At 40.5% G+C, this 51546-nt stretch overlaps 2 protein-coding genes across 3 annotated transcripts in view; one reads left to right on the top strand and one right to left on the bottom strand.

Moving 5' to 3' along the window:
• The first annotated feature begins 7928 nt into the window (after window positions 1-7928).
• Window positions 7929-38368, top strand: LOC147600032 (uncharacterized). Of its 2 annotated transcripts, none has more exons than XM_086752534.1 (12): window positions 7929-8092; window positions 11954-11980; window positions 15250-15592; window positions 19954-20070; window positions 20985-21226; window positions 26094-26259; window positions 26736-26832; window positions 27764-27839; window positions 28552-28677; window positions 29913-30080; window positions 30424-30481; window positions 37681-38368. In XM_086752534.1, exons 1-12 carry the CDS (start codon window positions 7992-7994, stop codon window positions 37777-37779), a joined length of 1620 nt encoding a protein of 539 aa, XP_086608660.1. In that variant the 5' UTR covers window positions 7929-7991; the 3' UTR covers window positions 37780-38368. The 2 variants fall into 2 exon arrangements, with proteins under 2 accessions (XP_086608660.1, XP_086608659.1); XM_086752533.1 differs by having other exon boundaries at window positions 7954-8286.
• Window positions 38369-46703: 8335 nt separating this feature from the next.
• Window positions 46704-51546, bottom strand: part of TMEM254 (transmembrane protein 254) — a 6215-nt gene continuing 1372 nt past the window's right edge. Inside the window, exons 2-4 of the mRNA XM_086752731.1 lie at window positions 51306-51409; window positions 50017-50076; window positions 46704-48063 (exon numbers count right to left, since the gene is read on the bottom strand). Coding sequence (XP_086608857.1) covers window positions 47943-48063; window positions 50017-50076; window positions 51306-51409 — 285 coding nt within the window. The 3' untranslated portion in view covers window positions 46704-47942. The remainder of the gene's footprint in view (window positions 48064-50016; window positions 50077-51305; window positions 51410-51546) is intronic.

The following is a 51546-nucleotide window of genomic DNA, read 5'->3' on the forward strand; positions in this document are numbered from 1 at the left end:
CTAATGAGAGAGAGAAACAGCTGGAAATAAATCCCGTTTTGGATTACTCGTGAGCCTATTGTCCTTTCCTTTTAATTACCACAAGGTCACGGACAGATGCAAGGCAAAGAATGACTTGCCAGAGAGAGAAGCCAAGATAATCACTCCACTACCTCTAAAAATGTACAGTACATGTATTATTTCACAGCCAAGTAGTAAAAAACCCAGGTTAAGACTCCTTTTAAAATACATGTGTTGAAGGAAATGTAATACTGTAGCAGGATGGTAATAGTTCCTTTGTTATTATAGATCCCTCACATCTTTAGCTGCGATTTTTCTTCAAGCATGCTTCCGACACATGCTTCTGGGCAGAGACTGAACAGGAATGTGTATGAATTTTTTCATCCTGCTGTCTGCGTAGTTAATCACATGGCGGATCCTGTCCAACAAGTTTCCCCAGCAGTACAGCTAGCTATTACTTTGTGATACTGGCTTCTCACCTCTTTAATTCCAGCTGCAAAACTGTATTGAAAGACAACTTAAATACTTTCATAATGGCACTACTTAATAGGAGAATTTGTGGTAGTTGCCATAGGGAAATTGTGTAATCATCAATGGGAAGAGAAGTGCCCATGAAACAATTTCTATTAAAAGTTAATCCAAGGCGTGAAAATCCTTGTGAGAATATGAACAAATTCATAGATTAACAAGATTAACATGCACTACAAGCTCTGGAGGCAGGGCATTAATTCAGATTGTTAGAAAACAGATGTGGACTCTGGATTCTTGTCCTCCACCCCTTATTTTGAATGTTTTTCTACTGAAATCCTCGAAGTGTGATCAGTTCCATATGTGTTTAGGAGAGAGGCTGATGGGGGTAAAGCCTGCTGTTGGTTTGCTGCATCTGCGCTGATATTCTAGTTAGTGGGAAGGATGAAACAAATAAGAGCAAGAATTCTCACCTGAAGCAAAGTCCTTGCAGGAAATCTGGATAGCATGGATGCTGTTTCTAACATCAGATTTTAGGACATCCTGCCTTTCTTTAAGAGACCAGTTGGCTCTAAGTATATAAAAATATCTGATACAATACTGTGTCCAGATGTAGTAAAATGCTTTAAATTATCTGTCCCAGCTGTTCTTTAATCCAGACCCACCACTGAAACTCATTGTAAGAATAACAGAAATATTATTTCTTAATTCTGATATTCACCTATGTAATTTTCTATTTTTATTTCTGTATGTACTTTCTGTTTTCTCCTTCTCAGATACTACTTTTTGCTGTCTACACAATAACGGAGGAAAACTTTTCTGTTTCACAGCAGTGACTATCTAAGGTCTCTTCTAATTAACATCTAGAAAAGAGGAAACAAGATTAGAAGACAGAAAATGTGGAAGGGGAGCAGAGAGCTCATTGTATGTGTTCAAGGAGCAAGAAGCATCGGAAGCGAGGATAGAGAAGTCATGCGAATCGTCAGGATGCTATAAATAATTCCAAGGTAATCTCTTCTCTGTAAATTATTGTTTGGAGAAGCTGATGGGACAAGAGCCTGTGGTTTGAATTTAGAAGAAGCAATTACACCAGTCCAGAGTGCAGAAACTGTTATGCTAGTGTTTAGATACCAAGACCAGGAAACAACCACTGGGAGGGACTTGATTGCTCAGCCGTGATGGAGTCAGTGGAAAGAGAGCGTAGGAGCGGGCAGAAACGAGACAAGGGGATCAGGAGTAGCCCAGCAGAAGGGCAGGGGAAGGAGCGCAGGGAGCAGGCTGACCAAGGTGGGTAACCATCACTGGGCAGTGAGGGAGCTGCCTCACGGGTGGCCAGTGAGGTGATCTATTTCTGTCTGCATGGCCACCAGGATGCCCCAGGAGCCACTCCATCTCCCACCCTGTCTTTGGCTCAGGCAGCTCCTTCGTTTTGCTCTTCCCACAATGGCACTCAACAAAGCTGAGGGCTGGGCTGTGTGCAGCCCGGGTGAGCTGATCTCCAGCACAGCATGAACTGCAACCAAGAGTTCAGTGTTTTAATTAGACACAGAGGGACAGGAGGGAAGAGGATTTAGATCAATGAGAGTCTTGAGAGTCTGGGCCAAAGTAACAGACCTCGACCTCTTATGTACTTGACCTTGAGCGTGTTTAGGCTGGTGGGGAAGCAGAGGAGTTCACATAATCGCTGATTCTGAGAGGGGTTGGTGTATGGCACCCTGGCAAAGCATTTACTTACGGTCAGCAGAACCCATCATCTGTACTTCACTGCTGTTTGATATCTAAGCAGTGACATGTCAAACATCTTTGAAGGCTTTTTAAGTCTCTGAAAGCATCATGTAGTAGTTATCTACAGACTGCAGCAAATCAGAATCCCTTTGAGAGGAAGTCTGTAAAAAAAAAAGTTGATTGTATTTCAGCTCATGTTCACTTGGCATTTGAGTGCTTGGTGATCTTTGCTAGTGAAAATAAAGTTTATGATTATAGTAGTACTTTGAAATTACATGGTGCTGCTATGATGTTCTAATGCCATCTGAAATAGTGGCAGGTGAAGCTGCCCGTCACAGTTGCTGTGCTCTGCGCAGACAAACATTTGTATTTTCAGGGATTCACCGTATGGGCTTCAGCCAGTGCACTCTTCAGCCAGTTCACATCTAATGTGAACACAACTGCGTGATCAATTATTTAGACCCAGAAGGACAAAAAGCCTGGCGTCAGTGATAGAATAACGAGTCTCATGTTACCCAAAGTTATCTAGATACAGTCTTTGCTAATTAATATCACTTTGTGAGGTGGATTCGAATAGATTATTAGATATTTTCATGCATCTGCAATATTAATTTACTGCCTCTGCACGTATTAAAAATATTATTCTACAACTTAGATAAGCAGGATATCACAGAACTAAATATTCCAAATAGCAAAGCAAAATGTTTTACTGATTCGTATTAGTTGTTTAGTCTCAGTAGCAGAGAGTGTGTTTCGGTTTTTTGGGGTTTTTTTTTTTGTTTTTTTTTCTTCTAACAGCAAAGCACAAGAAAGCTTTGTGCTGGGGTTCCCAGTTTTTGCTCCACTGTTGAAATGTATTGGTTCAGCAACTTAGAATTAGACTACTTATGGATATAAATACCGTTTTGAGGAGATAATTTTTGGACCTCTAATGTAAATTTTTGCTCTTTGTCTTGAGAAATATCTCATCTTTTCTGCAAAATATTTACCTGATAATCAGATACATAGTAACTTTACACAAAGTACACCCAGGCTTCCCTCTAGCCTCTTGTACCAGCAATTATGTTATTTGAATTGATGCCTGTCCTTTCTCTCAGCCACTACAAAATATAGCCTGAGGAAGCTGGATCTGTTTCTGCTGATTTCAGTCTACCTTATCAGTCTTTTCTCAACTCTCTGACGATAACAAAAGGGAACATGCCATTTCACTACCATGGGTCACCTGCTATCTGACAAATAGAAACACCAGGGGCTGAAACTCTGGTCTGCTCTAGAAATATTGATTTATGGAGAAACTGAGGTGGAAGCTAAATTAGTATATCAAATAAGAAGGGAATGTAAAGTTTTTTGGTGTCTATTTATTTTTTTTTTATGGACTCTTTGAATTGTCTGTATGTATTTATCCATACTGACTACTATAGTGGTTTACCGTCACACTTGCATCAACACATTGCATAATCCTAAATTATCATTTGGTTTTCTGTGTCTACTCTCTGAACAACTTTTATTGTTTTTCTTGGCGTAACTGCATACTGTCTCCACCCTCTCTCCTTCTGCAACAGATCAAATTCTGCAAAGAATTCTCTACTCTGGATAGACTATCGCTTCCCACCCATGCTGTTCTCACTGAGGCTGGAAACATTATTAATTTTATTTAATGTGGGGAAAAACTTGGCTAACTCTTCAAAATTATCTTTCAAGTCCTGTAATCCAGTGAAGTCTTTATTTACAATGGTAATAGCTATTTCTCCCAGTGCTGTCCAAACTGAGTTCTCACTGGTTACAAGAGAATGAAGCACTGTTTTCCATTGTAGTGGCAAAATGGTCCCATTTTATTTTTCAGTTTGAGGAAAAAGCAGCGCAACCTTGTTCACAAGATTTTATAGAAAAAGAAGCAACTGTTACTTTCCAACTACTATCTTTAATAACTTTTCTGCCAGCGACCGAGGGAGGAAGGTCATATACAGCCTCATGAGTGTAAAACTGTTATTCCAAGACTTGGATTTTCCACTTCTTTCCAGTCCTAATCCTAGCACATGAATGCTGAATTTCAGTTCTGTCCATTGATTAATTATTTTTTTTCTTTGGACTCAAAATTACCCAAGTACAAAATAATAATATTGTACGATGATGTGGATAAAAACACTTCTCAAGAACTGCTGTTTCAGATGTATGCAGTGCTCCTGATAGAGGCTGCTTTTATTGAGGTGTCAGTTAGGTATGCTGAAAGCTATGCAGATATGAATGATTATTTCCTTGCACAAACACAAAAAAAATGTGAGTAGTGGCAGTACGGAAGATGTAAGCAAAACCTTCGGAAAGTTATGCAGCACGGAGGCACTGGCTTTCTTCCCTTAGGGCCCACCAAAGAGCAGCTGGGAGGAGGAAAGAAACTCTAGAGTTGAAATGAAATGTGATCTGGGGAAGACGACCTGTAGCTTAGCGTCGTCCTTGACAGTTTCATGGCAATTGTGTTGGATTTTACTTGACCATGCCAGCAATGTAATTACATCTTACCTGTCCCCCTAGTCTCATAAAAAAGCTAAAAGTCAAAGATGAAAGGTAGTTTTTCCTTCCTGTGGTGGTTGTGGTGTTTTTCGAAGCGCTGTGAACAGGTTTGGAAGTGGCTATATTAAATTATTCCAGGTCATGGTTTAAGAGACGTGGGAGAACGGCTGTTTGAAGAGTTTGGCTTATTTGGAAGTTAGATAACAGGTCTCCAGATAGGCTATAACTCAGATCAAACCAATGAAAAAGGCACAGAAAAGTCAACCCCATGCTATCCCAGGTCAGCTACTTTGTTGTTCAGGTATTAATCCTTTGGTTAGTCTTATGGGCCATATTTTTTAATTTTCAAGCAGTTAGATGTTTAGGGAACTTGTTCATTTTCTGTGTATTTTGGTTGGCCGGTAGCGATCGGCTTGATCCTATTCAAGATGAATAAGTGTAATGAAAATAACTTATTTCAGTCTGAGAGACTGAGAGGCATTTGGCTTTTCAAAGCTAAGAGCCAAGAGTGACATTATATGTTAAAGGTTTGCAGGATCGGTTATTAAAAGGCAATACGCTAGAGAAGGTTTTGCTGATTAAGTGCAAAACCAGAGAGAAATGAGGGCATCCTGGGAATTTCAAGTGCAGCAGACAAAAACCCCTTGCAGACAGTTGATTCAGAGGCATGGAGTTTGAAAAAGGAATTGACAGAAGATGGTATGAGGGAAATCACTAATAGGATGTTGCCTTTATAGCCAACTAGCTCAAATGCGTAACTGGGCTACTGTCACCAGTGTGCTTCTTGATGTAAATTAAGCACTGTAGGTAACAGAGGTGGGATTCCCTCCCCACACCTGACAAGATGTCCCCGGTGGCAGTGGGAAGGAGGCTGTGCAACACCCTGCTGCTGTGACTTTTGCTGTTTTCATCCACCTTGTCAGCTGTAAAACTCCTTGAGCAATCACAGCAGTCTGCTTGGGTAAAATGTCTGAGTGAAAATGGGAAGGAGCTGTAAGCTCCATCATACTGCTTTTGTAACAGCTGTTAAACTGCGAGTTAATCTAGTTCAAGTGTATTAAACCTTGAATCAAAAAGCATAAAATGTCAGCATAAGTATTTTGATGTGATACTGCCCCTAAAAAAAAAAAAGTCATTTACGGGGGTATGACTTCTGCTGGGGAGTTCTGGTTCTTGGACAGCAGTGGCAGATATACCAATTCCTGCTGATACTTGTTTTAGTCAAAACAAAGGAAATAAACAGGAATTTCCTGGAGAAGTGTATTAGGAAGGAGTAGGAGACCAAATTAACTTCCTAGATGAAAGTGGCTGAGTTATTTAAAGGATTCAAGTAACAACAGAGAGAGATGTCTTAGAGAAGACATACAGATACTGAAAAAAAACAGTGCCTGTGAAAAGTGACAAAGTTGCTCCAAGCAGGACGGCCATCCTCTCTGTGTGCACAGGTAGTGAAGGTGGATCTGAAGTGGCAGACAAAACCTAAGAAGCTTGTAAGGACAATGAAGTTTGACAGGCAAGAATGAAAGGAAGACACATCTAATAATAGTGTGTGTTTAATCGTTTATCTCTCATTAAGGAAATAAGCAGCTCAGAAAATGGTCATAGTTAACTTACAGCAATTAGCGGTGATGCAGTACCTGCTAAGACACTGCACAGTCAGCGTTTCCAGCACACACTTAGGCAAGGGCTTTGAATGGATGTTTGACATGGGCCTAAACCTACTGCAGAGATTTCAAAATACTATTTTTCCCTAGTGAGCTGAATGTTTGGGAGTGTTTTAGAAGGACAGTGATTCAATGCTTCATGGACTTCTGTCCTGAAATAACATGGTGAATTTGTTTTCAACTGCTTGGCTGCATGGTCCCAAAAATCCTTTTACTGCTTTTACATGGTCTACAAGTGCCAATCACAGATCAGGGCCTCATTTTGTAGGGAGCTGAATTCATGTCAATGCTTGAGCACACTGGTCTGGATTCCCAGACACCCAAAAGCTAGGCATGGAGATTTTCACTACATTTAAGTTCCCTTTCCTGCCCACCATTGCATTTCAGATGTGTTATGAACAAAGTGCTGGCAGCAGCCGGCTGCCTTTTTCTCTCTTCACTTCTGGCAGCGGTGTGCTGCTGAGTTTGGCCATGTGTAGCATGTCACCACCACAACCTGCACATTCACCGCCTGGAAAGGGGTTTGGGGTTGGAGACACAGGAAAACATGGTGAATCTGGAGCTTGATGTGTACTGATGAAGTTGAGGAACAGGGACCTGTCTGCCACGGCAGTGTAGGGAAGGCTCCACCAGCACAGCTCAGAGTTTCCCAGAAATCCCAAAAGACTATTTCATCATTTATTCTGACTGTCCCATATAAAGCAGATGATAGTATTTCTCACAGTACTCTGTGGGGAGGGTTAGGTCACAGCTTGGGTTAGATTTTACGATGTGCCTGTTCTCTGTCTTGAAGGTTAAGATTTTGTACGCTATCAGCAGAAAGCAGAGGGTACTGAAGGACCAGTGATGCTGGGAAAGAGACACCTGATCAGTCCCCAGGCAGCCTGGAGCCTACGCTCCATCAGGACTGTATTCCAGAGGACAGGAACTGCAGAAGGACCCCACTCCCCTCTCCTCCACACAGTTATCCTGCATCTGGAAATCTGGCACTGCCGTTGCTAACACACCCTCAGTGCAATGAAGAACAGATTTAGATGAGTTTTTTTATATCTATTTCTGCAGTCTTTTCCCTAGATGATCTGATCTTTTCTGTCTGTATTATTTGAGTATATCTTTTCTGCTACAAGGACTTGTGCCAAGAGAAGACCCACATGAAGCAATTGGTCTCCTCTGCGCCTCAGTCATGAAGACCCGTGTCCTTGGTGCTGCCTTAAAGGACCCCTGCAAGTGACTCAACCACCACAAAAAAGGCATCCCTTTCTTGCATCTTCTGCCTAGCCAAGTGCATGCTGTTAAATCACGGGCCCTATAGTAGGTTTAGATCATGCTTCACCGCTAAGCAGTAAGTAACTAAAGCTTGAAGTGTCCTGCTAACAGAGCGTCACCCAAGCATAATCCAGGCCCTGACTCAAATTGACAAGGACAGGTTGGCCTCTGAAATAATCTCTTTAAATAGCAGCAGCTATCTCTCTGAAAGGCATTTCCCTCCCCCAGCCAGCGCTGGGGAGCTGCGTACGGCGCATCGCCCACTATTTCCCACCCAGGCATTGCAGGGCTGGCACTTTTCACAGGCAAGTGTGTCCCCTGCCCGCAGTCTCCCAGCTTTGCTTTGCACCAGGAATTGCAATGAATTTTGCAGCACAGTTTCTCTACTCCAGGGTGTTAAAAAACCGAAGTCCCAGGGACCGCTCCAGGGAAGATGAAGACTACGATCCTTTCTGGCAAAGGTTGGAGAATATTGCTGTCTGACTTAGAGCTAGAGTGCTCCTTTCTCCCCCTCGGGGATCATGGTCAGCCCTCGGGGTCCTCCCAGGGCCAGGCCCATGGACATGACAACCCCTGGACCCCTCCTGCCTCCTTTTGGTGTCATAGTTGGAGTTTTGCTTCACCTCGTTGTTTATTTAGTTGCTGTGCTGTATAGGTAATGCTTTCTTTTTCCTTTCCTTACTTTCTTAAGAAAAAAAAAAAAAAAGGAAGTTATTTGTAATTTTTTGGTATCTCCCAGGGTTCTGTGGATATGAGCTGGTCTTGGGGTCATTCAGTGGGACCAGTGGAGATTTGAATACTTGATGCTCATGGAGTTCAGCTTTTTTATATCTTTATGTAATAACCCTAGACAGGCTGATGGATTGCTGAAAATCTACCTTGGGACAGCCTGTATCAGATCCTGTTATTTCAGATGTTCTGTGGTTGTCTTTGTTCTGGTGCTTATGGTCTTACTGAGTTCCTGTTTTCAGGCTCGGGTGGTGCCGAGGGAATTTAGGAGACATCTAGTGCCCTTGCATCAGCAGGGGAGCGTGCACCCACGTGGCATGATTCTGCCTGCATAGCCTCTCTCTTAACCTTGTCCATAGTTGCTTTCTGCCCAAATGTTATTATCTGGACACTGCTAGCAAGGTCACAACCTGGTGTTGCCAGATAATGGTATAAAAAAGGGGCAATTCTCATTTCCTGCATCCTGCCAATAGTCGCAGATGTTGGTAATGTTTAAAAGATAAATTGTTTCAGTGGGCTCAGTGTTGTTAATAAACCCTCACGGAACAGCAAAGGTGAGGACAAGGTCTCAGTTCTGCATTGAAAAAATGGCTTGCCCAAATTCACACGTGATGTGACGTGTTCTGTAGCAAACTGAGAATCTTAAACCGATGCTTTCATCACAGGACCACTCTTTCCTCTCGTTTGGGTTATGCTAATCATTCTTTATTACAAGTGAATTATGGAGATGTGTTAATCCCCAGAGAGCCTCTAAACTCAGAATACATTTAGTTTAAAGAGGGAAAAAAAGTTTAATTACCCGAAGAGTTTTAACTGGTGAACTGTGTGCAGTATTTGATAGTGATCATTTGACATTCACAGCTGTGAATGTCCCGTAAGAAGTGCTTAGAGGGATGGGTCTGTTTGAGGGACACTTGGAAGGTGTTGAAGTAGAGGCAACCAAGAGGGGTGACCTTCTGAGTTCTTCTTGCTTTCAGATTACTTTTTCTCCTGTTACCTGTTTAGCAGCTGACACCCAGTTGCCATTGCCAGCAGTAAGCAATGACATTTCAGTAGTGTGTACAGAAGACTGGCAACGGATTATGACCACAGATGAAGCCAGATATAGTACTAGGCTCAGGCTCTGGTAAATCTGACTTACTGAAAGTAAGGAGATATTTTATCAGAAGTGATAATGCAGCTTGGTTGTTCCCTGCATGAGCCTGAGCTCTCTTTACATTTGTTGCTGGTGTAATATAATACGGTTTTGTCAGATCTCTATATGGTGAGTGGAGTTATAAATGCCTGCTCAATCTCAAAGCTTGGTTTTTATGTACCTGTCTATGCTGGACGGTCACAGCACATACATCCCCTAACGTTTGTGTCATACAAGCTAGTAACTAAGCCCTGATCTCTTCGTCTTTAAGACACTCTAATAAGGAGCCCTGCTACGAACTTCCTGCAAGACACTTAGGCAGGTCGCTCGATCTGTCTGTGCCCCAGTTTCTATCAATAAAGTTGAGCTATTATTTACTGAAGTTGTCTTTCTGTTTACGGGACAATGTTGGTGATTCCTATGTGACTTAGGATCACTTTGCATAGGATTTGGGTATCTAAATATCAGAGATGCATTTTAAATTTCCGTCCTATAATTGCCACTAGTTGGAGCGATAGTCTCAAACAGGTGTTTCTAGCTACTAGTGTTATACAAAATAATGATAATTTGAGACGGTAGTGTTTGAGTGCAGTATTGTCTTTGATCTGTTTTAACTGTATTGTCAAGGAGAGATCTAGTGTGTTCCTTCACTCAGACACTGTACAGTGCAGTTACCTAGAATTACTAGCAGTGAGGAGGAGATTTGTTATGACGCTTCTTGCCATTTGTATCTCAGCAAGCCTCAATTTTTCTACCATTTCTCTTTCCTAAAGGCCTGCTCGCACAAGCTGCTGAGATGCTTTTAAGAAGTGCTGCTATTGCAGAATTTGGATATGTTCGGGGAAGGGAAAAAAAAGATAGAAGAGGAGTTGGGATGAAACGGGAATATTTAGGAGTTATTGGGAAAGGGGATTGCAACAAATGGGAAGGTATCAGAGGGAAGGCTCAGGCATCCAGAAGGGTCAGAGGAGATGGGGCTGGGGACATGCATATGTGTGCTGATGAGTTAATTACAGGCCAGCCCCAATTCGTTGGGATGGTTTGAAGTGGTATTCAAACTCAACATGTTGCCAGTTTGCGCTATGCAGCTGATCAGCCCAAGTTAGGCAATGGAGTATGAAATTCTTGTTGTGGTGTAGACCTATAAGGATGCTAGAATACTTCACAGAACTTGTACCATACTGTCAGAACATCTTCACAGTGAGTGTGTATCATTGTGAATGTAGATGATAAAAACTGCCGTAGAAATGACAAAGAAATGCTGACTTTTCAGTCTTATACTAAAATTCCTTTGTTTCCTTTTGTGACACTTGAATTTCTCTCTGTGAAGTAGCACAGTAACATGGGAATGCATGTCCATAATTCCAACTTCACTTCTGCCTCGAAAAGCATTTTTTTTACTAATTTTGTAAGAGGTGTAAGAGCTGCCAAGTGGACCAAATACTGACATTGAGTATGTCTGCAAATCAAAATGGCAACATTAGGTCAGATCAAAGAGCAGTCTGCCTCTGTGTCTTCTCTGTAACGGTGCCCAGTAACAGGAGCTTGGAGAAAAATAAAAGCCACCTAAGGCACTTTCTCTCATATGCCTTCATGGAGTTTGCCAAGTAAGTGCTTAGGGGCTTCCTGAATCACAGATTGCTTCTTCAATGATATGTTTAGTGGTGCCTATTAGACCTACTTCCACACAGTTGCACAACTTTTAGGAACCCATTTATACCATTGTCGTTCATAGCATCCTGTGGCAATGAGTTCTGTGAGCTGATTATTTTCTGTTAGAAGGGAACTTTTAAATTTTCTCTTTGATCCTTTCATATGATTTCCCCCTAACAGTTACGCTGGGAGAAACAGTGACTAATTATTCCAGTTGCCTATTTTCTGGACATCCCTGACTTTGTAGATTTTCTGCTCCTTCAGTTTTAGAAGCTGAAGAGATCCAGTATATCGGTTTAATCTGTTTAGTCCGTTTCACAAATCCTGAGGAAGGCAATCTGCATGTACTTCGTCTAACGGGGACATGCAATTGCCCCATCGTTGCAGGATAACTGTGTGGGCGTTTCTTTCTCCTTGTAACGAAGGGTACAGCTGTCGTGTTTATGTATAGTATGCACTACTGCTGCATTTTATCTTCCCAAAATTATATTTTCAGCTTTTATTAATTTCTTAGTTTATTAATATTACTATTTTTCCATACTTGTTTTCCCCAGTGCTATTTAACATGATGAAAATTATCAATATATTAAAAAAAACCAAACTGGAAACAGAAAAATTATCCATTCGGGGTTGTTGCTTTTTATCATTCTAAGAGTAAATTTCAGTACACATTGTCTTTGCGTTGGCTTTGAGACTTTAAACTATGTAAAGCTATCTGCTTAAACAAATGATTTTTTTTTTCTTTCCAGTGCCTTAATTATTCATGGAATATCTGTATACAGACCTTCTCTTTTGTTTTTTACAGTTATGCTGAGCAGCTGTTGTTGAAAAAGTAGGTTTATAAACTGTATTTTCATGTTTGCTTTTACTAATCACTTTAAAGGTAAAATTTCATAATTTATAACCATGTAACAAAGCTTGCCATCTGCATGTTTGTTTTATGGTTGGAAATAAACAGACTTCTTAATGAAAACTTTCCTAGACAAACTCCAAAAGAGAAAAAGCGATCCATTTGAAAGGAGCAATGTTTTATAATGCTGGGGTTTGTATTTATATTGGCTCAGGTTTTCATCTGTTGAGCATGATTGCTAGAACGGGGGCCATACTCCGTTGCTGTGCATGAGAAGTCACGTGCCGTCTTTTTGTGAGCACTTGCATGTTTTGCTGCCTGCTTTAACTGTCCCTGCAAAAGAAATTCATACGGAGCTGATCTACGCCGAGCATATGAACTGTATCTGAGGAGAGAAATGCATCTAACCCAACAGGGTTGCTAGTTGCCTCTTTGTGATGGATTGCCAAACCTACACCCACTGTTTACCTTGGGGTTCGAGAGCTCTCAGTGGGTCTGTGGCCCACCTGGATGGGTTCAATAGGGAAAAATATCATTCACTTGTATAAATTAAAAATATTTACAAAGAAGGGGAATAAAAATCCATCTGAAATAAATGTATACAATACATACATACACAACAGCATGATGATATTTCTTTGGTGATGAGGCTGCTGACCTTTCAGATGCAAATGGATGATAGTTGCCATATTAAATGTTGAGATGGTAATGTTTCAGATGTGCTTTAAACCTATCTCAAGCTTGAAATTGCTGCGTATATTTTACAGCTGTTTGACTTTTGTTCTTTTTTTCAAATTGTCGTAAGGTGTTGTCTCCATCAGTGTCCTGAGCAGATATTCACTGTTTATGAGAGCAGTGCTGCAGATCAAGGACTGAGAATCTGATTTATTTCCCTCCTTTGTTCTGCCAAAAAAAAAAGGAAATCCAAGAGTAGGGACAAAAATCAATATGCCATTTTGGTCTTTATATTTGCAGATGAAAACATTTGATGTCACACTAGTGTGGCGGTACATTCCCCTGTAGTTTGTAGTAGTTTGTCTGGAGTTTTTTATGGGCTTTTTGTAATTGATTGCAATAGATACAAGGAAAAAGTGTGAATTTATCTCCTATCTCAAATGCCAGTCAGTAAAAAAAAATTTGACCTGGAAAAATCACAATTTTTTAATCTACTTATGTGTTTTACCCTACATATACCCTTTTAACCTATTGCCAATGGAAGAAATATTGTTCATTGCTAATGCTTGCTAAACATTTTAGATAGTATGTTTAGAGAGAAGATGTGTGTGTTCTTCTCTTGGAGTGGTTATGGGCTACTGTGATACGGAAAATGAGATTTGGGGGAGGGGGCGGGCAGGTAGGGAGTGAACACTTGACAACGATGTGGCCTTTTAGATGATGATAGCTGTTGGTTAAGCCAGAGGCTGTGCTGCAACAAGTTCATGGGGTGACAGTCTGATCCGATTCTCATCTTTGCCTTAAGCTAACTAATATGCAAGACCTAACATTAAGCTAACTAATATGAGAACTAACACTGGAAGCTTAACATCTTCATGAGGTGTTCCAGCCCTCTAACCTCAAAGGAGCAAAAATGCAGAAAAGTATGGAATAGAGCTACTTGATAAGCTATTTAATTTGGAGGTAGAATGCTGGTTGTGTGGGTGTATCAGCTTTAAGATACAGTATCGGGAAAATATTTTAAATCACAAGTGTCAACATAAACAAGTTACAAATGTGTAAATATTTTATGTATTTCTTAGAAAATTAGTGTTGATCTCATTAATTTTGGAGAGAGACCTTGCTACAGAAGTTGTCCTTTTTTATCTCCTGTGAGGATATATAGAATCATTGATGCTACTGGTATATTATTTGATTCAAATAACAAAACCTTTTATGTTGGCTGTATTGTTACGTGAAATCCTCAGTGGAACAATTGGAAGTGTAATAGAAAGCAGAGCTACTGGCACAGATTATTGGGACCACAAAGAAAATGGATGACACTTTCAAAAGTGGGGCAATTGCTCAAAAAGCAGCTGTTTCTAAATATTTTTCAATTCTTTTTGGAAATTATTACAATGCATGTTACAGTGCTGATCACTGCTGTAAAACTAGGGTGACATTTGCTTTAGCCAGCCCTGCTGATGAATAACTACATAACTTAAATCCAAATTGTTTTGTGAAAATGGTAAATATTTTTTGTTGGAGATGATGCTGAAATCTCTGACATAATTTAACATGTGTATTTTTAGAAAACCCTTTCTTTCAAATAGATTAATATTGACTCCTTCATGTAGAGGGGCTTACACCAGCTGTGTAATCACAGCCACACACCAGAAGTGGTATCAGCTGTTTTCCAAATCACTCATCTTCTGCTTAATGCTAGTTTTTCCCCACAGTACTCCCCAAATTCCAAAAATTGCTAGAGGTTTTTTTCATTTATTTCTTAGTAGGGCTGCAAAATCCTACATTACAGTATGTTATCCCCCGTGAACTCCTCAACACTGTAGAGTAAGGATGTTGAGGGTAGGAAAACTGGTAAATTTTTGTAGCAGTGTTGTCTTTCTAAAGTTTCTTGGGGAAGGATGTTTGTGTGGCATCACGGTGTTGTCTTACCTGCAGGTGGTTTTGTCTATGAAGTGTTAACTCACAGATCAGGAGTCCTAGTTCTCTAGCTCTGTAGTAGTATATAATTGTTATCCCTTATCAAAGTAATTTCCTTCCCATCATAAGGCAGTTGACAACTATCAAGAGTATGCTTTGCAAGAATGCAAGAGCAGAGAAACAGACCTCTCGTGTACAACGTAATGACATTTGTTACTTCTATAAATAGTATTAGGGAATGCTTTGCAGCAGCTCTTTGCCTTTTTGGAAGAACATGGAGTTGCATACAGCAAGTACAATTCTAGTTATTCCAAAATTTCTGGAAGCACTAAACTGGAGTCATTGCTCATTGAGACTGAGCACTGAGGAAGGTCTGGCTGCCCAAACAGCACAGATTATATCTTTCTTATTTTCTTGGATATGACAGTTTCCCAGTTTGTTCACATGCCAGATTATCTGTGGCTTTTCTAAAAGCTGAGCGGCTACGGTAGCTTTCAATCCACCTACAAGATAAGGTACTGTGACAGTAATAATTCAGGCTGCCTATTTGAGACTTGCAAAGAGCAACTGAGATGTGCATCCTTCTTAAACGCTAAATGTCGAGCCTTTAATCATACAAGCCTTCCTAACAAGTTTCTTGTATTTGTTTTTAGGGATGACAATAAAATAAAGAAACAAGATGCCCCAGCACTTTGTGATCTTCACTGTTGTAAGGATGGGCCAATAAGAAATGGTCTTATTGCGCAGAAGCCACCCTCTATCAACCCTGAGAGACTGAAAGATTTTGGTGAGGAGGATTACCTGAATGGGGATGTGAAGACCTGGGAAATGAAGATAGTGAGCCGTAACGAGGAGTTACTTAGGGATGCCCTTTCCCGCATCCCTCAGTCAAGCAGTAGGACCAGCCTGTCAAGCTCTAACAAGCTGATTCGTTTTGAAGATATTAGTGCAGCAGCTTTCAAAATCCAGTGCGGTGTTCAGAAAACCCCCTGCATGGTAGGGAGTTTATATGGCTTTGCATTCTCTCAATATTTCTTTTATTTTCTTTATAAAAGTTTATTAGAAATTAATGAAGATTATGTGTGAGTTGCAACAGGTAGATCTGTGTAAGATGTCCCATGTTCATATTAGTTGTTAACTGTCAGTAATAATTTGCTTCTTACTTGTTTATACTAACCTAAATCCTCAAAGATTGCAGTGACCTGTAAACAAAGGATAAACCTTGTTAGGCGTAGACTTAATGCACTGTGGTATTACGCTGCCGGTGAAAAACTCCTGAGCTGGAGATGTTGGACTATCAGTGTTTGGAACCAGCTCTCGTATCTGGAGAGTTTGAAGATACAGATTTTCCTTCCTAGCCAACTTGTCAAGGCTGGATATGTTCTGTAACCAGGTGGCTCTGCCACGTGTGTCTTCAACAAAACAAGGATGTTGAGATATACACACACAAACATACGCACCTATCGATCAGTCTAGGTATGAAAATGACTGAGACACTCCCATAAATGTACAAGCATTTGCTAAAGCGTAAGAGAGATACAGTGGGAAGCTGTTTAATTTGAGGTGTATATCTACTGTTGGGAGCACTTCATGAAGGCTACTGAGGCATTCTGTGGCTAATCTCCTCTTTTCCCTGCAGTGAGTGCGAAGCGCGTCTCTGCCAAATGGCAATTCATAGCAGCAGCCCCAAATTGCTCTCTCGATGAACCCCTCCCTGTTGCTGACCAGGGGCACCCCGCCAGCCTCACTGGCTGTGGATTGTCTTTCTGGCCTGCGCAGGGAAAGAATCTTGGTGTCCAAGCCACTGCTTGGAATTAACAGCCCCTGGAGCAAAGTGGTTGGGTCTGCAGGTCTCCTGTTTCCCACATGGTGCTTGCTGATCCACAGATTACTTTTGGTGGTTTTTTTTAGCTTAGAGTTCCCAAAATAATGATAGCTGTGTTTGTTTTGTAGCATTCTACTGAAGAAGTCTGTCTCGTGACAGAGGGCATGATACAAGGGCTGTAAGGTGGCACAAAAAGTTTGCAGGGTGGTGTGTGGGCCAGAGTGCAGGGAGTCAAACTGGATGCTTTTGCGTTCGTATCCTGCCTGTTCAGAGTGACTTGGGACTAAACCATCCTGCCCAGCCGCAGCTGGATCTCCTTTCAGAGTGGAGAAGTTGGCCTGTTTGGGAAAGTGGCGGGGGCAGTGAGCAAACGTGTGCAGCATGGGTTGTTGAGGGGCCAGGGCCTGGGTGAACAGAGGGAGCATGCCAAACTCTGGGTATTGCATTGTTTGCCACCAAAATTCTCAGACTGTCACGCCTGAGAGCACAGACAGTGCTCTGGACAGAAACGTCTTCTGCTTTTGTACAGAAACTGTCCCAGGAAGAGCAAATTTGCAGTTATATTGCTGGTAGTGAGCACTGCACTTCTCTGTAATTGACAGCTCTGGTCTCATTTGTTAGATGGGTTTAATTTTGCTGAACAAAGGTAAATCTGTGGGCACGGAGAGTGCCAGGGCTTAGTTTGGAAAGCAGAACTAGCTAGCTCCCTTTCCTTTGGTAGCCTGGATCATCCCTTTCCTGTGGCTCATGGCGTCGTGTGCTTCTGCCAAACCGGTGAAGTCTACCTCAGCCCCGTCCCCAGAGCCACGTCCTTGCTCTCCACACATCCTAATGCAGGAAAAGGCTGCTCCTGCAGACATCTGTGTAATTCAAAACTTTTCGTAACCTGATCGTGCTCCTGCTCACATGTAGTTAAGTTCTCTTTGGCCAATTCACGCCATTTGTTCTCAGGCAGCTTTGCCCCTCGACTAAAATAGTTCTTTTCTCTTGGGTTGTCCCTGGCAGATTTATGCAAGACGGTTGTATCCCCTTTCTGCATTTATTGTGCCAAACTAAACAGGCTAACTTTTCTTTAGTCTCTTTTTATGAACTGTGCTTTTGGGATGATCAGAATAGTGGAAAACCTCTATCCCCACTTGCTGTAGTGTGAAAATAGCCCACGACTGTTGCTATTCAAAGTAATGTTCCCACAGAAGTCATTAGTATATGTTTCGTGCATTGATTCTAAAGGAAAGTACTGAAAGCACAGAGTGATGAAAATAAAAATACATATAATCTTTATTTTAACTCATCAAAGAGAGGTAATAGCCCCTTTCAGGGACATTTGTTTGGATTTAAAAAGTGAGCATGACTATAATTCATTCAGTTCAGTTAATTGAATGGAGAAACACATTGCAGGGTGATTCCTAATCTGCAGGCGAGACCGTGGATGGAGCGTCCTGGATCCTTACGCAGGAGTTTGCCTGGAGCTGAGTGATGGCATCATGACTGATTGTAACAGATGTTATAGAGGTAGTGAGTACAGGAAAGCAAGGAATTAGTATTCAATTGGGCACTTGGTTTGGTTACTGATATAGGAACTTCAAGTGTTGTTTTGCATTAGATTTGTGTGTGCCAAATGGAGGTAGTGCTGTGTGTTGTACGTTAGACACTGTGTCTGTAGTCCTTGGGTAAGATCATGGTGACAAAAGGGAAAACTTACAGGCTGGATTAATGAGTCTTACAAGGTCATGCATCAGGTCAGCACAGCCGAAAATAGCACTGACACCTCCTTTGTTAGAAGTAATGGCTATATTTAGGCTGCATGAAAAAAGAAAGCCTCAGTTAAAGGAAGCAGAAAAGGATAACCTAAAGAATTAAAATATTGAGTATCAAAATTAAAGAAAAACAATAATAATCTGAAGTACACCACCTCTGTGGTAAAAAGTGACTTAATGACACTATTTTTAAATGTAGAAGACATAGCAACTTGTGAAGGCACAAGATTCATCTCCTTAAATCTGTTTTCTCATTGTTCACTCTAGAATCCAAGATATTCTACAAAACCAAAAATGGTAAAACTAGTGCAGTATGTGAAGAACCAGTAAAGCAGTGTTTCTCATCTAGTGTTCTTGTTCTGGTGTGTATAGGCATTCTCCATAGATTAGGCTGTTTAGGAGAGAAACTATTATCCTGTTAGTGTACTAAGCACTTTCCATTCTTTCAGTTCTGCAGCCAGAATTGCAAAAGAACAGCAAGTGGTAGCTCTTCTTGCAGGATTTTCAAAAGCAAAGCAGAGAATCTGGCCCCACCTATGGGTGAGGAACTTGATATATACTTGTAAATCCACTAAAAATCCTTTAAATATTAATCTGAAGCATTTAGTTTAATTGTATACCTTAAAGCAACTATCTCTTTCAGATATATTTAATTTGTATAAATTCATTTTGAAAGTCCTATAGTCTGAAAAAAATGTCAGTACATAGTAATATGTACACTATACACCATATGTGTGACACTGCCAGATACTGTTTGAGATAAATATTTAAAATATGTTGTCATACTGTCTTTTAATCTATCTCTCTTTCTGAGTTATGATAAATGAAGGCTTGATCCCCTAAATCCCCAGGTCCTCGTTTGCTTTGGCAGCCAATGGAAGAAATAGAGCCAATTACGAAATAGAGATGCAGTAAGCCTAGGGAGCTGGAACCCACAGGCTTCCTGCAGCTCTATTTCATAAGTTAGCTTGTTTAAAACTCTTGTTTAGATAATACGGTATTAGGAAATGAACATGGCGATGCATGCTGTGAGTGTCTTACTAAAGAAATGATAAAGGTTTGACATTAAAAAGAATATTTTTTAAAAATCATGCGTTTGGACACTGCATCACATGTACACTATACTTGCTAATTCCTCTCAGCTCAGGGATTCTTTCTGTTCCAAACACTGAGCGTTTTCAAACAGCTGCTGCTTACACTTGCAATCCTAGGAAATATTTTTTATTTCCATCATTCTTCAAATAAGAAACTTCTTTACTAATGTTGTACTGGCCTTGGGATGCAAAATGGACAATATTCAGTAGAAAATTGGTGGCAGAAACCATAGCAGAGTCATCATGGGGCTCAAGGAGGAATTTTCTAGCTGCTTTTCTATCTGTTAAGAGATGACCTTATTTTTTGGGGTGTTCAATATCCAGTTCTAGCAAGTGCTAAAATATGAGACCATAGGGTGGTTTTTGAAAAAAAAAATTGAAAATACTTATTTTAATATCTGTATTTGAACAGTAACACCAAAACAAGTGCTATTTTCAGGATTCATAACGGCATGGGGTACATATTTCACTGCTTTGAGTTCGAAAATTGCTTCCATAAACCAGAAGATTCTGGTAGGTAACAACACATTGTCATGTATTTCTAAAGAAAGAGATTATGAAATTTACTTTTTAAAGCTCATTCATAGCAGTTGAATGCATACCTCACCAGGGAGCTGATGGGATCTGGAAGATTGTTCTTAGTTTTAGATACATCTGCATAATAACATTTCTATACTCCAGTATTCTAGACTATCCAAGCAGTATGGAATGGACATCTACCTAAAGAAAGAGTTCCTCCAGTACACGGGATCCGTGAAGGAACGAGGTGTACTGTACCTTCTGACATCATTGCCTCAGGTATAACAAAATGTCAACATTCAAAAGGAAATAGATTAGTTCTGATTCACAAAAATGGAGCAGAATTTAAGACAATTTTACCCATAATGTCAGTGGAATTGCAATGTTTCTTGCCTTTTGAGCCATTGTTCTGAACAACATAGATAGGTCTGCAAGTATCTGAATGTAAAATATGAAATACGTTACTTCTTTATTTATGCTTGGCTGATCTGCTGGTGAAATGCTTAAAAATATTTGAAATCTTGCAAAATGTAAATATCAGCATTTTTCTGTGACATTTAGATGAAAGTGTTTGTATGTGTACTGCAGTTCTGACATGTTGAAACTATCAAACTTCAAGTGATGATGAAATTGAGTTACAATGGGTGATGAGAAGAATCGAGATCACCAATTGATTTTGTAATGAATTTCAGTATCGTTACATGAATAGCTTGTTTATCATTTGTCATAGGAGGTTATTGAGTCTCTGCAGCAATCATCATTATAATGCCATGGTACAGCAGCCTAGAAACAGTGGTTATTCCTGCACTTTTGTAATAATATGAATAAATCCTTCTATTAAAGGAAAACTCGAAATGAAATAATTTCCCACGGGCAGGGAAAAGGGGCCTGATATCAGCCCTGAGAGGCCAAGTACTGGCTTTTCTGGGATCAGCTGGAATTTTGCAGTTAATTCCAATGGAACAAGAATCAAACCCAGAGTTGCGCAGGAACAGAGACTGATCTTGTGCTTTCTTAACCCTGTGTGTAAATCCTGAGATCACACCAGACATGTATCTATCTGTTGTATCATTATATCCTAATGTGACCAGCTAGTAGAGGAAAAGAAGGAAATCAGACCATTAAAATGATCCAGGATCATATGGGACAGCTTTGTGACTGTATAACATGCAATAAGCAACTCTGTTTTTTAGGATCAGCAAAGAAAGGGGGTGATTGTGGCTTCGGACAGTAACTTTTCCATGGCCGTTGCTTACCACGCCTCAGAGCTCCGTATTCCAGTGTTTGTCATCATGTCAACCAACACGTCCCCGGCCAGAGTGAAAATGTGCCGTGAGTACGGTGCCATGGTTATCTCCTATGGCACTACAGCTAAGGATTCCCAGACGCACGCAAGAAGGTTGGCACAGGAGAATGGTTACCTCTACCTTGAAGAGTAAGTGGAAATTCAGGCTGATTAGAAAGATTAGATTAGATACTTGTACAATTAGTTTCATTAAAATTTGATCACGGGTCATCAACATGTTCCCATTACCTAGGGTACGGACAGTTACATATTCCCATCATGAGTCTTTCTGTAACAGTTGGGGATGGAAAGCAAAATGAAACACTTCTTTTCCCCTAAATTAGGCAAGCTTCCTGACTAGGAATTATATAGGCTAGTATGGTAATGGATACATGTTAACTCTTGATGTATCTTGTCAGAAAGCATTAAAGCTAGCTTTTATTCTTCGTCTCCTGTTTGGAGTAAGGTGGGTAAGAGCTAATCTTTAGTGCAAGGGGTTCAGTGGCATAGTGTAGAGCAAGAGACGGTTAACGCTGTAAAATTTTTGCATATCTGATGTGACTGACAAAACTGTGATTCTGCTTTGAAAAAAGATGATTAAGAGGCTACTTGACACATTGTGGTGGTTTAGCCCGGATCACCACACAGTTTTCTTATTCACCCTGCCCCTACCTAGTGGGACAGGGGAGAGAAATTGGGAAGAAAGGAAAACTCGTGGGTTGAGATAAAAACAGTTTACTAAAAATACTAAAAACTACAAAGCTAACAGGATATAAGGATATTAATATATACAAAATATACAAAATGAACAATGTACAATTTCTCACCACCCGATGTCCGAATGACCGACGCAGCCCGTCTTGAGCAGCGATCACGGGAACAACACCGAGCAGCAAGCAAAGGGGGAGAGCAAGCTAGCAAGGTAGAGGGAACGATGCCAGCAAGCAAGAGAGAAGAAAAGAATGCCAAGGGTGCCCGAACGGATACCCGACAAGGAAAGGAATAACTGAAAATGATGCCCCCTCCCATGGGCAACCCCCACTTATATACTGAGCATGACGTTTATGGCATGGAATACTCTCTTTGGCCAGTTTGGATCAATTATTCTGTCTGTCTTTTGCCCAGCTTCCCGCATCTGCACGTTAACGAGACTTGGAAAGCCAGACAGTGTCCTTGGTCTCATTAACAACAACTCATATCATCAGAATGTTTTTATCCACATTCTTCACACACAAAATCCAAAACACACCGGCTACTGAGAAGAAAATTAACTCCATCCCTGCTGAAACCAGGACACACATATATTTAAAGTAGCTAAGGATGAGTATAAATTTAAGTTTGAAGTATTTAAGGTAATTGAACAACCTGGATCTAATAAAAACATTATTAGAATAAGATAAGACAAGCAAAAATATATAGAACTGATCCATTTTCCCCTTTTTTTCCTTTTCTTTCTGCAGTCTCTTCCACCCTTCCCTTCCCTTCCCTTTTTTTTTTTTTTTTCCTTACCTTTTTTTTCAAGTAAGATTTCCAAAAACACAGAGGGATAAATCATTACCATGAGGTAGCTGGCAGCCACTCTGATGCACTGAGCTGGAATGTTATTCTCTCTCCCCATCGCTGCCACTGTGCAGGCTTTATCCACCACTTCATGTTTGTACGGCCCCTGCTGCAGTGAGTGCCCATTCCCCTTCGGCTCCTAGGCACTACCACATTAAACATAGTAATAATGTGTAATGTTGTTTGGAAAGAGGATTGCAGAATGGAGAAAGTCCTCACTTCTTTACTTCTGGTTTAATTGGGAAGAGTACAGTTTATTAAAAACTGTACTCTTCAATTGCACTGTTAGGTCTGCCGACAGCAAGTGACCCATAAGGGCTGGTTGCTGTGCCTTGTCTGTCAGCACAGGCACCACCTTGTTCAAAGAAGCCCAAGGGAATGAGGTGCCCTAGCTCCCATGGAATTTTAAACCCATTTAGGCTCTCTTTGAAAAACACAGCTTTCCATAACCTTGTGATTTCCAAATTTCTTTCAGCCATTTTTCAATCACCGTGTTAACTCCCAGCTGGCTTGCATCAGCTGTTGCATTTGCACATATGAACTATATTATTTTATTGTAATTTCATGTTTAATCTTCCCCTCCTCCCCAAATAATTATTTGTATTACATAAGGTAGATATTCTCCAGGTTAATGAAGCTCCAGGGACAATGCATGTGAAGGACTTCAGCATCCAGCATTGAGGAACTCCAAATGTGCACATTACTATTAATAATATCAAAGCAGTCTGATTTATTACATTTCAAGTTACAAGAAACAGAGTTATTCAATCTGTTATTGTAGTTAATTCAAACCTCACAGATGCAATTTTTCACACTCTGAAGAAAAGAAAAAAAAAGTAGAAAAAAACCCCCTACAATTGTGAGCCTTTCGTAATGGGATGCCTGAAATGTGTCTTGTTAGGTGTAGACTGGGAGAGCTTTCCCAGAGATGTGTGCATATGTGGGTAGCCAGTCTTCTTCAATACGTATCTGATGCACATTCATTGTCACTTGCCAAAGCTGTCTGTAAAACATCAGCTGATCTCCTGTGCCTTAGAATGGAACTTCTGAAATGTCATTTTAATTCTAGCTTGCATAAAATCCCTAGCAATTTAGTCACTGGATCTCCTTAACCAACAATTCAGTCCTTCCTTCCTGAAGCAGACATTACGTGACTGTCTTTGGTTTTGCCTGCATGGGTAGTGTCCTGTAGCTGGGTGTGCCAATGTCAGTCCTTCCCATTTCTTGCGTGCAATTAAAATAGTGTGTTATGAAAATGATCATGCAAGAGCTCAATTAGAGGAAGGAAACTTTTGATCCAACTGCAACTTCCTGTGAAATTTCAGGAAGGAAATGTGATTTTTCAAGTTGGAATTCAATCATTAAGTCTACCTAATTGCTGCCTAGGTAACATGGGCTTTTTAATATAGAAATTCAGGATTTCATTATAAATGCAATGTGAAGATTGCCAATAAATAACACAGTACCTCTGGGATGATATGAGAAAGATTGATTTGTGAATCAGAGAGGTCAGAGTGCTACACATTGAATTACACACTTCCTTTACTTGCGAGTCCATATTTTTTCCTGGTCCTTGTTCATTTGTGATCTGGTTAGTCTGTTACTCTAGGAAGGACAGCTGATAGCTTTCAAGCCCTTTTTTTTTTTTTTTTTTTTTTTTTTTTTGGAAAACAGGGGAACGAAGCCTGCTAGCTGCCACGTCAAAATTTCTTTGGGAAACTGAAGCCTGACACCCCATCTTTGACTGCTGTATCACACATTTCAGAAGGCAAATGGCCACATTTCTAGCTGTGACTCAAAAATGCTTACTTAACTCTGCAGTCTTTAGATTTATCTGCCCTTTTCCTTGATTTTCCTTCAATGGCGTATGATACAGAAAGAGATATGTTTGTTTTCACAGAGAAAAGTAGTAAGTCACAGTGCAAATAAAATAACCCATTTTATTTTAAAAAGCTGAAGGCTGATCAGTGAACTGGTGTTCTAACTAGATGTCAGCAAGGAAAATATGGTTATCTGAAACATTCATTCAACCTGCTAATAAATCTCTATGCCCAGAGCAGTCTCCTTCAGACAGAATTTTCAGTTGTTAGAGAAGTTTTACTCATACATCGAGTATCGCAGGTCCTCGTTCATTTTTACAGGTCCCCATGGTTTCCCATGTAAGCATGGCAGGTGTAACTCCACAAACTCAGTTCTGAATCTTATTTGCAAATAGAGCTCCAGAAGAACTATTCAGCAGACCAGTGATGTATTTTGTCACACATAAGGAATTTATTGTCTTGATAAAGACAATAAATTCCAGGGTTCAGTTTCCCATACCACTGATTTCTTGCCTTTGTCTTTAGCTGTGCTACAGGAGTGAAAGTTCATTCCTCCTATACTTTCTTGGGTAGTTGTATAGACTCTCACCCTGGGGAATTTCTTGTGTTTTGCTATATATGTGAGGTAATTTCTCAAGAGGGCTTTGGTCTCCACCTTGCAGGCATTCTGTGCTCCTGTGCTGAGCCTCTCTGTGCATGTCTAACAGCAATAAAAGCATAGCTTCCCAGTACCCAGACACCCTGGATCAAGTAAATCAAGTGAAGTCATCAGATCTATAATTCTGTTTGCTTATCCGTTTGCCAGAAAAAGCAGAACATACAGACATACAGAGATCTCATATTTTTGTTCATATATCATGCTACATTTACATCATAGCTAATTTTCAATAAAACACAAAGCAGCTTTTAGAAATACATCCAAGTTAATTGTGTGACTGTACAGTGGACTTCTCTTCAATCTTTTCACTCTATTTGTCCCTATTCTGCTCATTATATTACCTCTGCCTGAAAGTGTTTTACCAGTGAGTGTTCTGGCACAACTAAATGCTTCTCTTTCTTACCCTTCCAGAGCCTTCTAGAGTAATGTGAAGGTATCAGATATTGGCCCTGGATTGTGGAAAGACTTAACTATGTAACAATCTGTTTGGTATTTGTGAGGTTGAATTCAGTGCTTAAATTTCATAAAAATTCCCATTTATCACAAACACTAAATTCCACCTATAAATAAAGAGAAGCAGATTTCCTTTCAAGACTTTGCTTTTACTTTGGACTGCAACATTTAAAATTTATGAAGCTGAAGTACGTGATGGCAATGGAAATGTGACTTCTGTCTTACCAGCTCTGTAAACACCTGATAATCATAACAACAGGGATACTCGCTCTTCAGCCTTAAGGCCATTTGAGGGGTTTGTCAATGGCACAAGTTTTCTCCCAGTATGTAATGGCACGTGACGGTCTGTCTGATGGCAGGGTCCTGTTGTATTGCTTCCTCCCCTCGTGTTGGTGATTTGCTCTCACTTTTTTTTTTTTTTTTTTTTTTTTTTTCTCTGCTGAATGATGTATTGTAAGTAGTAGATTGAACTATTGTTGCTCTGACAACTGTGACCCCTGCTGAGCTGTGCCCTTCCTTCCCACAGGGAGGACAGTGCTGTCTACCTGTCAGGTCTGGGAACCGTGGGGCTGGAGGTGTACGAGCAGGTGCCAAAGCTGGATGCAGTGATTTTCCCTGCAGGAGGCCACTGTGGCTTGCTGGCGGGGTCGGCTGCTGCACTCAAACACCTCAACCCACATGTTTCTGTAATTGTAAGTCTCCTTTCACTCATAAAGTATTGCATTTTGATGGCTTTCCCCACAGCTATTTTCAAAAGGCGCTGATATCTAGTGGTAGCACTGCACTGGTATGTGGTGATACCCTGGCAGAGACTGCATATGCTAGGGACAGGGACAATCTGATCCCGTGGGCTTCATCTAGAACAGCCTCTGAGAGCCTGGGAAGCCTCCTGTCCCTTGACTGCTTGGCTAGATTTAAGAAAAAATGTGGAAAGAATCTTCCAAAGCAAATGAAATCCAATTCTGTGTTTTGAAATAATTTCTTATAGGAAAGTTTGGTCCGAAATAAGCCACAGGATAAGTTCAGTGATAGCACAGTTATTATGCAATTTGAAATTAATTATTAATTTAAAGAGAAATCTTTGTGTAGCTTTTTTTGGTGTCCGCTTTGGTGGTGACTTCTGTTATAACTGGATCAATAAAAAAGTGACAGCAGTTGTCTTCCATAGGGAGTTGAATCTGAAAGTTTCCCTGTATTGCAAGAGTCCTTAAAGGCTGGCCACCCAGTTGAAGACCGGGATTTCAGGAATCATCATTTTTATGGAGGTAAGAAAATGCATTATTTATTTGGAGGTAAAATACAGGTTGCAATTGTTATCTCCAACTGTATTATTTTCTCATTATTTCAGTTCAGACATATTTTAAAGGAAATATCTGAAGAGTCAGAGTTTAATTCAAGCTGTAAGAGCAACTTCTGCCACATTTCCCCCACCATCATCCTAGGGTACAATACTGTTTCCAGTGCACATTAAATGTTCAGGTGAATACTTAGAAATATGAGAATATTTATCTAACCATTGCCTTCACAAGCAGCTTCTTAACCAATGAATTAAATGGGAAAGCTCTCATGTAAAAGATTAATTTGTGAAAAGCCAGGAAAATGCAGTGCTTAAATATTTAGACTCACAAAACTCTTATTGGGACAACAGTGTTTATAAACAATGCAGTTGTTTCCATGTAATTTGCTCAAAAACCCCTCAGCTGTTAAGCAATTTAAGAATATCTTGTTTACCTGATGTTCAAGTCTCTGGAAGCTTTGGGTTAAATGGGAGTTTTATTAAAAAAAAACCTTCTTAACTCTCTCTGTAAGCTCTGCCTGTCTCTACACTCCTTTGCTGCCTGTCCTGCTGTAGCTAACAAACCCAGTGCCACGCTTGGTTCTTCTCTCCTTCAAGTCTCATTGAAGAGTGAAAAGCACTGGGCTGCAGAGTCACTCTCACAGTGCAACTGTGCCAGTGAAGAATCATAATTTTCTTAAATGGATCCAAAATGACAAAATCTTCCTTGGAGTTTTGGTCTTTAGTTCCCTAACACATTTTTGTCATATTAAAAAAAAAAAAAAACGAACAAGCAACTTAAGATCATATAACAGCGGTTTAATGCACTTACTAAGGGCAAAAAACAGTCAGGACTCTAAAAAATGTTTAACTTGTCTAAAGCAGCCACCTTCATATTTTTGTCTTTTGAAAATCTGCAGATGTGAGCGGACTTTGCTTTGGCAGCAATTCTTTGCAGTTGACTGGGAAACTTGTGGATAAAGTTGTTGCTGTGAGGTAGGTGAAGAAAAACAGTGAAATGAATAATACTGGGTGAACAGTGGTGTATATGAAAAGTGCACTGTACCACCAAGGCACGGTTGTTCTTCTTGTACAGTGGAGAGCAGGTTGACAAGAGTTGCCGTCATTCACATGCTGTAAGATCGTGGTGGTGGTGGGGTGCCTTTTCTTCCAAGAGGGACGCTGAAGACATTGAGCCCAATGCCACATATCATAGAATATTTCAAGCTGGAAGAGACCCATAAAGGATCATTGTGTCCAACTCCCTGCTCCTCGCAGGGCTACCTAAAACTAAGTCATGTGACTAAAAGCGTTGTCCAGACTGATCCCCTTTGGACAAAACTTCACCTGCTGCAAGTACCTGGTCATGCTCTGGGTGTAAAACTTGTCCTTCTTGCATTCTACAACACTTGAAGGCAGCCTTTGACAAAACCCTTCCAAATCTTCACTGAAAGGCCAAGTTGGCAGAATATACTTACCACTAGGATTTAGCTAGCACAATGGTCCTAGTGAAAAATGCCATCCTGTCTTTCAGTCAATAACAAGACCGAGAAGTACATTCACCCCCAGCGGCACAGGTTCCTGTACCACCACCACTGGGTCGTATGTACCTGGGGGGATGGAGGGAATCCAGTTATGCATACATGCATTGCCTTCTGCTTCTGGTAGCTCGTTTTGTTTTGTTTTGACACAACTCTTTCGCCTTCAGGGAGGAGGACATCCTCATTTCGATGCTGAGATTGTTGGAGTACGAGCGAGCCACGGTTGATGCAGAAGGGGCTATTGGGCTCGCAGCACTGGTCGCAGGGAAGCTGCCCGAGCTGAAGGGTAAAAGGTATGGCAGGCATTACAAACAGGGCTTCACAGGGGACTGTGGCAAAAGCATGAGATTGAGTGCCTCGGTCCCAGGAAACAGAGAGGAGAGAAGCTGCTTTTTTTAGGAGTGACGAGGCAGTTTCTGCCCCTGAACTGGCAACAGGCTTATCTGTGGCATCTGCTTCAGGCTGAAGAGACCACTTGCAGATCAGAAGACCGTATTGAACAACACAAATGTCAGCCTGGAGGCCAGACAAATATTGTCATTTCCCTGTATTCTGAAATGATTCAGGGAAAGGCAGTTACACCCAGCTCCATGGGGCATGGTCACATCTGCCAGGAGAGCATCCTGCTCTTGTCAGCCTGTTGCCTTCTCTCATTCCACTTGTGGAAATCAGCCCTGTCCGTGGTGGGACAGGAGCTAGGCTGTCTTCTGCAGTCGGTCAGTGACACCTGCCTCCCGGCCCTGAGAACTCCTGCCCGAATAGTCAATGGGATTACCCTGGTGCTTAGCGTTAAACGTGTGAGTAAGTCTTGCATCTGGGCTTGAGTACTCAGTACTTAAGCGGATTGAGCCTTGGTTTAGGACATAGTCCAGAGTGTATTTAAACATACACACACTCAAGACAAAATAAAATTTCCAATGCACAGCCTTGTAAGCTGAAATACTGCTGAGGCAATTCTTCAGAAGAGGTTGACAAAATACATACGGAGCAGCAGCAAATTTCAATTCAGCACAGCTGAAATAAAAGGCCTGGGTCTGAAGAGGTCAGGTTTGACTTTGCAGAGAGAGATTATCAGGGACTAACTGCATGGCTCTTCACTTGTTCTTCAAACATTTCTGCACTCATTTTGCAGAGTTGAGGCAGATTTTAATTAACGGGTACAGAAAGCCTTGAACATATATGTTGTCTCACCATTAAGAGGCTGAGACTCAGAACTTACAGGAAAAAAATTATGTTACATTTTTAAAATTTGAAACAGACCTCCAGCCAACTATCTCTGACAAAATGAAAACCTCCAGGAAATGCGAAATTAAAACAAAGTTTCAGACCAACTAATGCAGCCAGCTTCTAGGCTCGCACTGCCCACAGTTGATACTGAGAGCCAGGAGCCCCTCTGACATGTGATACGTATTTATCGAAGGGGAGTCCTAGGAGATCTTAAGCTGATATTGAATACAGTGGCTTTGATTTATGGTTTCTTTGCACAGACAGGTGCTATAAAGAATTCTGTTTTTCTCTGTGTTTTCAGAGTGGCAATTATTATATGCAGTGGAAACTTGGAGTTACATTTGCTGCAACAGTGCGTAGCTCGTGCCCTGACCCTTGATAACAGAGTGTGCAGATTTTCCCTTGTGCTCTCTGACTGCCCAGGAGACATTTCAAAGCTATTGGAGATTTTGGCTCGGGAAGAAGCAAGGTAAATCAGACTAATATTAGGGAAATACAGTCACAGAATAGTACAAAGGTTATTAAAGATTTGGACATGTTTACAAATGTTCTTGGAAGTCTGTAAGTAACTAAGTAACTCTGAAGTCTGCAAGTCTGTAATTAACTAATGAATCAAAAGGTTTTTTCTTGTTGTATTTCAGAAAAACTTTTCTTTCCTTCATTTTTTTCCAATGTGAAAGCACCTTTGCAGCATAGAATAAGTGTCTAATACAAAAAGCAGCAAAGACAGCTACTGTCAAAATGCTTACTGAAAATATTTTACAATGACAAAGGATTGTGGTAATCTGTAATTTATCCCTTGTTTCATCCAGAGTTTTGGATATCAAACAAGAACGCATGTTTGTGACATCTGAGCTCTTCACTGTCGAGGTAAGATGAGATGCAGTTTCCGTTCCTCTAGCAGTATGACCTCCCCTAGTGTATTCTGTTTTCCTGTGTCTCTAGGTGACTACGTTGAAGAAGTCCAATAGAGAGTGCACAGTCATTTGAGGAGCAGTGTGATAGATAATTTCTTCTGTTATGCAGCATCTTGCCTCACCAAACAGTTGGCAGGCATCTAAATAATACAGGACCTGTTTTACCTGCTATTGTGACACCGCGGGTGAAATACTCCAGCTGTTACTATTGCAAACCTTCCTTACGTGCGTGGTGGTGTGCCAGAGGTGGTGAGCAAGCTGCAGCATCCGTCCAGAACTTGAAGAGCCAGCTGTGCAGGCTGGCTGTAATTACCTGAGATCAATTTGCCTTAAAGTGATGCAGAGAACACACTTACTCTAAAGGAATCTTTGTTTTTAACTAGGGTCTCAATTTTGTACTTTATCCACAAAGAGAACAGAGCGAAGTTCTTTTGAGGAGCTGTTACCCGTTAATGGCATCTCTTAAAAGGGTCATTTGTCTCATGGCATATCTTTTTATTTAACCTGGTTTGGCAAAGGTGTGGTTCCAGTTCCGTGCTACTACTGTCCGAGTCCTTAGTCTGTGAAATCACAAGTGGAAGTCAAACTAGGGATCTTTACTAAACAGGCTCATAAATGGAATTGAGTAATGCTACTGAGTAAGCAAGTTCTTCCATTTTGGCATTTAAATCTAATTTCCCACTTGGATGCAAAAACCTGCTCAGTATTTTCACTTGCTGATATAAAGAACAGATTAGATTAAAGATGACTATAGCAAAGGACTACAAGGAAGTTCACAAACGTCTTTCAGAACATGGTGTTATCAGTTTTCTCAAGTGTTTAGAACTAAAACTACTTTGTTCCGCAGTGTGCAGTAATGATAGGCCAGCTTATTGCTTTGGGTAACTTGACGATAATGTGACGCTGCACAGGGTAGACAAATCCCTCGATTCAGCAAATAACTTAGCTCTGAAAAACATTTTTACTGAGGGCTAGATTCGACAAACCCCGTAACTCTTATAAAGTTTTCAATGTGATTTTTACTGAGTAAGGCTTGTAATTTTTATTAATGCTACTGAGTAAATGAAACAAAATCCTCTCTCTTAGTTTTTGATTGAGAATGTTAGAACAATTTTCCATTGCTCTTGCAACCTCTCCCAAGGAGGCAACTTTATCAGAATCTGTAGTAAGTACAGTTGTTTCCCTGAATAAAAAAGTGCCGTGTGCTATTGTTTGCACTTTAAACACGGTGTATTTTCACTGACTGTCCACTTCAGGAATCTGACAGTGTTGTACCTCAAGAGGGCCAAAGAGAGGAATTTGCATTCCTGACTAACTTAATTGGATGCTGGATTTGCATGATGGCTTTTAGTCAGTCTGGGAGAGGCTGTCGGATAATTAGATGTGAAGCACAAAGTAGTATCCAGATTTATAGACCGCAGTGACTTTGGAGGCAGCTCTATCTGGTGACACACAGTGAATCACGAAGCTTTTCTTTCAAAACTAAAACAAGGGTAATCAAAAAGGATAGATATTTAATTTATCTTCAAGCATCAAAATGAATTTACTCTAACAAGACATAGGAAAATGTACATATTTTCATAGTAAACTTAATACACGTAGGGAAGGTCTTACTTTTTTCTTTGTTGCTTGTAAGAGCCAAAGCCTTGTCTCAGCAAAGAATTTTAAGCGTTTGCTGCTAAAGCAGACCTGGAAAGAACTCTGTGTAATTTTCATCGGTGTAAATCACAGCATATTAAACATGCATTTAAATCTGAACCAAGAACCACAGTTATTGTGTGTTGAACTGCTGGTAATAATAAGAAAGGCGTTACGGCTATACCCCCTCCACTCTAACTTGAATAAGTACTTTTGTTTGTGAATATACATGAAGTGTTTGACAGAACGCAGCAGTAAGTGTAGTGGCTTATTTGAAACACTAAATGGGTTCTGTCAAAATTGTCATCTCAGTATTTAATCATCCTTTTAGATTAACCCTTTCATTTCCAAAGGAGAGAATCTTGCATTCTAGTCACTGCTTACCAGGAAGATAGTTTGTTTTGGTCTGTACCCCCCTCCCACCCCCCCCGCCGGTGAAATGCCTCGCTGGGTTAGTGTTTATTGATCCACTACACACTTGGAATGCTCCCTGGGAAGAGCCTTGCTGATAGTCTGATTGCCTGGAGTAGTAAGGACTTCCTAAAAGGAAGCTTTAAGTTCAAACTATACTTTTGGAAAAATAATTTTTAGAATATTTTGCTGGCAAAAATAAGATATATTCTTAATTTTTAAAAAATATTATGGCTACATTAGATTTAGCTGATTCTTAATGAAGTGCCTTGCGCAGTGGGACCAGCTGGTCACATTCTTTGGAACAACATGGAAGTTTCTTTTGGATATTGCCTCTCATAACTCCAGTTATGAGATTCTCTTTCCTTGTGGCTCATACAGGATTTCTGTCTTGCAGAGGACTACACCCTAATTCACTTTTACCTGAGCAGTTGGGAAATGGCTTCCAAAGTCCCAATATTGAAATATATAACTTTTAGCAAATCGTACAAATAACCAGTGGTAGGCTTCATATTTTACAACTGTTGAAGCAGATTAGATGACCAGGAATATCTAGACAGAAATAAAGATCAGAGCTAGGGAAAAAATAGTCTAGTATCACCAGCTAACTGGATAAAGAGACCTAAAGGATTACCAGTTCGTGGGAGGAAGCTACAACCTGCTTCTGTGAACTTTCCCTATTCTTTATCACCAATATGCCTCAGATTCAATGTGGGACAATTTATCACTTAAATTGTTTCCATCTCTAAACCTCTTATAAGCATTTAAATCCCTTTAATTTCCTGTTATTATGGCCTTAGAGAGAAGTCAATGAGCAAAATCAGTAAGTGATTTAATAATGTAGGAATTGTCTTTGCTATGAAGGAATGAAAGGCTTTGCTGTAGAACAGCCACTTGCCTGCTTAATGGGTGTCTCATATTTGGACTCAGGCAGCTCAGCTGGAAAAAAAACCAATCTTTGAGTTTATGAAGTTTCTAGAACAGTATTCTTCTCACCACTGAAACTGCAGCATAAGCAGACTGACAGGTACAGGAGGGACCCAGAACAGAGCAGTGGTGGCCTTGCAAGGTCTTGAGGTGCTCCAGCAGCTTTGCAGAGAAGCAGCTGAGGTGGCAGCTTTCCCTCTGACCTCGGCTCTGTTTGAAGTTATGGAGTTGTCTGGCCTCTTCCCTTCAAACCTCTCAGGAGCTTAACTCTGCTGTGGTTTTAGATAACTCAGAAGAGACCAGTTGTAAAAAGAACTTCCATCACATAATTTCTCCTCTGACTGTGCAACAAAAATACTAATTCATAAATCAAATGTTGCTTTCTCTTTATGATAACATTACACATTGTCCCAACGGTGCTGCCTTTCCTGGCTCACTTTGTGTGGTATAATACCTGTTTCTCCCGTAAAGTTTATTCGCTTCAGGCCAGAACTCATTAAATTATTTTTGTCTGTTCTGGTCAATTGGAGTAAATTCCTTTAGGCCAATTTGCATTTTGTAGAAGGCTGGAGGAGAATATTTTGGATTAGAGTCCCCAGTTGCCAACATATTCCATATTATTGTCCTGTGAAAAGAAGGATGTTGTTATTCCTAACGTGTTTCCTGCATGACCTGAGCAAGGCACTGTTTCTGTGCTTCGGTTCCCCATCTGCAAAATGGAGATTTTTGGAGTGGGAAGTTCAACAATACATTTCTTCTGAGGCTCTCCAAAAGAATTTGGTAATTTTCTTTAACAGCATTCCACAGAAGACTAACGCGGTGCAGAGTAGCCTGCCCCGGTTGCAGAAATAGGAACCTGAGTCCGGGGAGGCTAAGAGTAGACCTGCTGGATTATTTTCTGACTTAGGTAATGCAGTGGCAACTTGTTTGTACTCAAGCTCACCAACCTGAATTCAAGAATGTGCCAAAAGATAAGGGCTCAGGTTGCACAACCAAGTGACAGCTGTGGCAGCTGTTGCTCTCTTTCTCAGGCATTGCATTGCACCAGCCTTGGGGGCTATCTGGCAGCTGATCCAGAGGTGCTATTGCCAAATAATCTGTAATGTGCAGTAACCTGCCGCGGGTGTTTACCACTGTTTATTCATAATTCAGAAAACATTTGTTGATACTTTTAAAATATAAATGAAAAGCCTTACTTTAATTATAGAACTGAAGGCAGTGTATATAATTAAAGTTTTCATTTCTAACTCCAGTGATTTTTGTGCAAACAAACCTGTGCTGTTACTGAGCATGGTGAATCACGAATATTAAGTTATAGCTTAGATGAAGAAGGTCAGTATGGTTTCTAGGATTAAAGAAGTGGGATACAAAGGTTTAATGGATGAATCAGGAACATAAGGAATTGCACTAGCTGATTACGATTTGTCTTTACACAGAGCCTGGAAAAGCACAAAAGACTGAAATCTTTTGCTTGAGCAATGCTACTCACATTTCCCCTGCTCTCTAGCACTGGCTCGGCATGTCCACCTAATATCTTTATTTGCACACACAACCTACAGATATCCATCAGAGAGTTGAGAGGAACACTAAATTAATGTTTAATATCTAGAAAAATATGGTCTTGTACTGAGAGCTTTTATAGGTTTGAAACAAATTCAAAGTAAAGTTTTCTCTAGTTGCTGTGGGTTATCTTGTCGGGAGCCTAAGAAACATCAGGCAATAGGTTTTGTAATTTCTTCTTACATAAAACCAACTTGGAGCACTTACTCTTAGCTCATCAGTAGGTATGCAACCTCCTGTAGCCAGTAGTACCTGGGTAACTATTGATCTTAGATAAACAGAATCCTCACACACCCCTCCGTGAATATGGGGATTGCCCTGTTGGACGCTCGTGTAAGTCATACATCCCATGTGAAGCAACTAAGAGAGAGGAGTTCTATGAAGGTAAAACTGCAGTGTAAATTGGCCTAATCTGAGCAAGAAAGCAAATTCTTGCCTTCCTTGCTGTTTAGATCTGTAGCCGCTCTAAAGCGTAGAGTGATTCTGTTTGCTCCTGCCGTGAGCAAATGTTCTTTCTTCCTCTATTTGACAAGTGTAAAAATAATCAGGTAAACTTGTGGAGTTGTTTATTATTGCTGCTGTTGCTGTCACTTTTATAATGCAGCCTATTAATGGCCGTATCACGTCTTGGATGCCGTGCGTGCACCGAACAAAAAGACAATATTTATGCAAACTGTTTACAAGCTCTCTGGCTCCAGTCTATCCAAGTCTGTCTGGCTTCAATCATTAACAGAAAGAAAAGGGCAAAGAGGAGGACAGTTAGCTCTATAAATCAAAATGCTTTGCCACGCTTGCTCCCAGGGACTGCTCCCAGCAACTGCTTGCTGCCAAATATTCAAAGCTGAACCTGGCAAGTGCAGATGGGTTCTGAATGCAGCAATTGATTTGCTGAGGACAAAACAGTCATGATTGCTGGGGAAGGGGAAAAAGTTTACTTTTTGAAACTACAGACTCAGTGAGAGATGAGTATCTGCTCTTGAAGATATGACTGCAACGCTTTAGGGATTTTACCTGAGCCATGGAATGGATAATGGGTATTTGGCACTTTGGTGCCTAGATATCCTTTAGATACTTATCCCAATCTTTGTGTTCTCTCCTCTTCTGTCATTATAATTCTCTTCTGTGACTGTTCTTCTCAAGACTAAATCCCACTTTTTCAGAGGAGAAAGAAATTAGCATCTAATTTGTGTTCCAAAGAACAAAACAAGACTAGAACTCTGTTCAGGAAAAGAGGTGAAGAATTGTGGAAACAGATCAGAAATGCGGCCCGTGTCCTGATGGATAGTTAAGAAGCTATAGCCAGTTTTCTAATTGAGCGAGCTCATGGCTGTTTAGAATAACCTGGAGTTAGTGTTTTGTCTTCTCATTCAACAATTTTGCTAAAGATTTATTGTTATTTTAAACTTGTTCCTGGAAACATGAATTCACAAAGTTCTTACTTAGAAATGTCTTCGTAAAGTGGAGTGGAGACAATTTTATTTTTTGCCTTGTTGCTTTTCAGCTCTGATAGGGGCATTATACAGGGCATCTGTCTCTAGCAGTTCACTTTAAGGTTACCATGGCCAGATTTTTCTCTACTCTCTTTAGATTTGTCTGTTACAATAAACTCTCTGTTGTTGCACTATGACTCATCTTGGATCCTTTCCATGCTGGATTTCCATGTTTCTGTGAGGTCTTTTTTTCCACATGGCACTGTCAACATCAGTGATAATTCCAGGAGGGTCAGCAGTGATGGAAGTTACTAGTCTAAAATTGTGAAGCATATTTTTCCTTCTGCACCTTCACATTGGTGCCTCGCCTTTGATAATGCCCAGATTTTCAAATGATGCAGTAGAGATGTGAGTATGTACAAAAGAGGGATTAAATAAGAATTGAAAAAGGGACATTGAAGTTATCGTCTTCAGTGGTTGCATGACAGGATTGTCAATAATACTCGTGGAGGCAAGTGAAGAATAAAAAGAAAATTATCTAGATTAGGTTTGCCTGGGGTTAGTTTGATTTAGCAGTGGAACAGCCGTAACAGAAAACTAGAAGTGAATCGATGAGCAAACAAAAGATCAGAGTAAACCAAGAAGGTGTGTGAGTACGTGAAACCAGCCAGAATACTGCAGAGACAGTAAAGGACTAGGGGATAATTCCATCAGAGAGAGGAGGAGGAGAAAATAAAAAGCTTGAAGGATGGAATAAACACTGCCCAGAAACACGGGAAATGGGGTGAGGTAAGAGTCAGGGACAGATGAGGTGGCTGCAGCACCACGTACACACCCCAGGGAGTGGAAAAGAGAAGCTGCTAATGGATGGATGACTTCAGGGAGGCCAACAGCAGACAAGTACTTGCCCAGGAGCCAGCAGAGGATCAGCCTATCTTCTTCAAATTTTGAAGGCAATAAAAAGAAGGGCTGTTGGAAGGTTTTTGGACTGTGCAGAAGGGCTGGAAGAGTCACAGATGCCTGCAATATCAGTTTTCTTACCTGCATAGAAAGGGCTGTGAGGTCCAGAGTTTTTGTGTTGAACTGATCATTTTGCTTTTACGAGTGTATTTTGGGATTGAATTGGAAATGCCTTTGTCTGAGATTGCTGCCATGCCGTCAGGAATGTTCCTAATTCTTTTCCCAGGTCACCTGCACCGTGGAGACCAGAGACAAGATCCACACAGCCCAGCTGAGGAACGCACTCCTGGAACGCTACCCCACAGCCGCCTGGACGGAGCGGTGATGGGCGCAGCACAAGGGAAAGGGCCGAGGCCCTCTGACAAGTATTTTACAGAGCCCTAATCTTGAGGCATTCAGAACAAATATTATCTTTCAAAGCTGAACAGTTAGCGAATAGTTTCAGGATATTTATTTCCTGCTCAAAATGTAGTGAATGTCCTTGGGAATAAAGTTAAACTCAGAACTTTAGCTTAGCTAAGGGAAACTTCTAGTCTCTGCTGGTGTTGGAATTCAATAAATCTTTATCAGCTGGCTGTCTGGATTTTGGCTAGGATGTAGGATCCAATGGCATTCAATAAATAAACAAGAAGTCATTTTTCTTTACATCTGAAAGCAGACCTCTCAAAGGTCTTTTGATTTTGATGCACCTGGTTAAAGTAATGCAGCTCCTTCTGCTGGACTTTGCAATAATACTGGTATAGTAATTTCCATTTCCAAGACAGAAGCAGTTCTCCATTTGCTGAATCTGCTTCAGGAGATATATAGGTGTGTGTGTGGGTGTGGGTTTGAACACACTTCTGTTTTGATCTTTGCTATCATGTGAGGAAAAATTATGCTAATAAAATGTGATTTAAACAACAGCAACAAAAAAAAACTTGGAAGAGAAAAGCCATTGTATTCAGGTTTTTTTCCCCCAAGGGAAAATGATCCTATTTATAAAGTAAAGTTCCAAAAGACGTTGCAGCAATTAAAAAAAATATAATTAGACCTCATATGCAGAACATAAATGTAACTCTTCCTTCTGCTTTTGGGAACTCAGTGTAAAAAGTATCATATAAAATGGCTTGTGTTTCTTTAGAGAGAGGGGTCTCTCCACCCATCTGAATTTTGTAATTAGCATTCCACTGATCATCTTAGTCTGCCTAAAACAGATTCTATCCATCGCACCTGACAGATTAAGTACAGTGTTAAGAGTGAAGTATATTTAAAGACCACATGTTAATAGCCAAAGGCAGTGCTGGGAGAAGAGGAAGCTTAAGTCTTAGGCACGTGGCTAATGCAATTAACAAAGAACACATTGACCTAAATACCATTTTCATCACTACAGGCAGAAACCAACTAATAAGGTAACAGAGTGGGATGGAAGAAATGCAAGAAAAATTCAGGCCCATTTCTAAGTGTGCGTACCAGAGTTGCCTTTCCATTTGGGCAAAATTCAATTTAAGGCCAGCTGCAACAGAGCCGGTATATACCATTCCACTTGGTTAAGTTTAATCAGGGTTGAGACAAATTTTGGGTGTAGGTGTTTTAATGAGAGGTCTTAATCCTGCCTATAGTGTATCAAGTTGACAATTAAGTATACAAAATAAATACAACATATTTAGCGGCGCCCTCGCACACCCCAGCTGAAAATCCAGCAAGGTCAGAGGGAGCATCTCCATGGGCTGCATGGGATCAAGTCATTCCAGTTCCCATGCACAGAGCTGTGTGAGCTGTTGCTAGATGTCCATGAAAACCAACTGTTACTATAGCTTTTTGGGGAGAAAGATGCTCAAGCCCCTAGTGACACTCCTTTTTTGTCATATTACAATTTATAATCTGAGCTTCCATCTTTAGTCCTTCTTTGCAGTTAGGAATGGGCTTTCTGGTATGTTTCCTTTCCTGCTCCTGCAGTGGGAAATTTTTGTCTCTAAAGCACAATGAAGAAGTCACATGTGGAAAAGCAGATGCACTGGGGCAGGCGAAAGCTTTCTCTGCCCTCTCTTAATTCTTGTCCATCTGTAGGCTAGGAAGGGCATCATCCAGAGAGTCAGAGCATCTAAACTGAGGGTCCTTATGGACTAAAAAGAATGAACTGCTTATCCAATCTTAGGCAGATCTCATCTGTATTGTACCTACTACTTATGGATATCCAGCTTTATCCACCCAACCTAACTTGTGCCCACAAGGTGAGACAGAGAGGGCAGCATTCTGGCTGTCTTTGCCGTATTTTTTTCTAGGAAACAGTCCATTTGTTCCTTTTTATTGTGGCTCATGAAGGAGCAGGAGTAGAGAAGAGACTCTCACAAATGGTAGACAAACACTAGTTCACTATTTTTGAAAGGACCATGTTGGTTTGCACATGGAACTAAAAATTATTGATGCCACAAGGGTTAGTTTCTTTCCCTTCTTGCCATCCAGAACGATCGTTATAGGGCTTGGTCTCCAGAACGTGTCCTGTAAATCACAGCCTGTCAGTACGTATTGTGTACATGCTACTTCCATTGAAACAAGCAATGAACCACATCATCAAAGAGCAGATTTGGGGATGTAATCCACTATAAAAAAGGATCTAATTATGCTCTCATCTCTTTTATTGAAACTATATTATTCTGAAAATGTGTTTTGGGAGACAAAAATAAAAAAAAAAAAAAGAAAAGAAAAAAAAGGGGGAAGTGATGTCTAGAAATACTTAAAATTTCAAACCTGATATATGCAGTTTGGTTTTCTTTTTATTGTATTAAGTATAAACATAAATTGTAAATCACTCTTCAGTGGTAAACACTTGACATGTGAATGTAATGATGACAGAGTTTACTGCCATTATATATGGCTTTATGCGAGCCCATTGGCTTTAAAGCAAAGATGAAATACTTCCTAGAGAAAAAAAAAAAACCAAAATGAAACACTTAAATGAATGTATGCAATTGGAGAGAATACTGAAATATTTGTGCTGCTAACGTTTTTGCATTATGAAATATAATAGGACTATGGCATTTCAAAGATCTAATAATGTGTTTTTAAATGTTTCATTTAAAGAAGTATTTTTATATAGTGTTCTTATATACCTTGAAAAAAAAAACTTTAATGATTATGTAAAAATTTCAAATTGTTAAATCAGCAAAATGTAAATCTAAGCATTGTATTTATTTGAAAAATAATTAGAATTATGCTATGTATGCCACCTCAGCAATGAAAGATTTGTCGTTCTCTCATATGGTACTGATAGCAGCCTTGCATTAAAAATCCAGAGTTCATTTTTTTTCCATTCTCTGTCATTGACATCGACATGAAATCCACATCATTTGCGCACGCTGAGCTCTGGGCTGCTGGGGAGGTGAGCGCAGCTGGGCAGGACCGCTGCTCTCGCCCTGTGGAGCAGGGTGGGAGCCTGCCAGGCTGCTCAGCAGGGTGGCTGGGTAGGCATCTCTCCTTACTGGTTTGGAAAGAGATGCTGTTTCACATACTGGGCCAGGTGCAAATGCCACCTTGCTGGTACCTGGCTGTGCTCCTGGGCGATGTGTAGAGTCTGGGTGCAGAGGTATCCTGGGCTGGGCTTCTGTGGGTGAATTAAGTCCGTGCCATCTGGTGAACTGAATCTTGGAGATACTCGTCACAAATATTGTGAACTTTGGTAAATCAGTCCTTCAATTTCAGGGTGCAGCAGACTCCACGTGCTGAAATGCGTGTTCTTGTCTCTAGCAGAAGAGGATGCTTTGACCCCGATAATTCTGCTAGAGCTAAGCTACTTAGCTTTGGGAGCAGTCCTATGAATGCAAGGTTTGTCAGGAACACAGCACAACTTCTTCCAAGGACTGATGCAAACAAGGCGTATCTTTAATTGAAACAAAATCTCTTCCCACATTGATTCCTTAATTTCTTCAGCTAGGTCCTGTTAGCCCTGGATTAACATCCAAAGCTCTGTCAGTACATGTTCATGTAGCATCAGGAGAAATTAATCTCCCCATGCAGGCAGCATGTCCTCACAAGCAGCACCTTGCCATCTAGCCTACTACTTTTGGAAGATTTAGAAACTTGTGTTCCTCCTTCCCATCCCAAAATGCAGTAAGCGTGTTTGACGTGCTGTATCAAACTTTTGCTAGATCCAGACCTAGGCATGTGGTTTAGTGACTGGAAAAGGAAACCACAAGACGTTGGGGTTGGGCTGTCATTTATTTGATGGCCTTGGTTCTCCTGTCACCTTCTTTGCTGTCTGTTTAACTGTAAGCAATCTGCCATGTATAGGATATTAAAGTGTGCAGGGTTTCTTTCTATTACAAACCTTTGCTCCCAACTTTTTGCAACATCCCGATGGAGGGAGAATCCTTCCGAACATCGTGCCCCCCTGAGCTGGTGAATTTCCCATTGTTTAAAGGCACTTTATTTATGTATTTATTTATTTATTTTAAATAAAGCCACAGCAAAAATCAGTGGCTGTGGTTGGAAAGCATTCTAATAAAATATGGATGTTTTGAAGTAACTCAATAATGAATCATACACAACAGGTTATACATCTTATAAGCCCACCTTGTCTACGGGCTCTACATCTAAGCCCACACATCTGATCTCTCTGAAGAAAGGAAGAGTCCTTAAGGGGCAGAGCCAGATCAACCGCACCTGGGTGCATCCCCAGAAAGGATATGAAGGGCTTGTCCTGGCCCTTGGGAGGAAGGGTCAGTTCGTGAGGGGGCTCAGCTGTGTTGCTGATGTCTGAAAGATCTTCTAACTGCAGGTACTCTTATTTGTTTTGGGGCTTTTTTGTGAGGTTTTTTTTTTTTTTTTTACAGCTATGAAATTTTAAATCATGCTTCTGAAATTTGTGGAGAATGGTGTTGTTTGCGTGCGGTTTTTCCTTTGATAAGAAGTCTGGAGTGTCTTTAGAAGGACATATTATCTTGTGTGGTTTCTAAACTTGGTAAATTGGTTTCCTTGTCTGCTCCCTCAAGGGGAACCTAAGAGGATTTTCTCTGAGAGAAGAGTCTCAAAGAGCACTGATAAATGACACAGTGGTGTTCCTCATACCTCTCTTTTCTCCTTCCCAGCCACACATGTCCTGTAGTTCTGCTTGGCGTTGCAGGGGCTTTGTAAGGCCTGGCACCGTACGTGTGTTGTGCCATGTTATTATCTCTCCGGAGAGCAATAGTAAAGGAAATGGTGAGGGGGATTTTATTTCTTTTGCTTTCACCAAACCATGACAATTTATTGAGCTGTTCGTGCAGGCCTGGCATACAGGCACCAGTCTGAGTAAACGTGCGACTAACAAGATGGGTGGAATGTATGGGCTGCTGGGCATACGCCAAAAGTTTTCATTAAGTCTGAAAACGAGTTGAGTCATTAAAAAAACCTCTAGAAAAATCTCTTTATTTTGTATGTGGAGATCACCTGCTGAGAGGCAGGGGAATAAAAATGTACAAGCTTGTAATTAACAAGCTGTCGTAGTTCAGCCCTGATCGGACCAGACTACGCAGTCTCTCTCTCACTCCCCCCACCCTCCGAGAGAACAGGGAGAGAAAATATAAGGAAAAACGGCTCGAGGTTTGAGACAAGGACAGGGAGAAATCCTTAAAGTTACTGTCACGGGCAAAACAGACTCGACTTGGGGAAAACTATTCATTTATTACTACAAACAGTAGGATAATGAGACAGAGAACAAGATAACGTCCCCCCACCCCTCCCTCTTCCCAAGCTTAACATTATCTCTACTACCTTCCCCTCCCGAGCGGCACAGGGGGGGAAGAGGGAATGGGGGTTGTGGTCAGTTCATCATATGTTGTTTCACGCCGCTGCTTCATGGTTGGGGGAAGAACTCCTCGCATTCCTCCCCTGCTCCGTTGTGGGGTCCCACCCCTACGCCACAGTCCTTTGTGAAACTGCTCCGGCGTGGGTCATCTCTTCCACAGGTGCAGTCCTTCCAGAACAGCTGTCCCAGCAGGCCCTCCATGGGCCACAGCTGCCTTCAGGCATCCACCTCCCCCGGTATGGGGTCCTTCACGGGCTCCAAGTGGATCTCTGCCCCTCCGTGGACCTCCATGGGCTGCAGGGGGACAACCTGCTCCACCATGGTCATCACCACAGGCTGCAGGGGAATCTTGGCCAAGCAAAAGGTTTTTAAAATTGCGTAGCTTTGTAAATAGTGGAGTGAGCCTGACAGCCTCATTACCGAGGGCGCATACACAACAGTACTGTAATTAAAAAATGGGAATTGATGTTCCCCTCTCTTTTCTCAAACATGAAGTTTAAACACAGAAGGAACGTATAATCCAGTTTTCTCATTCATGGAGATGTTACTGCATCAGTTACTTTTTTTTTTTTTTTTTTTTTTTTTTTTTTTGCAAAGATCATTTGCCTGGAAGCCTTACAATCAGTGAGCTAGATGTTGCTTCCCATAACATGTTTCTTTAAAATCTACCGTATTTCTGGGGAAGGCCTGCAATTTCTGCCCCCCTCCCCACCCCAGAGGTTGTGCCGGAATGCCCACTGGCAGCAGGCTGTAGGACTCCACGGACCTTGCCTACAGTGGTCAAACTTAGTGCAGGCTCTAGGACGACAGTCAAGGAGGCCGCTCCCCCAGCTTTAACTGGGCCCTGTCGCCATTCCGGAGACCAGCTGCCCAGTCCCAGGGTAAATTAAATGTCCTTAACGAACCAACATTTGGGTATTTCCAAAGGCTGGCCCAGTGGACTCCTCCTGTGTTTAGAAAAATCTAGGTCAGCGTGAGAGAGGCAAAGAGAGACAACATATTGTGTTTCTGAGAGAGGTTTTTCATCACTCCCTCGTGAAAATGAGCTACAGCCCTGGAGGCTTTAGAAAGAGCTCATGGAAAGAGCTGGGAGAGATCTCATTGCCTCTGCTCAGGCTCAGCAAAGTTTCTGAGCTGATGCTGCATTTCCTGACCCAGCTTCTCACCAGCAGAGCTTGATCTGAGCAGTGATTTGCCAACGTGTTGATCTGGATTACTTGCCTTGCTTCAAGTATATTACACGCATTTCAACATCTTTAATGGTGATTATTGTTTTGTTTTAAATTTTCCTGGTATCTGTTTTATTAGCATAAACCATACTGAGTTTTGCTCATAGGCTTTCACATCAAAGTTTGGGGTTTTTTTCCTTAAATTTGGAATGGATGGCTATGCAGTATTTATTTCTCTTCAGTACTGTCAACAGTCTAGTTGGCAGAAATGTCCATCCTGAAAAACCTTTCTTAATCTCAGCTTAGCTTTCTTGGTGATTTACCTTCTTATTTAGTGGTGTCTTTAATAGTAAAAGCTCTCCTGTAAGTCTCATTTGATTTTTTCCTTTTGGTGGGAAGTAATATTTTGAAAGGTTTTTTTAGGGGTTTTGGGTTTTTTGTTTGGTTGGGGTTTTTTTTTGTTTGTTTTTGTTCTTTTTTTTTTACAGTGAAGTATTAACATTTGCAAGTGTTTTGGCAGGCTGGGTGGGCTGGGTGTTGTGGGAGATGGTTTGACACAGCCTAGCCTTTGAGCTGCTGTAAGAACGTAGGGTACACTTTTGTCGCTTTTCCCTTTTGTTGTGGAAAGGGTATTTTGATTGCAGTGGAAATAATTGCTCTATGCGATTGGGAGCAACCATTTATTGTCACTGTTCAGATAGCCTGGAGAAATGCTTATGCCTGGTGTAACCAGCACTGTTGCTGAAGAGCCTGTTACTAGCCATGACTGCATGTGTCTCTCTGGGCTGAGTGAGTTGGTGACCTGGATTCACGCTTTTGATGGCTTTTTTAAACTAATAATTTTGTAAAGTATTATGGTGTGTTTATCTTGCTGTGATGTTAGGGACACCGTAAACAAATATTCAGAAATAGTATCTCAGTATTATTTTGAATCTTATCATTCTGCAGGTTTCTCTCTTTTCATCAAGAGTATTTTACGTTGAAAGCCAGTCAGCATTTTATCTCATGTGTCTTAAATTTTGAGTTGGGAATCTCATGGGTTTCAAAAACATTAGAAAGCAGGCACCTGTGCTGCTTACAGCTCTGGGACAGAGGCTGAGAGTCAATATTTCTTGGTTTCTAAACAAACGGAAAAACTGAACTGCTGCCAAGCAAGGGCAGGGAAGATAAAATGTTTAAATGTAGCAGCTTTTTAGAAAAGTTTGATAAGCAACGCCAAACAACCTCCAAACAGAGAAGCTGCTGAGATCTGCCCAGCTTAAAAAAAACAAGCAAACAAAACAAAAAAAACCAACAACAAACCCAAAACCAAACAAAAAAAACCCAGAGAGGCTTCAAAATCTGCTGATGCCAGCAGTGTCCGGATAAAACTTGTTCTAACTGGGAAATATTTCTTAACTAAGGCAGTTATAAATTGAATACTTTAAAAATAAATAAATAAATAAATGTATAGCTTCTGTGGGCTCTGAGGAAGCTTTTATTTTTGCCTCTCTGAAAAGAAGCATTTCTACTTCTGTCGAGTCTAACAGTCAGCTGTCAACTTGTCAAAGCTGTGATTTAGCTACAGCTGTTCCAGAGCCCTTGCTTAAGGGCTGTGAAAGCTGTATGGCGAGCACAACAAGTGCTTGGTGTGCAGACCCACGGTGGGAAGGTGGTAGTTCTGACCTTATTTACAGCTTCACTGATGGAAAGTGAACAGTGGGAAACAAGGACAAAAATAGCTATGAAGAAGAAAAAAGTCTTTAAGCACCTTTCCTGAGCCTTTAGCCTTGGTATTATGATTACGCCTTTTCCTCTGTACAGGAACACTGTCATGAAAACATTGAACTTCAGTTATTCCTTTTGTCCCTTCATATTCTTAAGCTAATGCTCATTAAGTATTCAATTAGAATTCATCTTGAAACACCAAGTATTATACCTACATGTGTCTTAGTGCCATGGAGAATCCCCGCCCCCCCCCACGCCATAGAGACAAGTCACATCAGTACTGCGCCCTGTTAGAAACAGCAGACTCCTGTAAGATTTACTCTGGAAAGCATGCAGCCAGCTCATCCTTTATGTTCCAAGTGTGAATATTGATAGTGATGCAAAGAGGATGCATATATATTTTGTATAGACATTTAATTCCAGGATAAATTACAAAGAAAACAACAAGTTAACTTATTTTAAAATCTTTATTCCAGGGTCACAGACTAAGATAAAAGGTTACACAGTAAAACATAGCTTGGGCTCTTGGCATTCCTGTTGGATTTCTAGCCACTAAACATGAGTTTCTATTTATCTACAAAATGTTAATGTTATCAGTTTCCCATTTAAAACTTCTCCATCAGAAGTGTTACAGTCTGCAGGTACTGCACAAGGCATAAGTTTATTTGTTACTGCCTTGTGGAGCTCTTCATTAGAGCAAGAACAACCTTTTATTGTCCTTTCTTCCAGAACAGTAGCACCACAGGTGGTGTGGTAAAACCTCTCCCCACGCTACAGTTAGTATTTTAAATAGTTATTACTTTTAAAAGTGCTAAATTCTTGTTCAAATATTCAAAACTAAAAGACAATATGATCAAGGGCTCACTACACCTACAGGAAGTGCTCTGAGGGGTGCTTAAGGTGGTCTCTCAACGATAGATTTTTGGACATCAGGATCTGGGAAATCATGGTGTATGTTTACTGACTACATCTAATTTCATTCATATATACAAAACTTTCAGCTAGGTTTTGGAATGCTAATTGATTTTTTTTTTTTCTTGGATAATAAATTACTTTTTGAAAAAGCTGCCCTCAAAGCTACAGGATCACTACTTTATGCTAACTCAAAAGATTAAAATCTTCATTCAAAAGATGAGGTCATGTTTTAAAGGTCCACTCCAACCCAAACTATTCTATGACTCCATGCTGCATGAAATGTAAGGCACATGTATTAAACCAAGTTCAAGTGCTGTATGTATCTAAGCTCACCACTGCACCTCAACTGAGACTTGGTCTTTTTAATGTGCCTTGCAGCAATAAAGTGGTCTGTCCTTTGTGGAAGAAAATAAGTTGACAAAACAAAGTACAAAGACCAGGCTCTAATAACAACAACAAAAAGCAAGCAAAATGTCCTGTAGAGAAAATATAGGTAAATTTAAATCCTATCCCAAAACAGGTGCAAGTTGCTTTGTAGCTGTAAATAACTCTCCCTGTTGTAGAAGAAAATTCCTCCACATGCTAAGGTAATTTATCAACCACTACTACCAGCTGCCAAGGACTTTTCAATGACAATCAGAGTATATAGTCTATGTCAAGAACTGCAAAGGAGCAACTTTTGGCTTCTTGCAAAATAAATGGGATTAAACTTTGGCAGTGCCAAGACTGAAGGGCTGAATTTCTACTGAACTATCCGCAGAGCCCCGAGAATTACAACTGTCGTGTTTAGTAAGAGCGGAGTTACTTGGGTAGAACGGCACTGCATCATGTAGCAGGAATGTAATTTAGGTAATTACAGCACCTAGACACGTAAGTGAGGCTATCTTCCGAAAACTGAGGGTGAAGAATGTGAGAAGTTACTTCTTTCACTGTCTTCTAGTAGTGCTTCCTGGCTGAAGGTTTGTAAGACACCAGAAGACCAAAGGAAGCGTACCCAAATAAAAGTGTCTGGATGAACCATTGAAACTGAATTGCCGGGTCGGTGATTCCTTTAGATCTGTAACATTAGCAAAAGCATAAAATGTGTCAAAAAACTTGGCATTGCAGACTACACAGTGATACTTACTAAGTAAGGTTAGATATTTCTACCCATCCTTGATACATCAGACTTGGTTAGAACATTTGGACTTAGTATCATTAATTTCAATCTACTGAGACTTATTTCCTGTGCTAACTAAACATACCAGTTCTTGTGATGTTAGTGAATTTAAAGTGATCTATAGAACAAAGGTTCTTTCGGGGATTTCACGCATACAATTTCCTCAATAATGTATAAATTGCAATCTCAGTCTATGCTCTTTGAAATGACTTATCCTAGAAGTTTATGTTCAAAGAACAAAGAAATTAGAGTAGCTTAATACTAATCTTAACACACGTCTGTATATAGCTCCTTGCTGACTGCAGTCCCTGAAGGCAAACTGTACCCTAGCAGGGCAAAGAGGCCTGACAATTACTGTGCAATGCAGAATGGAGACGCAGTCACCTGAACTTGTGGCTAGAAAAACAGATATGGGGGCTGAAGACACCTGACTTGATTTATGAAGCAGACGTTCCTATGTCAGTTTTAACTTAGCATATGTGAATTTTCCTGTACGTTACAGAAAATGTCACTTTTTCCTCCACTTCGCTGTTGTTGAGAAATTCTACTGAATTTTCAGAGAAAAGAATGAGTATAAACATGACAGCAAAACCAACAGATTTCACATTTCCAGCAAACAATTTTGTCAAGCACAACTGTGCTCCAACTTTTTAGTTTACAAGGGAGCTCCCTCTACCGACCTTTGCTAGAACACTTCAGCTGTTAATTGCTCATAGCCTCTACATGTACAAAATCATTATGAAGCAAGTGTCGATTAACACAACATTTCTCAATGTTCCTTCCTAAATTGTCTTAACAACTGTGAAAAACGTTTCTATAACCCCAGCTGTAGTGTTTTCAAATGAGCGCAGAAACCGGAAAACTGGGGCTTAAGAAATGTACCTGCTCATATAATCAGCAAGCTTACTTGAAGAGACCATACGCAGAAGTTCAGGCCAACAGCCAGTGACGGTACTACTACAGATTAACAATTTGTATCTGCTTCCTCCCTAGTTCTTCCTCATGCCTTCCTTGTGATGTTCATAAGTAGACATCACTTCTACATCAGCATAAAGTATATGGTCTTTGGTGCTCATGCCTGAAGAGAAGATAGGCAGGCAATCTAAGCTCACGCTTTCTTCTGGGCTTTAACACTACTCTAAAACTTCTTTACCATGTCAATCAGACTGGCCATCTACTCTGTAGAGCATGAAAACCAGTATCTACAGTCTTCTGAATTATTACAAACAAAATTCAAATGAACATAAGGATGATGTGTTTGGACAGCATACCTTTCCAAATACTTTGTTATCCTAACGTAAGACTTAGTTGGCCTCACTTTTATAGTCTGATTACTCAAAGTATTTTATCCTGCAAACCTGCAGATACAAGTAGATCTTACACAGTCACAAGTGTCCAATTGTATTCTCACAATATAGATGCAATCATTTAAGCAGGTAATTAGCAGTCTCAAAATTCTGATGAGGCAAGATCTGATGAAATTATCACACCTGAAGTTACCAGACTATTTCTACACTATCTACTCTTCCCTCTGCTTCCTAAAGTGCAATGTTACCCAGTGAACAATGAGTTCAGAGGCAGACAGACAAGCTCTGGCAAATCTTGCTGCTGCCAGTTCTGCAAGTTGCCATCCTTTCCTTTTGCCACCCTGTACAACAGTAACTACTAGCAGAATTTGCAGTAACCTCTAGTGGAGGACAGCAAACTATCACCGCAGCAAGAATTTTATTGGTATCCTCTGAACTAATATTGCTGCTGAGAACCACCAAAGTCAGTCTGCAGCTTACGTTGCTCATATCAGAAATCCTTTTCAGAGAATCTTTGTTGGGGTGAGGGGGGGGAAAAACTTACTGGCATAACTTAACACCGTAGAAGGCTTCTACTACATGAATCAACCAGGATACCCAGAACCTAATGAAAAGAAAACACGCCTTATTTTGTTGAAAATTAGGAAGACTGTTGCATCTGACATGCATTATGCAGAGAAAGTAAAACTGGAAGCACAGAAGTGACATCTCACTTTAACCTAGAAAGTGAGGTGTATTTCTTATCTTAGAAAAAAAAAATCATGTGTAGTCTTTAAAAGAAACTAAAGTCCACTGAGAAAGTTAGAAGAACTACAACTCACGCAATATGCTTGGACCTGCCATTTTAAATATTCACTGCATGTTTCCAAAACTTTCAGCATTTAGGTTAAGGCAAAAGGCCAAATGCTTAGTGAAACCAGTACAAGTTAATCTTAGTTAAGTGTGCAAAATCTATCTTCCTTACCTCCACAAGTACTTTCAGTGGTCCTAATGAGTTACTCAAGTTTTTATAGATTTAGTTCTATAAAAACAACTGTGTGTATAGATTCAGAATATATAATATGACTTGATTAGCCAAACTTGGTCTATAAATTTTTTTTAAAAAGTTTCTATATGAAAAAAAGCTACACAGGATATTCAGTTAAGATGAATTCAACACCTTGCTAAAGCAAAAGATGCTCTGAGCAAAGATGAAGGTTTATCTTCAACATGATGCACAGTAAAATAAACAAGAGAGTCTTGCTGTCTTCCTGTCTTTACAGGAAGACAGCAAGTGACAGACCTGGTTACAGGGAAATGTTTCCTAGCTCTTTTGTTAATTAAAATAACAAAACCTAAATGCTGTAACCCAGCAAAACTTAGCACTATGTAGTTCGTTCGGCCAGTTATTTCTCATGTGGACAGAATCAAGTTAGTAGCAGGGTAGAAAATGTTCCTTAACCAAACCTGGAAAAAGAAGACTCTCCAAGAAAGAATTAAGCTACTCTAGTAACAATTTGACAAAAGAACCACTTTTAGGAGGTGTTGCAAATATATGTTTAAACATGGACTAATAACTGTCTCCAAAGGTAGTATCTTCTTTTTTTTTTTTTTTTTTCTTCTTTCAGATGACAAATTCAGAGTTGAATTTTTAAACTTTCATACTGGTCTTAGCCTGTCTAGTCTTCTACATACTTATTACCCTGCACCCTTAGTTGTAATGAGCTTGAAAAGAGAGCTCTTTAAATGTAATTAACAACTGGGTTACAGGAAAGCTTGTTAACATAGACTAAGCAGAAGAGTTAGAGGCAGCAGGAGAGATGCAAAATAATTATACAGTCAAATATAACTTACCCATAGCATACCCACTTGTGGTGGTTTTTCACTAAATAATTAAGGAAGCTGCCAAATATTCCCAAGTAACTATAAGGTATAGTTGAAGGCCAAAGTGTTACCCACTTGAAAAAAGAAAAAAAAAAATTTAGTTAGCTTACTTCAAGGTAGAATTTCCATCACTTTAACCTTCATGTTAGCTTTATTTTTGCTCCTGCCTCCCCCAGGTCTGCTGAACATTATTTAGGGCTCATCTATTCAT

This window comes from Chlamydotis macqueenii, chromosome 7 (genome assembly GCF_036417535.1).
Source record: "Chlamydotis macqueenii isolate bChlMac1 chromosome 7, bChlMac1.mat, whole genome shotgun sequence".
Taxonomy (NCBI): domain Eukaryota; kingdom Metazoa; phylum Chordata; class Aves; order Otidiformes; family Otididae; genus Chlamydotis; species Chlamydotis macqueenii.

Coding starts and splice junctions, on each gene's coding strand:
- LOC147600032 (XM_086752533.1), top strand. CDS start 8,153: ATGGTCAGCCCTCGGGGTCCTCCCAGGGCCAGGCCCATGGACATGACA. Junction 11,981..15,249: donor GAGCAGCTGTTGTTGAAAAA/GTAGGTTTATAA, acceptor ATTTGTTTTTAG/GGATGACAATAAAATAAAGA. Junction 20,071..20,984: donor TTCTGACATCATTGCCTCAG/GTATAACAAAAT, acceptor TCTGTTTTTTAG/GATCAGCAAAGAAAGGGGGT.